We start from the raw sequence: 57,074 nt of genomic DNA, 5'->3' as shown, positions 1-57,074 counted from the left end.
AGGGAAGGGCAACTAGTGGCCGAGGGGAATTTCAAAATTGGGTTCCGCATCAACAGTTTTTCTCTTGTTATGTCAGTGACTGATAGTCAGACAATCAGCCATATGTCAGCAAACCAAAATGTGATTGGTAGGTTGCTCTAGCAGCCCGCAGAGAGGCTCCCATTGATCTTGTTTGTCAGTCTCACTCAGCTCTCACATTAAAAACTACAAACATCTTTTTCCACCCCGTGGCAAAATTATTAGAATTGCATCAAATGTGTTATGAAATTGCTAAATCGTATCTCTGCATGGCAAAATGTGTAGAATTGCAGCAAACTTGCTTAAAACTGTAACATTTCTGGATCTAGGGTGATGGTACAGTAGCCTACCTCTCAAGCAGTAGCAATGTGTTACACTATATTGTGTCTCCTCATCCACTTCAATATAGTCTGATGTGTCTCACATTGAATAGATAAACCATTAGCTTTACACTGTCATTGGATCACTTGTTGAATTGCATATTAATAACATATTAACACACTAAAAAGCAGTCTATTTGGGGACCTTTCTCTTTGCTCTGGGTTCTGTTGCTTACTGTGTCTCCTCTGCCCCTGTTGGATAATGGAATGATCCGATAGCCCAGTAGCAGCTATTAATACCACCTTAGTTCCAGCTTCTATTTTTGGGTCGAAGCTGTTAGGGTAGGGGCTAGCAGCAGGGAACAGGGCAGGGTTCGGGGTCACAAGACACAGACTCAAAACACTGGGACTGGACTCACTTCCGTGTGACGAGGCAGTATTTCAACCTGGACTCTATTCAGAAGGATCATACATTGGTGGATGAATATTCTGTTTGTGTGTATCATGGTCCTGCATTCAACTCACCTTTTCCATCATTTGTTGTCGACACGTATCGGGAACGTATTGAAAGCAGCTTTCTGTTCTTGTGGAGACACACTCAGAGACACGTGAATTCAGTATCTTTCTCCTGTATCATCATTAACAGAAGGTAAGAACAGAGAGAGGGAAGAACGCAAGGTGGCTGATTTTGGTGGATGGCACTAGCTGGACACTTGATTGATTGTGTGGATATTGTGTCCCAAAAGTTTTTGGGTGAAGCCGGATACCAGAATAGAAAAAGGGGTTGACATGCTTGGTTTGATGAATCATCCATGTGTTTTTGTGTGTGTGAAAGTATTTCATGTGTCCCTTACATCATCAAAATAATAGTGCCTGCCTATCAATGCCATCATGCCAATATGTAGCAGCTTGGTGTGCTTATAGCATTGTTGTACAGTACATTTGTTCTGATATCAACTAGGCTGCATGGCTAAAATGGCTTCTTATTTTGGCTTGACGTGGGGGAAAAAAATCACAGTCGGACAAAAGGCCTGTTCTCAATCAACTCTCCACTGGTCTTAGCCCTGAGTCCAAATTCCACGTTTCAGATAAGTTTTTTTATAGATTTTCAGCAGTAACATTTAGAAATCTGGCGTCCATGACAGGCCGTGTGGGTTCAATTTTGTCGCCCTCTTCTCTCTCTCTCTCCTTCCCTCAAGGGGAAATGGCAAAACCCCCTCCATCCCCTACCACTCCAGTATTTTTTACCCGGATCAGTGATCGGGACCTAACTGAGATCGAGCTACATTCCGTGGAGTCCATCAACGACCTACACCGAACCCACCCAGAATACAACCACAAAGGTACTAGACATTGCCGTGCTGTATCATACATTTATAGACTTGCATCCAAAGGCACCACTGAAATGCGCTGCTCATTGCTCCCCATTGGTTATAGTCGCTATAATCTCCACTGTCTCTATGGTCTCTTCAGGCAGCAGACGACCTCCTCTTCCTCCTGCTCCCTCCACCAATGGGAACCCCCATCTCAGGGACAGACCGGTGGTCTGTCAGACGGGGCATCCAATGACAAGTCTATGGCAGAGGACGTTCCGAGACCTGTTGACGCCCACCTCGTTTCGATACACCGTGATAGCACTGATGCTATTGATGCTACTTCTCATCTTCTATTTCTTAGGTAAAGCTATTCATTGGCTCTTTCTCAATCCAACGGTGCCTGCATGTTTTGCCTTGGTGTCCCTTTGTATGACTGTGTTTCTGCATTCCCCCACCCCCTCCAGTGCAGCAGGGCAGCACTCTCCGGTCCCTAACTAAGGCAGTGAGGGAGAGACAGGCTGCAGCCCTAGAGATCTCCCAACTCATCCAGGAGCTGCAGGCGCTGCGCCATAACCTCTCAGCCATCACAGAAGGACTCTGAGGAGCAGGAGTCAGAGGTCACTGAAAGGAACACCCTTCACCCCCTGGCCCCTGAGGGACCTGTCCTACAGGCCCCATGGACAATGAGACTGTTAAACCAACATCAAGTCAAATCCCTTCCCTGCACATGGTATTGGAACTTGGGCCCATCCAGAAACAACTTCTGGCCCCTACTCCCATATGAGCAGAGCCCAGGTGTTATAAAACCCACAGAGAATGTTTCCTTATACTGGATATTTATACGTTTGATTTGGTAGACATATAACACAAAGAAGAGACTCATACAGTATGAATGCAGGGTTCTGAACACTTTATAGCATCTATAGGAACCACACTCTTGAACTGACAATGAATGTACTCACACAACTGCACTGGGATACAGACATGGTTCAGGTTCGATTTGATCTAACTTTTAGAAGTGGTATTCTTTTGCATTTATGCATTTGACAGGAAATGTATTTTGAAATGCCACACCCATTTTGTTACTGAAACACTGTGCCGATTTGGGAAATTCTGTCTGACTATCACAACTTCAACATGTCACGAGTAGAATCGAATTGTGTTTAATGAGTACGCCGAGGAAGTGCCTTAGCATGGCAACTGCCACTGTTCTCAATTTGATACACTTGGTGGAATTGCAATGAGGCCACTGTACAACAACTAAATAAACAAGCGGTATTATTATATTATATATTGGTGATAGAGGCTATCCTTTCCTGACACTCCTTACCTAAGTATTAGTGATCGAGGCTATCCTTTCCTGATACTCCTCACCTGCCCAGTCCTGATAGCACTGGCACAGGAAGTTAGCGAGAAGGCGACAGAGGTTATGACATGGGTCAGGGGGGAAGTTGGAGAAGGGGCCAGAAAGGAGGATCATGTGGTCAGAGTATGGGTCCTGTCTGGCACAACAATCATTGCCATGGCATCCCTCTTCGCTGCACCCCTCTCTTCAGGGTGCTGATGTACTCTCCCAGTTCAGAATGAATGTAGTCCCTCAGTATCACACACTGACGAGAGGGAGAGAAAGGTTCATTTACAAATACAAAAAGATAATCTAATAGAAACTGAACTGCATACACTGTCATGGTAATAATGGCTGTAGAGGTATGTATGCGTACAATAAATGTACATTATAGTGGATGTACATGCACAGACTGAGGTCTTTAGGATCTGATCTTTGACTTAGCGAACCTCAGCTCTATAACGATTTTCTGTAGGCGAAGGAGAGTCGGACCAAAATGCAGCGTGTAGATTGCGATCCATGTTTAATCAAAAAACGTAAAACACGAATCAATACAAATACTACAAAACAAAAAGAACGTAACGACAACCGAAACAGCCTATACTAGTGTCAACTAATGTAGAGACAGGAACAAGGACACTAAGGACAATCACCCACGAAACACACAAAGAATATGGCTACCTAAATATGGTTCCCAATCAGAGACAACGATAATCACCTGACTCTGATTGAGAACCGCCTCAGGCAGCCAATGACTATGCTATACACCCCCACACAACCCCAAGACGAAACACATCACAAATAAACCCATGTCACACCCTGGCCTGACCCAATAAATAAAGATAAACATAATAAATATAGACCAGGGCGTGACAAGCTCCCCCCACAGCACTGCTCCTGCTTTCCCCAGCGCTGCACTCTCTCCCAGTGTGTGCTCCAGGTCCATCTGCACGAACACGCATGCACACACCACAGGAGGTTGGTGGCACCTTGATTAGGGAGGACAGGCTTGTGGTAATGACTGGAGTGGAATCAGTGGAATGGTATCAAATACATGGTTTCCAGGTGTTTGATGCCAATTAATTTGCTCAGTTCTGGCCATTTTTATGAGCCGTTCACCCCTCAACAGTTTCCACTGACACATACACACACACACACACACACACACACACAGCTTTCCTGGTGTGTGCTGGCATCTCCTGCCAGGTGTGCCCATCTGGGCACTGTCAACATGCCCAGATTAATGGGAGACCAACTTGATTACTTTACCTAAAACTTAGGTTCATATCATCCATGAGAATAGTACATTCTGACAGATATTATATCAAAGACGGTATAATATTCATAACATAAGAGCATCAGTGGTAGTGGGTTTTTCAGAAGTGATTTATTACTGTAAAACCACAGTAATTGTCTGAAGGTGAGTGTAGCTGGTGCAAGAAGTCAGGCGCAGGAGAGCAGAATGAGTGAGCAACGTACTTTACTCAACAAGGCACAAGGTAAACAATTACACTTGACCAAAACAAGACAGTAAAGATAATGCACGGGTGCACCCGTCAAAAAAACAGCCATCAAAATAAACCTAACTGAACATGTAATAAATATTTGTGGAATAGAAAACAGGTGTGTGAAAACAAAGACAAAAGGAAAAGAGAAGTGGATCGGCGATGGCTAGTAGACCGGCGACACCGAGCGCCGCCCGAACAAGGAGAGGCACCAACTTCTGCGGAAGTCGTGACAGTACCCCCCCCACCCCCCCCCCCCCCTTGAGGCCGACCTCGGGGATGACCCAGAGGACGAGGTGTAGGGCGATCCAGATGGAGACGGTGGCATCGAAGGGTCCAACATGTCCTCCACCGGCACCCAGCATCTTTCCTCCGGACCATACCCATACCAGAGCCTGGACGTGAACTGGGGACCCTGATCAAAAACGATGTCCTCAGGCACCCCGTAGTGCCGGAAGACGTGTGTGAACAGGGCATCTGCAGTCTGTAGGGCTGTAGGGAGACCGGGCAAAGGGAGATGGCAGGACTTAGAAAAACGATCCACAATGACCAGGATCGTGGTGTTGCCCTGTGAGGGAGGAAGTCCACCAACAGGTGCGACCACGGCCATTGCGGAATGGGTAAGGGTTGTAATTCCTTTTGGGCAGGTGCCTGGGAGCCTTGCACTGGGCACACACCGAGCAGGAGGAAACATAAACCCTCACATCCTTGGCCAAGGTGGACCAACCAGTACATCCCACTAAGGCAACGCACCGTCCGACCGATGCCAGGATGACCAGAGGAGGGTGACATGTGGGCCCAATAGTTAAAACGGTCGCAGACAGGAGACTGAACGTACAGGCGCCCAGCTGGACACTGGGGGGGAATGGGCTCTGTGCATAACGCCCGCTCGATGTCTGCATCCAGCTCCCACACCACCGGTGCCACCAGGCAAGAGGCCGGAAGTATGGGAGTGTGATCCATGGACCGCTCCTCTGTGTCACATCCGGGACGGTGCATCTGCCTTAGCGTTCTGGGAACCTCGTCTGTAGGATAGATCATAGTTCATAGCCCACCTTGCCTGGCAAGGGTTTAGACTCCTCACCGCCCGGATAAACTCCAGACTTCGGTAGTCAGTCCAGATGAGAAAAGGGTGTTTAGCCCCCTCAAGCCAATGCCTCCACGCCTTCAGTGCCTTGACAACAGCCAACAGCTACCCAATTACTGTGTTCCATCACATCATAGTTTCGCTCCGCCGGGCTGAGCTTCTTCGAAAAGAAAGCACAGGGGCGAAGCTTTGGTGGCGTGCCCGAACGCTGAGAGAGCACTGCTCCTATCCCAGCCTCGGACTGCATCCACCTCCACTATGAACGCCAAAGAGGGATCCGGATGAGCCAGCACAGGAGACGAGGTAAACAGAGCCTTCAGGTTACCAAAATCCCTGTCCGCCTCCGCTGACCACTGCAGCCACACCGGCCCCCCCTTCAGCAGTGAGGTAATAGGAGCTGCTACCTGACCAAAACCCTGGATAAACCTCCGGTAGTAGTTGGCAAACCCCAGACACCGCTGCACTTCCTTTACCGTGGTGGGAGTTGGACAATTACGCACAGCTGTAATACGGTCACTCTCCATCTCCACCCTAAGTGTGTCACCCTAAGAAGGAGACGGACTGTTGGAAGAACAAATATTTCTCAGCCTTGACGTACAGGTCATGCTCCAACAGTCGACCAAGCACCCTGCGCACCAGGGACACATGCTCGGCGCGTGTAATGCAGTATATCAGAATGTTGTCGATATACACTACTACACCCTGCCCGTGCAGGTCCCGGAAAATCTCGTAAAGAAAGGCCTGGAAGACTGATGGAGCATTCATCAACCTGTACGGCATGACGAGATACTCATAGTGCCCTGGGGTGGTACTAAATGCCGTCTTCCACTCGTCCCTCTCCCGGATACGCACCAGGTTGTAAGCGCTCCTGAGATCCAATTTTGTGAAGAAGCGCGCCCCTGCATTGACTCGATCGCACTGGCGATGAGAGGCAGCGGGTAGCTGTACCTCACAGTGATCTGATTGATCCCTCGATAGTCAATACACGGGCGCAGACCCCCATCCATCTTCACAAAAAAGAAACTTGAGGAGGCAGGTGAAGTGGAGGGCTGAATGTATCCCTGCCCCAAGGATTCGGAGACATATGTTTCCATAGCCACCGTTTCCTCCTGTGACAGAGGATACATGTGACTCCTGGGAAGTGCTGCGTCAACCAGGAGATTTATCACACAATCCTCCCGTCGATGAGGTGGTAATTTAGTCGCCCTCTTCTTACAGAAGGCGAGAGACAAATCTTCATATTCTGAGTGGATGCGCACGGTGGAGACCTGGTCTGGACTTTCCACCGTAGTCGCACCGATGGAAATCCCCACACACCTCCCTGAGCACTCTCGTGACCAACCCTTGAGCGCCCTCTGTTGCCACGAAATTGCCAACCAAGGTAAGCCAGGGAAGGGCATATCCACAGGAACTGACAGGTCCCGATCCGGACGTCCGCGGGCAATCAGCAGGTTGTCCAGCCGGATGAACAGGTCCACCAGCTGGTCCAATGTGAGGGTGGTGTCTCGGCAGGCCAACTCCCGACGGACGTCCTCGCGCAGACTGCACCTGTAGTGATTTATCAGGGCCCTGTCGTTCCATCCCGCGCTGGCGGCCAGGGTCTTGAAGTCCAATGCAAAATCCTGTGCGCTCCTCGTCCCCTGCCTCCCTCACTCCATACGGCGTTGGCCCACTCCAGGGCTTTGCCTGAGAGGCAGGAGATGGGGGCGGACACGCTCTCACGCCCTGAAGGAGCCGGGTGGACAGCCGCCAGGTAGAGCTCCAGCTGGAGTAGGAACCCCTGGCATCCGGCAGCCGTCCCATCATATTCCCTCGGGAGCGCGAGCCGAATCCCACTGGGACCGGGTGAAGGAGGGGTGAGTAGAGGTGTCCTTGGTGGTACTGTTGGAGGCGCTGGAGGAACTCCTCTTCTCTCCCAGCGTTCCAGATTCTGCAGGACCCGATCCATCGCGATGCCGAGATGTTGTATCATATCCGCCTGCTGCTGGACTCGCTCATCGACCCCAAATCCGGGGTTGTCTGCTCCTACTGACTCCATGTCTGTGGTGCGAGATTCTGGCAGAAGGTGAGTGTAGCTGGTGCATGAAGTCAGGCGCAGGAGAGCAGAATGAGTGAGCAACGTACTTTACTCAACACGGCACAAGGTAAACAATTACACTTGACCAAAACAAGACGGTAAAGATAACGCACGGGTGAACACAGCACCCGTCAAAAAAACAGCCATCAACATTAACCTGACTGATCATGTAATAACCCCCCACCACCATGGGGGAAACAGAGGGTTTAAATACAGGAACAAAATATTTGTGAAATGGAAAACAGGTGTGTGAAAACAAAGACAAAACCAAAGGAAAAAGTGGATCTGCTATGGCAAGTCGACCAGCGAGGCCGACCGCTGAGCGCCGCCCGAACAAAGAGAGGCACCGAAAACGATGTCCTCAGGCACCCCGTAGTGCCGGAAGACGTGTGTGAACAGGGCATCTGCAGTCTGTAGGGCTGTAGGGAGACCGGGCAAAGGGAGATGGCAGGACTTAGAAAAACGATCCACAATGACCAGGATCGTGGTGTTGCCCTGTGAGGGAGGAAGTCCACCAACAGGTGCGACCACGGCCATTGCGGAATGGGTAAGGGTTGTAATTCCTTTTGGGCAGGTGCCTGGGAGCCTTGCATTGGGCACACACCGAGCAGGAGGAAACATAAACCCTCACATCCTTGGCCAAGGTGGACCAACCAGTACATCCCACTAAGGCAACGCACCGTCCGACCGATGCCAGGATGACCAGAGGAGGGTGACATGTGGGCCCAATAGTTAAAACGGTCGCAGACAGGAGACTGAACGTACAGGCGCCCAGCTGGACACTGGGGGGGAATGGGCTCTGTGCATAACGCCCGCTCGATGTCTGCATCCAGCTCCCACACCACCGGTGCCACCAGGCAAGAGGCCGGAAGTATGGGAGTGTGATCCATGGACCGCTCCTCTGTGTCACATCCGGGACGGTGCATCTGCCTTAGCGTTCTGGGAACCTCGTCTGTAGGATAGATCATAGTTCATAGCCCACCTTGCCTGGCAAGGGTTTAGACTCCTCACCGCCCGGATAAACTCCAGACTTCGGTAGTCAGTCCAGATGAGAAAAGGGTGTTTAGCCCCCTCAAGCCAATGCCTCCACGCCTTCAGTGCCTTGACAACAGCCAACAGCTACCCAATTACTGTGTTCCATCACATCATAGTTTCGCTCCGCCGGGCTGAGCTTCTTCGAAAAGAAAGCAGGGGCGAAGCTTTGGTGGCGTGCCCGAACGCTGAGAGAGCACTGCTCCTATCCCAGCCTCGGACTGCATCCACCTCCACTATGAACGCCAAAGAGTCCTGTGTGGCTCAGTCGGTAGAGCGGTAGAGCATGGCGCTTGCAACGCCAAGCGTCGTGGGTTCGATTCCCGCTGGGGCCACCCATATGTAAAAAAGTAGTTGCCCCAGCCGACTTGTAAGTCGCTTTGGACAAAAGCGTCTGCTAAATGGGATATATTATTATTATTATTATTATTATTAAAGAGGGATCCGGATGAGCCAGCACAGGAGACGAGGTAAACAGAGCCTTCAGGTTACCAAAATCCCTGTCCGCCTCCGCTGACCACTGCAGCCGCACCGGCCCCCCCTTCAGCAGTGAGGTAATAGGAGCTGCTACCTGACCAAAACCCTGGATAAACCTCCGGTAGTAGTTGGCAAACCCCAGACACCGCTGCACTTCCTTTACCGTGGTGGGAGTTGGACAATTACGCACAGCTGTAATACGGTCACTCTCCATCTCCACCCTAAGTGTGTCACCCTAAGAAGGAGACGGACTGTTGGAAGAACAAATATTTCTCAGCCTTGACGTACAGGTCATGCTCCAACAGTCGACCAAGCACCCTGCGCACCAGGGACACATGCTCGGCGCGTGTAATGCAGTATATCAGAATGTTGTCGATATACACTACTACACCCTGCCCGTGCAGGTCCCGGAAAATCTCGTAAAGAAAGGCCTGGAAGACTGATGGAGCATTCATCAACCTGTACGGCATGACGAGATACTCATAGTGCCCTGGGGTGGTACTAAATGCCGTCTTCCACTCGTCCCTCTCCCGGATACGCACCAGGTTGTAAGCGCTCCTGAGATCCAATTTTGTGAAGAAGCGCGCCCCTGCATTGACTCGATCGCACTGGCGATGAGAGGCAGCGGGTAGCTGTACCTCACAGTGATCTGATTGATCCTCGATAGTCAATACACGGGCGCAGACCCCCATCCTTCTTCACAAAAAAGAAACTTGAGGAGGCAGGTGAAGTGGAGGGCTGAATGTATCCCTGCCCCAAGGATTCGGAGACATATGTTTCCATAGCCACCGTTTCCTCCTGTGACAGAGGATACATGTGACTCCTGGGAAGTGCTGCGTCAACCAGGAGATTTATCACACAATCCTCCCGTCGATGAGGTGGTAATTTAGTCGCCCTCTTCTTACAGAAGGCGAGAGACAAATCTTCATATTCTGAGTAGATGCGCACGGTGGAGACCTGGTCTGGACTTTCCACCGTAGTCGCACCGATGGAAATCCCCACACACCTCCCTGAGCACTCTCGTGACCAACCCTTGAGCGCCCTCTGTTGCCACGAAATTGCCAACCAAGGTAAGCCAGGGAAGGGCATATCCACAGGAACTGACAGGTCCCGATCCGGACGTCCGCGGGCAATCAGCAGGTTGTCCAGCCGGATGAACAGGTCCACCAGCTGGTCCAATGTGAGGGTGGTGTCTCGGCAGGCCAACTCCCGACGGACGTCCTCGCGCAGACTGCACCTGTAGTGATTGATCAGGGCCCTGTCGTTCCATCCCGCGCTGGTGGCCAGGGTCTTGAAGGGCTTTGCCTGAGAGGCAGGAGATGGGGGCGGACACGCTCTCACGCCCTGAAGGAGCCGGGTGGACAGCCGCCAGGTAGAGCTCCAGCTGGAGTAGGAACCCCTGGCATCCGGCAGCCGTCCCATCATATTCCCTCGGGAGCGCGAGCCGAATCCCACTGGGACCGGGTGAAGGAGGGGTGAGTAGAGGTGTCCTTGGTGGTACTGTTGGAGGCGCTGGAGGAACTCCTCTTCTCTCCCAGCGTTCCAGATTCTGCAGGACCCGATCCATCGCGATGCCGAGATGTTGTATCATATCCGCCTGCTGCTGGACTCGCTCATCGACCCCAAATCCGGGGTTGTCTGCTCCTGCTGACTCCATGTCTGTGGTGCGAGATTCTGGCAGAAGGTGAGTGTAGCTGGTGCATGAAGTCAGGCGCAGGAGAGCAGAATGAGTGAGCAACGTACTTTACTCAACACGGCACAAGGTAAACAATTACACTTGACCAAAACAAGACGGTAAAGATAACGCACGGGTGAACACAGCACCCGTCAAAAAAACAGCCATCAACATTAACCTGACTGATCATGTAATAACCCCCCACCACCATGGGGGAAACAGAGGGTTTAAATACAGGAACAAAATATTTGTGAAATGGAAAACAGGTGTGTGAAAACAAAGACAAAACCAAAGGAAAAAGTGGATCTGCTATGGCAAGTCGACCAGCGAGGCCGACCGCTGAGCGCCGCCCGAACAAAGAGAGGCACCGACTTCTGCGGAAGTCTTGACAGTAATGTTATACTTTACCTTGTTGAGTAAGTGGAGTGTGTGGGCGAATGCCAGTGCAATGCATAGGACAGTACAGGAGTGGCATGGGTGGCAGTGGGGTATTGGTTGACCAGGAGGGTGGCAGCTGATCACTAGCAATTAGCAATCTTAAAAGGTGACTCATAGAAAACATATAACAAGACACTTAAATACACAGTTCTTTATTTCAACAGCAAAACGATTGAAACATGAAGCACACAAAATATAGCTGTGATAATTATTTAGTTAACCGTTAAGTTCATACATTTTCTCTTTCATGACAAGAAGAAAAACGACTTTGGAACTTTCGTATTATTTGGTCAAGTATTTTCTCAGTCTAAAGCAGCAAAAATATCTCTGTTAGGTCTTAGGGACTACACAATTCACCAGAGAGCCAGCCAGACCCATAAAATATCCTTCCTTTTCAGTCTGTCAAACCCTTCAGGATGTGTTACGAAATAGGCTAGAGGGACTGACCTTTCCCCCATGAACTTTAACCTCTGTCCTGAGCATGTGTGTGTGAGGCTGAGTGACATGGGTGAATGGCCTGTGGTCAGCCAGGCCCTCAAACTCAGATGTCCTTGAAGATAGGAACTCCTTTAGACTTCTCGGTAGGGTGTCTCCTCAAGGGTCCGAACCACCAGCTGGGCCGGATACTGAGGAGGAGGAATAGAGGGAGGAGGTGGTGGAGGAGATAGATAGATAGATAATAGGGAGGAGGTGGAGATAGAGCAGAGGGAGGAAGGGGAGGAGGTGGAGGAGGGGGTATAAAGGGAGGATGAGCTGAAGGAGTAGGAAGACTAAAAAGAGGAGGAAGACAGGGAACACGAGGTGGGGGAGGAGGAGGCGGAGGCCCTAGAGGAAGGACCATGTTTCTCATTATTTTACCCAGTTGCTTGTTTTATTTCCCAACACCCAATTTTAAAGACAAAAATTATCGTTGTTGCTTAATTACACCACGGCTGTCAGCCAATAAGCATTCTGGCTCAATCTACCCAGTTTCTAACGAAAAATTACAGGAGGATAGGCGCTACAATACACAAGAGGTACAAACTGCCACCCTTCACTCACACCACCAAATAAGGGCAGATAAAAAATAGTGACAGCGCTTGACACAATCTAATCGTTTTTGTCCTAAATGCATTGTGTTTACAGTACAGAATGCAATAAATAATTTGGAGGCCATCTCTGTGAACTCCATCAAATGCAACATAAATCGTGCTGGTTTGGTAGTCTGTTTCTTAAAGTGCACTGAAACAGACTATTCTAAAGGATGCCTCGACCTCAAGCACTCATCCAGGAACCTTTCTTTCAACATATTTCCAAATATCCAAGACCTAACTGCCAACGTTTGTATTCGGTTAAAGTGCAAAGCAATTGTGAAAAAATGTATGCTCTTATAGCCTAATGCCACAACTAATTCCTACATTTTCGGGGTTTCACGCTTCTCCCGCTGAAAGTGGGATGCACTGTTCCTGGATCGGTGATCAAACTAATCTGTCTATGGTTCAGTCACTTTCACTGGTTGGCGATCAGGATTTAATCACGAAATACACTAGAAAATCTTTGGCTGTGAGCTCGTTTCCATGTGGGCTCCCGAGTGGTGCAGCGGTCTAAGGCACGTCCCTGGTACTGCAGTCCCTGGTTGGAATCTCGGCTGCGATTGGAAGTCCCATAGTGCGGTGCACAACTGGCTCAGCGTCGTCTGGGGTAGGCCGTTATTGTACATAATAATTTGTTCTTAATTGATTTGCCTAGTTAAATAAAGGTATAAAAATGGGTCATAGCATATTTTAGAAAACGACAGGAAATAAACCATATAAACTCAGTTATTGGATGATTAAATAGGGGTGACCCCCCCCCCTCCTCCCATATCAAACAATGTCTCTTCTATAATCAGGAAACCATAACATGAAATGTATATTTTCACCCAATACAACCAACACACTGACACAGCAATATAATAAAAATGTTTGCTTTATTCTTATCCAGGACAACTCATTCAGAATGATCAAGGAGAAATAAGCACTATATTTTTGTTTGACATTGTCGGAGATGGTGCTTTATATCTGAATTGATCAAAGTAAAACAAAATAATGAATATATAATACATTAATCAATACAACATGTGTGGATTAATGATAACAATAGCCCTGAAACGTAGGGTCCTCTGTGGTAATCACCGGCACTAACTGAATCAATCAACAACAGCAGGAGAGCTTTCAGAAAGGACTCAACCCCAAATAAACACTTTTTTATTTAAATCATATTTTATCAAAGCTTCGGTTTATCTTCATAAAATGATTCTAAAACTTCTCTTTAAACCTTTGCATTTTTTACTTTTTTAATTTGCTCTCTTTTTAAATGTATTTTCTTTTTCACCAGGTGTCTGTATTTGAAAGTGTGGGTGGTGCCTGTGTGTGCGCATGGGTCCTTCGCTGAGGGTTGGTGTGTGTGTGTGCATCTGTGAGAGAGAAAGGACAAGCCTTCATGTCTGAGTGCATGCGTGTAGTATGTCCTTGCTGTGCTGTGGCGGTGGCAGGGTTGTATCAGCAGGGACATTGCTTTTTCAATTCAAACAAAGAGGCTGAAGCAGGTTCAAGCAACTGTAAGAGGGCGTGTGATATTTCGGGGTGAGTAGAAAGTGTGTGTACACCTATTAGTGAGCTTATAAAGGAGGGTTGAGCTAGAAAATCTGTGTGTCAGGGTGTACTTATACTATGTAAGTGGTGCGTCTGAATGTGTAGGTATCTTTTCATTCATGTAAATTTGCTTGTGTAAGGCACGGAGAAGGGTGGTCAGTCTCTCAGGTCCATGCTGGAGCCAAACAGAGCTACCAGCTGCTCCTCGTAGTGGGTGATGTTCCTCTTCATGATCTCCTTACAGGAACCCAGCAGACGCTCAAACGCCTGAATGTCTATTACTGAAAAACACAGGCGACAGCATCACTCACACAGCTGCACAACAGATAGTGAATATGACACAGGTGTCAATCTAACAACCAAACGGAAGCAATTGTTTTCATGTTCCGTTGCAAAACACTTCACTACGGTGCGCACTAATGAATATCACCCTGTTATAGCGTATCCTCCTGTATAGTTTATTTCCGAAGGTTCTTTGCCATGCTTAGCGTAAACACTCCAGACCTTCCAGTCAAAACATTGCAATAAAACTATAGTGGAGCACGCTAAAGTGAGCAGATATTGTTATTTAATTCAAATGACAATGTCGGTACCCTAACCATACGCCTGGAGAATTGTGAGATGTGCAAACACTTTTGAATTCATAAGAGCTGAACATTATCACGAGTACGTCTAAGGGAAACAGCTGTGCAGCTATGCGTTTAGGGGGGAGATATTCATATACAACACTTACAAGCCAGTATTCTACCATTAAGAGATTCAGGGAGACACAACAAACAGAAAATCTCTCTCTCTGTCATGCAGATGGACACCCACTCATGTGTGTGTCTGTGTCAAAATAAACACAAACACATGCGTGCACACACATATCTGTAAACGTATGGCGGGGCCTTACCCAAGCACTTGACCTCTCCCACAGCATACACTGATGCAGCACGGGGCTTGTTGGTGACCAGGGCCAGCTCCCCAAAGTACTGACCCCTGCTACAGCGGGTGATCTCAACCTCCACATTATCCTCCTGGTTCGCCTTTGTCTGGGGGAGAGAGGAGTTTTGTTTTGGGAGGGGCACAGAAAAGATTACTTGATTTGTTTACTCTTATTTGAATAATATGTAGCGGATTCAAAATCATTGGTTGCGATTCAAATATTCACAAAATTATGTTTTAGCATGGAGCACGAGCACCAAGGAAGCCCAAACGTGTTGTGTATAGGCCATGTCTGCTGCAGAGGGACAGAGTCAGACCTGGGTTCAAATATATGGGCATTTTTAATTTAAATACTTGTTTTCTGTGTATTTGAGTATTTTCAAATAATGTGGCCAAATCAGAGACAAATAACTTCCTATAGATAGCTGAACAGTTTAAATGCATGGTGTATTTAATATATTTGTATTTTCAAATACACGCCAATACTTTCCAAGTGTACTTTGAAATACATTCCAATATTCAGCTACTTGTAGAAAATCAAAAGACTTCCTTTCTAAGACATTTTGAAAGTAATTGAAATACCCTAAATTGTATTTGAACCCAAGTCTGGACAGAACCATGAGAAAACTCACTATTGAGAAAAATTACATTACTGATCACAAAAGGGGAAATTTGACTGCAGCAGCTAATACATACAACACCAATTAATACACAATAATGGACATGCAGACACAAAGCAGCACACAAACAATGTGTTCCGAAAATTCAAATGTTCATATGAAAAAAATTCTAATTTAAATTTTTTTTTAAAACTCATAGCAGAAGGTTGACAGGATCTGGAAATGTGCTGTCTTGCACCGTTCTGTCTTATATAAAAGTGCTGGAAACAAAATGGTTGGCTCACCATTTACTAAAAAGGTATCAGATGGAGAAGTTATTTGGATGAGAAGGAGTTTTGGCGCCGGTACAGCCAACTAGCGCTAGTTAACGTTAGGAACCATAGCTACTTAGCTAGCTAAAATATCATTTAAAAAACATTTTGTTGATTATGAATGACAAATATTCAGATTCGAATCACAATTGTTAGATTTTTTTCAAAATGATCACTGTGCTCAACTCGTATTATTCTTCATATTAATATGACAATTCAAATGATCAGTCATACCATCTTTGTCTTTGGGCGCAGGTGTGTTATGTAGTACATATGAGAAAAAAGGAGAGAGAGAAAAGAAAAAAAACAGGGTGACTTGAACATAAAACAAAGCCTTTAAAAAAATATAATATTTTTTATTATCTGGTGATGAGGCACAGACAGAAACGAGGGGATGAGAAAAGGAGGAAGTAGACTTACTTTGCTCTTCATCATAATCTTCACTTCTCCAGTCTCCACGATGTAGAAACAATCTGCCTTGTCCCCCTACACCGCAACACAAACCAACAGGGACTGTCACATTTACAACTCTTCCCGGTCGTCATTACAGTAATGCCAAGACAACCTCCAGTACGTTAATGGAGAACTGTCCTACCTGCATGATGATGCGTTCTCCATCGGAAAACGTCTTCATTCCTAATACATCCACAATTTTCATCCTCTCGGATAACTAAGAGAGGTAAAAGAGCGGGAGAGAGGTTTGTTAAGGAAAAGCAAAGGCAAGGTGGCCATTTCAGTGCTACAATGTATCACTGTCCATCTTCCCCTCACCTCCAGAGACTTCAGTAGAGGCACAGACTCCACAAATTGCTCGTACAGCCTTCTCTTCTTGGCATTGTTCTTCACAATGAGCCTACGGAACGTGGCCCGGTCCTGGTAGTGTCACAGACAGCATCGGTCATGGTCACACAGACAGGCAGGATAACACTCAATCACACCAACATAGGCTAAACACAGACCGGCTATTTCCTTCTTATGTTATACATTTCTAGTGGGGGAAAGTTATGGATAGATCTGCCATCATTTCCTATAATATCCATCTACTAATCTTCTATAACATTTACAATCATCTAATAATATAAACAATAAATCATTAATTCAACTGTTATATCGCTATTCATTTACACAAAAGAGTCTTAAAGCTCAAAGAATCTCAAAAGCACAATATCTAAGACCTATCGACGACACATTAAAGATCCACTCCAGCCTCCCTAGCGCCTAATGTTTCACTTTTCAAAGACCTGAAATCATTGGCCACTTTAATAAAATGGAACACTAGTCACTTTAATAATGCCACTTTAAAAATGTTTACATTTCTCGCATATGTATATACTGTATTCTATACTATGTATTGCATGTTAGCCTATGCCGATCTGACATTGCTCATCCATATATTTATACATTCTTATTCCATTCCTTTACTTAGGCTTGTGTGTATAAGGTATTTGTTGTGGAATTGTTAGGTATTACTTGTTAGATATTGCTGCACTGTTGGAACTAGAAGCACAAGCATTTCGCTACACTCGCAATAACATCTGCTAACCATGTGTATGTGACCAATAACATCTGCTAACCATGTGTATGTGACCAATAACATTTGACTTGACCTGATTCACTTCAAAGTCCAATGCAACGGTCTTTAAAAAAGGATCATTATTTTTTTTTTTCAATAGCAAATCATTTCTGGGTAACAATTAAGTACCTTACTGTGATTATTTTTTACTATTTTAATTGAAAACAAACTAAAATAGCTTCTTAGCAAAGGGCAATTTTAGAAGCAAGAATGTTGCTAGGACTGTTTGAGAGTGTCAGGGAGTTGTCTGAGTGGGGAGGGGAAAACTGAAACTAGCTGTTATTGGCTGAGAGGTTTGGAGCTCTTTCTTATTGGTCTATTACCTTATTTACTGCTTGGTGATGTAGGCTGAAATCACCCCACTAAAAGAGGCTGAACTGTCAACTCCTTGAACTGTCAACTTCAATTTCGCAATGCTGTCTAAAAACCCCCAACTATTTTGCTCAAAACATAATGTATCTCTAATATATGGCCACTGTGTTATTCTCCCTGGTGTCCACAGGGAGGTGCTGTGGTAAAGCACAGCAGTGTGAACTTGAGGTCAAGGGTCAGGGCAGTGTGGGTGTATCACTCTCACCAGACCCCAGAGCGCCCCCTCCTGGGTGGCAATAATAGTGGCAGCGCGGGGGGTGTTGTACATCAGTGCCAACTCCCCGAAGCTGCCTTTGTTGTCATACTGCCCCACACACGTCCCTACGCCATCAATCAGTACCACTATGTCATAGATTCCTCTGAAAGAAAGGAGAGAGGAAGAGAGAAAGGAAAGAGAGAAAAAAACAGGGGCGAGAGAGTAGAGAGCGAGACAAAAGAGAAATTAAGAATGGTCTAATAATATTAGAAAACTCAAACATGAGATATTTGGAAACCATGCAGACGACTCTTCATCTACAATAAAGTTGATCACTGATATAAATCTCTCATCTGTAGTTTGGAGCTGCATGCAGTTCATGTTTTTTTTAAGACCATTACGCACCACTCTTGGGATTGACCAACCGGGGGGGGGGGGGGACCAAGAGTACTACGAGTCCAGTTCTGGGAATTCACTTTGTGGTTGCTGGTGGAGCATTAACTTTGTTTGGGGGGGGATTAGTATGATGATCACCTGGCCATGTAGGTGACCAAAGTGTTTCCCATGATGCTTTGCAAGGCAGAGCGTAGGGGGGAATTGGTTTAACATGCTTATGACGTGCATCTAGACCTAAGCCTCCCAGGCTGAGGTACTAGCATGACTGAGGAAGGAGCTTAAGGCGCGGCGGGAATAAGCCCACTCACAGGGTGCCATTTGGGACATAGCCTATTACCGATGTAGCCCACTTCTTTTGACCAAGGCCATATGGGCTCTGGTCAAAAGAAAGTGCACCATATAAAGGAAAAAGGTGCCTTTTGGGACACAGACATAGAGGCTAGTCCCAGGACGCACGGCAGACAAAACAATAATATATAATAATATATCCCATTTAGCAGACGCTTTTGTCCAAAGCGACTTACAAGTCGGCTGGGGCCACTACCAAACAACTCGAGGATCATGCCCAAGGGGGGCTTATTGGAAGATGAGTGGAGGTGTGTTTGTTATGAATGCTGCTTCCTAGTGAATGCCTTGATTGTTAAGATTCCTAAGTAACTACGCACACCTCTCGATAACGTAGAAGTTGTCTCCGTCGTCTCCCTGGTCGATGACATGCTCCTGGGGCTGTACGCGCAGTTCAAACATGGCGTCCAGGACTTCCGAGAACTGCTCCTGTGAGGGAGAGGACAGGCAGGCAGGAGAGGAGGGGGTGATTAACACCCGCCACCTGCCAAATCCAGCTAGATTTTGGCATTGGCAGGTAGATGTCTATTTCACTAGCCACGTTGGCGGGAGGTCAGGGTTCCACAGTGCATTTCACTCGCATTTGTGAGTTCTACTAAGCATATGGAATTGTTTTAAGATTGTCATACCAAGGATCATTCAGCTATTTGATTTGGAGTTGTAGGCCCCCTTAAGGTATCAAACAAATAAGTAACAGAATTTAATTTGGTCTTACTCAGTGCCAATTTGAGCATGAAAATCTTGGTGGGGCAAACTCGACCAATTTAAAAAACAAACAACCCAACACATTAATTGCACTGTAAATGGTGACAAACGGTGCCCAAAAACTATTAGGGCCTAGATAAAAGCTGTTCCGACAGCAGCGCTTTCCTTTCAGCACTGTGGAGTGAATCCTTACCACCGCTACACCTTATCAGCTGGGCTTCGTCTGGCAGCGAAACAGCTCATTCAGTCTCATTTACTTCCTTTCTAAAAACTGATGCGGCTGACATGCTTAAATAAAAATGGTTTCTACTGACTCCTTGTGGATTCGTGTAACTTGATAAGAACCGTGTTCTCCTTCAATAATAAACGAATGCCGACACGACTTCTGAAACATACACAACCATTACAATTATGTTCAGTAAATTCATAATCTTTGTTTTTATATCATTAGCACTTAGAGCTAAGTATAAGCAAGTGCAAGCAAATGAGCTACGACAAGGTGGGCCTGTTCGTTCAGCACTTTTCAAAATGGACACCGACAGAAATTCAGGTAGATGTCGCAAGACGTTGAGGCCTTAACTTGACTCTTCTTTTAGTCACCACACATAAAGAGAGAAAACACTCAGAAAATATGTCCCAACCAAATCATCACAAAGCAAAAATAAAGATATCACCTACTAGAAAGTCAACAAAAAAATCTAAAACTTCAATGCTAATCGTCTCTAAACAGACAGTACATGGTGTCAGACTGTCTGACTACTGTGACAGACAGAACACTGAGGAAAACACTGACGAGGTACAGACTCAGTGAGCAATCTGGCTATAGGGACCGGTCATCACAGGCAAACCTGGCTGCCCAGAGAGGACAGGCTGTGCTCACTCTGCTCCAGGGGAGCAGAGCAGTAGAGATCTTTGTGGGCTATACTCAGCCTTGTCTCAGGATGGTAAGTTGGTGGTTGAAGATATCCCTCTAGTGGTGTGGGGGCTGTGCTTTGGCAAAGTGGGTGGGGTTATATCCTTCCTGTTTGGCCCTGTCCGGGGGTGTCCTCGGATGGGGCCACAGTGTCTCCTGACCCCTCCCGTCTCAGCCTCCAGTATTTATGCTGCAGTAGTTTATGTGTCGGGGGGCTAGGGTCAGTTTGTTTTATATGGAGTACTTCTCCTGTCCTATCTGGTGTCCTGTGTGAATTTAAGTGTGTTCTCTAATTCTCTCCTTCTCTCTTTCTTTCTCTCTCTCAGAGGACCTGAGCCCTAGGACCATGCCTCAGGACTACCTGACATGATGACTCCTTGCTGTCCCCAGTCCACCTGGCCGTGCTGCTGCTCCAGTTTCAACTGTTCTGCCTTGGACCATGCTGGTCATTTATGAACATTTGAACATCTTGGCCATGTTCTGTTATAATCTCCACCCGGCACAGCCCGAAGAGGACTGGCCACCCCACATAGCCTGGTTCCTCTAGGTTTCTTCCTAGGTTTTGGCCTTTCTCGGGAGTTTTTCCTAGCCACCGTGCTTCTACACCTGCATTGCTGTACAGCACTTTGAGATATCAGCTGATGTACGAAGGGCTATATAAATAAATTTCATTTAACTTGCCATGTCAATAAAGTCAACTGAATTGATTTGAAAATTGAGAGCTAGAAAGACAGCCTAACATTTGAAGTATTTTAATAGGCCTAAGTGGTCTAAAAAGTAAGGAAAATACAATCACGAGGATCCACTTATAGACAAAATACTGACGCCCAGACAGCGTATTGCGCAAACAAAACAACCCTCGCAATATCAACTGGAATTACATGGGTCCATTACTGAACCTTTTGTTGAAAAATAAATCATTTGGGCTTCCCGAGTGGCGGGGCGGTCTAAGGCACACTAAGGCGTCACTACAGGCCCGGGTTCGATCCAGGGCTGTAACACAACCAGCCGTGATTAAGAGTCCCATAGGGCGGCGCACAATTGGCCCAGCATCGTCCAGGTTAGGGGAGGGTTTGACAGGGCTTGAGATGATCTGCAGAGGAGAATGGCAGAAACCCCCTGAATTAAAGTGTGCTTAGCTTGTAGCGTCAAACTCAAGAAGACTCGAGGATGCTGCCAAAGGTGCCGCATTCAAGGAGCAGGACTCTAACCAGGAAGCTTATAAGAAATCCCACTATGCCCTCCGACGAACCATCACAGGCAAAACATCAATACAGTACTAAGATCGAATAGTACTACACCGGCTCCGACGCTCGTCGGATGTGGCAGGGCTTGCAAACCATTGCCGACTATAAAGGGAAGCACAGCCGAGAGCTGCCCAGTGACACAAGCCTACCGGACGAGCTAAATAACGTCTATGCTCGCTTCGAGGCAAGTAACACTGAAACATGCATGAGAGCATCAGAAGTTCCAGACGACTGCGTGATCACGCTCTCCGCAGCCGATGTGAGTGAGACCTTCAAACAGGTCAACATTCACAAGGCCGCAGGGCCAGACGGATTACCAGGATGTGTACTGCGAGCATGCGCTGACCAACTGGCAAGTGTGTCGTTACTAACATTTTCAACCTCTCCCTGTCTGAATCAGTAATACCAACATGCATCAAGCAGACCACCATAGTCCCTGTGCCCAAGAACACTAAGGTAACCTGCCTAAATTACTACTGACCCGTAGCACTCACATCTGTACCCATGAAATGCTTTGACAAGCTGGTCATGGCTCACATCAACATCATTATCCCAAAAACACGAGAAACTCCAATTTGCATACTGCACCAACAAATCCACAGACGATGCAATCTCTATTGCACTACACACTGCCCTTTCCCACCTGGACAAAAGGAACACCTATGTGAGAATGCTATTCATTGACGACAGCTCAGTGTTCCACACCATAGTGCACCTCAAAACTCATCAATAAGCTAAGGACCCTGGACCTAAACACCTCCCTCTGCAACTGAATCCTGGACTTCCTGACAGGCCGCACCCAGGTGGTGAGGGTAGGTAACAACACATCCACCATGCTGATCCTCAACACTGGAGCCCCTCAGGGTTGCATGCTCAGTCCCCTCCTGTACTCCCTGTTCACTCATGACTGCACGGCCAGGCACAACTCCAACACCATCATTAAGTTTGCTGATGACAACAGAAGGGTAGTGCGTACGGCCCAGGACATCACCGGGGTCAAACTTCCTGCCATCCAGGACCTTTATACAAGGCAGTATCAGTGGAAGGCCCTAAAAATTGCCAAAGACTCCAGCCACCCTAGTCATAGAGTGTTCTCTCTGCTGCCACACGGCAAGTGGTACCGGAGCGCCAAGTCCAAGATAGGTCCAAGATGCTTCTAAACAGCTTCTACCCCCAAGCCATAATACTCCTGAACAGCTAATCAAATGGCAACCTGGACCATTTGCATTGCCTCCCCCCCTTCTAAACTGCTGCTACTCTCTTTTATTCTTTTTGCATAGTCACTTTAATAACTCTACCTACATGTACAAATTACCTCAATTACGTCGACACCGATGCCACCGCACATTGACTCTGTACCGGTACCCCCTGAATATATCCCCGCTATTGTTATGTACTGCTGCTCTTTAATTATTTGTTATTCTTATCTCTTACTTTTTTTGTGGTATTTTCTTAACTGTATTGAAGGTTAAGGGATTGGAAGTAAGCATTTCACTGTTGTATCAAATAATATTTGATTTGAAATAATGGGGGCATATAAGCAGACAACAAAACCTCTTACAATATTCAATGACATTACTCTAAATCAGGCAGTAGGCTACATGTGCACCACCAGATCCGAACAGTGTATTCTAAGGGTGAGACACGTGGGCTACTGCCAGCTTACAACACAACATACACTTAAGTATTACTTTCTTAGCTACAAGTATTCATATATCCCTGGAATATTACATTATTTACTGCATTTAGCAGCATACCAGATATACACTGCTCAAAAAAAATAAAGGGAACACTAAAATAACACATCCTAGATCTCAATGAATGAAATATTCTTATTAAATACTTTTTTCTTTACATAGTTGAATTTGCTGACAACAAAATCACACAAAAATGATCAATGGAAATCAAATTTATCAACCCATGGAGGTCTGGATTTGGAGTCACACTCAAAATTAAAGTGGAAACCACACTACAGGCTGATCCAACTTTGATGTAATGTCCTTAAAAAAAGTCAAAATGAGGCTCAGTAGTGTATGTGGCCTCCACGTGCCTGTATGATCTCCCTACAACGCCTGGGCATGCTCCTGATGAGGTGGCGGATGGTCTCCTGAGGGATCTCCTCCCAGACCTGGACTAAAGCATCCGCCAACTCCTGGACAGTCTGTGGTGCAATGTGGCGTTGGTGGATGGAGCGAGACATGATGTCCCAGATGTGCTGGTCTGATATCCCAGGTCTGGGGAACGGGCGGTCCATAGCATCAATGCCTTCCTCTTGCAGGAACTGCTGACACACTCCAGCCACATGAGGTCCAGCATTGTCTTGTATTAGGAGGAACCCAGGGCCAACCGCACCAGCATATGGTCTCACAAGGGGTCTGAGGATCTCATCTCGGTACCTAACGGCAGTCAGGCTACCTCTGGCGAGCACATGGAGGGCTGTGCGGACCCCCAAAGAAATGCCACCCCACACCATGACTGACCCTCCGCCAAACTGGTCATGCTGGAGGATGTTGCAGGCAGCAGAACATTCTTCACAGCGTCTCCAGACTGTCACATGTGCTCAGTGTGAATCTGCTTTCATCTGTGAAGAGCACAGGGCGCCAGTGGCGAATTTGCCACTCTTGGTGTTCTCTGGCAAATGCCAAATGTCCTGCACGGTGTTGGGCTGTAAGCACAACCCCCACCTGTGGATGTCGGGCCCTCATACCACCCTCATGGAGTCTGTTTCTGACCGTTTGATGTGGCCTGCTGGAGGTCATTTTGCAGGGCTCTGGCAGTGCTCCTCCTTGCACAAAGGTGGAGGTAGCGGTCTTGCTGCTGGGTTGTTGCCCTCCTACGGCCTCCTCCACGTCTCCTGATGTACTGGCCTGTCTCCTGGTAGCGCCTCCATGCTCTGGACACTACGCTTACAGACACAGCAAACCTTCTTGCCACAGCTCGCATTGATGTACCATCCTGGATGAGCTGCGCTACCTGAGCCACTTGTGTGGGTTGTAGACTCCGTCTCATGCTACCACTTGAGTGAAAGCACCGTCAGCATTCAAAAGTGACCAAAACATCAGCCAGGAAGCATAGGAACTGAGAAGTGGTCTGTGGTTATCACCTGCAGAACCACTCCATTATTGGGGGTGTCTTGCTAATTGCCTATAATTTCCACCCCGTGTCTATTCCATTTGCACAGCAGCATGTGAAATTTATTGTCAATCAGTGTTGCTTCCTCAGTGGACAGTTTGATTTAACAGAAGTGTGATTGACTTGGAGTTACATTGTGTTGTTTAAGTGTTCCCTTTATTTTTTTGAGCAGTGTATCTTTGGACTTTGCTGTGCTGTGCTCACTTGAACAGGAAGGTGGCGCGGCGGTCCGCCTTGTGGGCAAACTGTCATCAAACGTAGTCAAAGTCTGGCATTCTCTGGATGAAGTCATGCTGGATTGACAGCGTGGCCAATGAATTCCAGCCCATGGTGTCATGTGTGAATGTTCACCATTTTAAAGTTTGGGAAAAAAGAGGCCCTTTCAGACAGAGGTTTTAAATCCTTAAACCCGGACTTGGACCACACTCCCTCTCCACTGAATAGCAAGCAGGGGAAGCAAAATAGTGATTGCTTTGGGACGCTTGCATTTTCCCACTGATTCCTTCCAAACCACTCATTGTTGAATTTGCGATTTCCGACTTGTTGTGTAACGCTTATGACCAATGGCCGATGAGCACAGATACGTTTTATCTATATTTTCTCTTCATACGAGAAGGATTGGAAAGGGTTTGCCAGTAGTTTGTCGACATGATTCATGATGACTGCTTGTCTAGCTAGCTAAGACTTTGAAAGTATGATGTTGACATGATCAGTCCAATCAAAGCTACGGTAGATATGTTATTTGGCGTAATATTCTCTTAAATGACTGTTCTACACCTTTTTTGTTTGTTTTTGATGTATTTAACCACTTTAAGCACCAAACTATCTATACATCCATACATTTAAAAAAAACTAGTACCTAGCTACCTTCTGAAAAGTCTTGTGAGGGGTCCTAGAGCAAAACAACCGACATGTATGCGTTTGTGAGAGACTCGCCTTTCCGTAGAGACTCTTGTGTTCATGAGAGTCTCATCTTTCCACAGAGGGGTTTGTAGGCCAAACCGTTTGGACTCTACAGGCGTGAGAAGATCGATTTTCGGGATGTCTCATGGTCTGACAAACACCGCTCTAGCTCTGCCACCTTTCACCGCAGGTGCGACATCGTGCAACAACAAAAAAAAGATACAATCTCTAGCTAAAACTGACGGATTTTAATGCCGATTATTTATTATGCTAATTGATTCCACTTCTCGGGGGTTATTGACAGAAGGTGTGAGACTGTGTAGCTCATCGTAGACTGGAATAAAGTGAAGGGGTTTCCTGTCACTGTGGTTACGGCGGTCTGCCTCGTCTTCATACCTGTTCCAGGGTCTTGAACAGTAGAATATCTTTGCAGGCGTCCTGCAGCCGGCAGCGCTGTTCGTCTGTTTTGGGATGCACCACCCTCGGCTCCTCCACCTCGTCATCGTCATCTGGGTTGAAGGCCTCCGCGCACACTAGTGGGGGAACACTTAGATTGTAACACAACACCTAAAGTCATAGTAAGGCATTCCTCACTGTGCTAGTCACAACGAGGGAACACATTGTAAAGCACACTTCAGGGGACTAATACCAGTGTGACACACCCTGAGAAGTTATCAGCATATAGTGTGATACACCAAGACAACCAGTAGTAACTTAGTGTCAACACCAAGGAGGCATTCAGAGGGCCGGTGAGATTACACCAGAGCAAAGATCTCCAGCTACACCTACTTAACATGCAAAACGTCACCGCTGCAGATTACATTAGGGAGTAGTGACGTCAAACAGAACTCACCTGACACTCTGCGGTTGTATCTGCTGGGGGGAGGGGCTGGAGGGAAAGAGAGAGGGAGAGTTAGCAGTGAACTCTCTCCTGTTCACAGTTCACACGTCGCTGCAACTGTAGAGCCTGTGGTTCCGACCTCTGACATAAGTGCTAGCAGAGCGCTCTCGAACACGGCAGAGAAAACTCAAACACATGAAAGGAGACCCGACACGCATACATTTATGTATTCACACTCTACACTGCTATAAAGACAGACAAAATATAAAATAAAAATCACACAAAAGAAGAAAGCACACCACCAAACCCACACATTTCCCAAATTCCCAACGCACAGCCTGTTGCGTGGGTGTCTCAGACGCAGACTCTTAGGGCTGTGACAGTGGGGTCGGACAGACAGCGGAGCATGGATTGCCTGGAAGGCCAGTGTTGATCATGAATATGTATCCAGTGTACTCCGGTTGTGAATATGAATGTTTAATGAGTGAATGGAGGAACGCTCCTATAGAGAGATAGCTGGAGGCCTGTGATGCGAGTGTGTGTACTGTGGGGTCCGTGAGGCGGTGGGGGGGGGGAAATGACAGGACAGTGTCAATACCACAGCCCAGGGTTCCCATCCTCTGTCTCCCTTCACACTCTATTACCAAGCTGTCAGCAACCATTAACTGGGCCATGTGAACGCAGGCCCGACGTAGAGGCACACATTTCAACCCCCTCACCTTCCCCTTCCTCATTGGGACACACTTCAGAGTTTATCCCCTAGGGCCCACGGTCTACAGCTTAAAGACGTCCTCCAGCTCTTTTGTGAAAAGCAATGTCCCAAGTATAAATACAGTAAAGTACACACACTTAAAGTTGCACTCTTAAACTCCTGGATCATTTCCGCCTGTAGTTTTGAAAGTGGTGCTCCCGAGCAAAAAGTGGCCCTGTCACCCACTTCGTACGACGTTACGTCCTACAATTTCATTTTCTGCAAATTGGTACTGTACATTTGTACGGCTTGTGGGAACAATAGAAGAGCAAGAGAGAACAAAAGAGGGAAAAGGTCCAACCCCCAGGGTTAACACCCTCCACCCAAATGTGGGTAGAGACATTGTTGGGCGAGTGGTCACAGAGCATTTGGAAACATTTCAAATGTATTTTTATCCAAAGCCCAGATTGGTTGAATTGACCCAAAAATACTATGTCCTTGTGTTTCTTGGCTAGTTACAGTTTTGTTCACACGCTAGGTTGTTTTTCAAATATTAGTTTGTGTTTCCTGCAACTGCCTGCTGTGATGATCCTCTGACAGACACAGAATGCCCTGTTACCATGGCAAATGCCCACCCCTTAAAATGGGCATCGAAACATTGTCCTCTCACCTAATGACTCAAATATTTGAGGGTACATTGAGATTGATTGAGCATGGACCACTCCATAAAAAACATTTCATTCCTCATTAAAAAGAACTCCCAAATACTTCCATTGTGCTCATAAAAGGGTCGGTACTTCGTCGTTTCTTGATGTTCATTTGTAGAACTGTTTCTGTTTTTACTATTGTACCTAAATTATTTCGTTTGACATATTCAGGTCACAAAAATGAAATTGAGCAAGAAACCACATTACTACTTCTTACTAGCAATATTACAAAGCATTCTCATCCTTTAGTGATTATTTTGTGCATTTTTTTTATTTTCTTTCTACCTGCCACGGTGCCTAGTTCATTTCCTACCCTGCCCATGAGGATACCTGGAACACCTACTGAGACGATACCTGGAACACCTACGGGAGACGATACCTGGAACACCTACTGAGAGGATACCTGGAACACCTACTGAGAGGATACCTGGAACACCTACTGAGAGGATACCTGGAACACCTACTGAGAGGATACCTGGAACACCTACTGAGAGGATACCTGGAACACCTACTGAGAGGATACCTGGAACACCTACTGAGAGGATACCTGGAACACCTACTGAGAGGATACCTGGAACACCTACGGAGAGGATATCTGGAACACCTACGGAGAGGATACCTGGAACACCTACGGAGACGATACCTGGAACACCTACGGAGACGATACCTGGAACACCTACGGAGACGATACCTGGAACACCTACGGAGACGATACCTGGAACACCTACGGAGAAGATACCTGGAACACCTACGGAGACGATACCTGGAACACCTACGGAGACGATACCTGGAACACCTACGGAGACGATACCTGGAACACCTACGGAGACGATACCTGGAACACCTACGGAGACGATACCTGGAACACCTACGGAGACGATACCGGGAACACCTACTGAGACGATACCGGGAACACCTACTGAGACGATACCTGGAACACCTACTGAGACGATACCTGGAACACCTACTGAGACGATACCTGGAACACCTACTGAGATGTGCCTTTTCTTAAGGGCAATTCCACGGTAACAGAGCGATGCTGAGACTTTAAAATGCATGTCAAACAAAAAAACAATGATTGTAATTGTATGGTTTGCGAAGTTAAACAATTTCCACGGAAAAGTTAACAAAACACACATTTGCTTGAAGAACAGTGCAGACGCAAAGTTGGGTAACATAACTAAGGTTTGTGCGGTCATTCTGTTACCAAACCTTGCATCTGCACTGTTCTTCAAGTAAATGTGTTTTAATAACATTTTCAGTGAACATTTTTTAAGTCGTCCTTGTGCATAGAGTTGTATGGTTTGTTTAACTATACAATCATTGGTTGTAAAGTATAGACTTTTAAGTGAAAAATCAGAGTCAGCGTCATTCTGCTACCATGGAATTGCCAATAAGTAAATCAGTTGATAAATAAGGTGAAAAGGAGACTGGAGTAGGACCGTAATTCTTGCCGTTGCCCTAGATCTGTCCGTCTTCAGGACAGTCAGTGACACATCTGGGCCCGTACATTTCAAGTGTCTCAGAGTAGGAGTGCTGATCTAGGATCAGGTCCCCTCGTCCATGTAGATTAGATTAGTTTATTAGTCACATGCAGGGTACAGTGAAATTGTTATGCTACGAGTGCCAACAGTGCATTCATTGTGATCCGAAAGGCAAAACTGATCAGCGATCAGCTCATCTTACCAAACCGTGAGCACTGACTGAGTAGAATTGGATTTGAGGAAATATAGGCATGACTAAGCTACTTAAAATAAAAAGTTATTTCACTTCAGTATAATAAATTCACGGCCAGTGGCCTTTGCCTGAATCTGGCACAAAGGGCATCAGCTCGCCAGGCATAAAGTTAAATAAGTGATTCATCATGTGAAAGCTGAAACAGCAGGCTAGTTCTAGGCTACTTTCTGTGTTTTCAATCTGTATCGTTTGATTATGTGTATTGATTTATATTAACATAATGGTCGTTTCAGGGTGTCATAACCATTATACTAAAGTGCATTTCTGGGAACGAGTGTAGACTAAGTGTGCCATTGTGCAAGGACATGTGTATTTGCGTGTGCTGCGGGGTTTGTAAGGAGAGTGTGTGAAGTGCTCTCGCCTGTCGTCACGTATGGGGGATATCAAGTGCCTGAAGTTGCCTTGACAACAAAACACAAGGAAGACCTCATTGCCATAACAACCCCCCCCCCGCCTTTCCCTCCTGAAACTACCTCTTCCTAAATGCCAGATTAACCCTCTATCTAACCCGGTATTTTCCCCCTCTATTACGATAGCAATTCATATGCTGCGCTGGCTGATGTCTAAATTGATTTCTATTACACGTTATCACTGTCTGCTGGCCCTGCTAATTGCAGCTAGAGCTGAAGATGATCAACGTGGCACTGCTCTACTCAGCCTGCCCATGTGAGAGAGCAGAGGAGAAGGGGAGCAGTCAGAGAGCACTTCCAAACAAAGAAACGTCAGTGTGAGTGGTTTGTTGTATCCCACTCTTGTGTACAGAGCATAAACAAAATGGTGATAACGGATAGTGCGAATATTGACCAGACTGGCTGTGTACGGACTGTCCTGCTGCTAGTTGAGTAGGCTTCCCTCACCCTCCCTCAGTGTTGCTTTCTCACTTCTCAATACCCACTCATTATTTGTCAGTCTCTCGCTCTCCCTCTTTGTCCATTTCTCCCCCCCCCCTGTTTATCTTTCACGTACTCTTCCCTCACCCCCCTCCCCGGTGTTATAGTCAAGGCCTGTCTGATAAGCACGGGGTCATATGAAGAGTAGCCCGGGGAGGGAGCAGTAGTCTCACGTGTCTCCTCGGCAACCACAAGCTCGGAGGGCGTGGCTTCGGTGATGGAGTGGAACATTGCAAACGGGGGGGGGGGTGACGTGGTCATCAAACATGGGTACAGTTAGTGGTTGGTTGTTCTCGCTGGCTGCGTTCTTACCAGATTCTAAGATCTCACAACGCCTGGACGAGTGTTTATCTCTTGGCACCACATGAACACGACAGAGCATTATCTTATATGCGCAGACAGAGCGACTGTTAATAAAGACAGGACTGTGAAGTAGCAACCAGTGTCAATGGGTTGATCAGGAACACACAAGGACATTAAGAAGGGAAATGTTGTTGTGAGGCTGTAGGGAGAGAGACGAGGAGGGGACGGGGGGGGTTAAGTCAGAACACGCTCGGTTGGCATACTGTTGTGGTTAGAGCACCGCGGGGACAGGGCATGATAGGGGCATCCGTGTCTCCAAACCAACATGGCCGACCTTGCCAATGGAGCGAAGCCAGCCATGAGAGCAGTAGGGTGAACAGAGGTGGCTAGGCTGGCTGGGAGCGCTCTCGCGCTCTCAGATACTGCCACAGCTGTATACGACTGTAAAAGAGTCTATTGTAGTCAAGGTTGTCACACCGCTCAGATGATCAGATCTCACAATGCCTGGAGAAGTGTATAATGACTACAGGAACCGCTACATTAACAAGATTTATACCATGGCACTGTTAAACTCTTCATTCTAAAAGTGTGCATTAATACCTTATAACGCTCGGTATAATTAAATGTTCCATTTTTGAGCTGCTTTTGAAAGCAAAAGTCGAATTGAAAACATTATTGGTGAATTCGATTTTCATAATAGCAAGCTAGGATGACGGTTTGGTTAGCGACGCTAGCAAGTCTTTTTGGTTACCAAGGCAGCTATTGTAAAGTAAACTTGCTAGCTACTTCGGTGGATGTTGTCACATTTCTATTGGCAAATCAATACATTTCTAGCAGAAAGGTTTACCGACGACACACCAACAACGATGAGACTGACCTTCTGACTATAGGCTGAGACCTGGCAATGTGGTGCCAGGATAACAACCTCTCCCTCAACATGATCAAGACAAAGGAGATGATCGTGGACTACAGGAAAAGGAGGACAGAGCACACCCCCATTCTCATTTACAGGGCTGTATTGGAGCAGGTTGAGAGCTTCAAGTTCCTTGGGAGTCTACATCACCAACGAACTGTCATGGTCCAAAAACACCAAGACAGTCGTGAAGAGGGCACGACAACACCTATTCCCCCTCAGGAGACTGAAAAGATTTGGCATGGGTCCTCAGATCCTCAAAAGGTTTTACAGCTGCAACATTGAGAGCATCCTGACTGATTGCATCACTGCCTGGTATGGCAACTGCTCGGCCTCCGACCGCAAGGCACTACAGAGGGGGGTGCGTACGGCCCAGTATATCACTGGGGCCAAGCCTCCTGCCATCCAGGACCTCTATACCAGGCGGTGTCAGAGGAAGGTCCTAAAAATGGCCAAAGACTCCAGCCATCCTACTTTTTTTTATGACATTTTCTTAATTGATTGTTTATTTAGTAAATACGTTAACAGTTTTTTTTTTATCTAAAACTGCATTGTTGGTTAAGGGATAGTAAGTAAGCGTTTCACCGATTGTATTCGGCGTATGTGACAAATAAAATTGGATTTGAAATATGTTCATTTATAGCCATGGTATAAAAAGGCATAGTCAACTACAGGGCTCTATGCGTTCCCTGGAAAATAATGCAACTGCGTGGAAGGTCAGTTCCACTCTGCTAACGCGTCGTGGAACACACCTTCCGCATCATGCACTATTTTCCAGGGAACGCATAGCCCCTCGTTGATTATCCCTTACTTAGCCTATAGCCTAAGGATTAAGATAATTTATGAGACACGCGGCAGCGCAGCACAGCCCCCCCCAAAAAATCTGCCATACTGAATAGGGTGCCACTTCGGACGCAGAAATGGTCGTGTCTGCAAGCTTGTTGCTAATGCTCCTCTGTGCGGATGCTGGACATCTGCTAAGCTGATTGCTTTGACACAACCTCTTAACCGGTGATCAGTGAGGCCCAAGCCGCAAGGCGACAAGGTTAGCCTTACCCTCATACTTCACTATGTTACTCTGTTATACACACGCCTGCACTCACTGACTCTCTCAAGAGGGCACAGCTGTGTGGGTGTGTTTCCCCTTTACGTTTATAGCCCTGTCACTTTTTTTATTTATTTAGCCAGGATAGTCTACCCGGTAACAATTGCCACTGTTTAACAGCGAGTCCTGTCCAATTTCAACCCTGCTGTTTTTCCTCACATCTCTGTGTTTAATGCACACGTGTTCCAAAACAGGCCCGACGATGATGGGTCAAGGAACGTCGCGGTTGGCTTCATTCACCCTTATAGTCCTCTGTGCTATCAATAATGTTCTGCATTTAGACGTCACCAGTCAATGTGGCCCCTCCCCAAAGTGCACCGCTCAGCACTTGACAGCACTGTATAGACCAGTCACTAGGCTGAGTAAATCCAGCCACACCCCAGTCTAATCCGCCATTTTCTCTGAACATCAAGGCGGTGGTGTGGCGAGGAGGCGTGGATAAGTGATCATGGCGAGTGAATATGCACCGTGTTTTGCGTTTCACGCTGCTTCAGAAACCTCCCGTCATGTGAGAGTCATCTGTGGATGCTGAGTTTGTACACAAAAGCCAGTGATAAATTGTTGTTTCGCTACCAAATTGTAGAGGCCCTGGACACGCTACAACGAGCCATGCTAAGCAAGGACTGTTAAAATGATTTGACATTTTTTGGTAATTTAGCAGACTAAGAGCAACTTAAAGTTCATTCATCTTGAGGTAGCGAGCTAGGTGGGACAACCACATATCACAGTAAGTACATTTTTCCTCAATAAACTTGGTTCCCAGGAAAATCAGCGATGGTAAGAAAGAAAAAGGAAAAGTCAGCTAGTAAGGGGAAAAATGTATGGTATGTCGGTGAAATTGCTAGGGCAGGCCAAACGCTGGGAAAACATGTACTCAACGGCCTACTTTTCCCACAGCCACCACAAGTTTACCACTGTGTGACAGAGAACATTACACATTACACACACATTCCACACACAGGCTGTTCGATTTTCTGCTCTTTGCGAGAGGATTTCCACTACATACTGGAGTACAAGAGATTACTCCGAATTTTCAGCTCCTCTTCAACTGTTGTACTCATGGAAATTAATCATATATATATATATATTTTTTATCTCCCCGTGTCTTTTCCCGGCTTTCCCTCTCTCCCTGTCAATCTGCCTCCTTTACTATGCCCAACGCTCGCTCTTCGTCACTCCACATTTCCCTCCCCCTATCTAACTCTCCAGACTAAAGTCCTTAAAAGGAAGTGGCCCTGTCCTGTTTAGTGCTTGCGATGTTAACCCCTTCATGTCGGAGAGGTCTGGGTGCCAATTTTATGGCAGATGCACTAGCTAGGACTTTGGCCAAAGATGTAACAACTCCACATTGGTAGACAAGAGCCTAAATCAAGTGGAAGCTTGTTGCGTGGGCAGAGAAACAGCAGCGACGCATTCGAGGGTCTAGAGACTGCCATGTTCAAACCTAGTCCTGGTGGTGGTGACAAACAGCACTGACTCACATGTGCCCATTTACAGTAACAGCCTTTCTACTTTGTGTTTAAACTTCACAATTGAAAGCTTGGTCACCAACCAGTCGATCACGATGGACTGGTCGATCGCCAAGGCATTCCTAGGTGATCACCAAACATTTCTGTAAAAAAAAAACAACAACGATAAAGCCTTACGTTAACATTTTTATATTTGGTTTCGGGGGCTGTTGGCAGAGGGTGCACTTGATTCAGCAACCCTAGCGACGGGAAGGCAAAGTGTTCCCATTTTCAACTATTTCATGCGTCCGGAGGTAGAACTCCGCCTGCCCGGCAGGCCCAGAGAGCGAATCAAGTGCACCTACAGGCCTACCGCTGGCCAATCAGGTAGCTCAGATCACCGTGCCCGCACAGTTCCCTCGAGCCATAGACTGTAAAAGAAAGCAGAGTGCACAGCATAATTGATATTGTGAGATTTCAAAAACATCAAAACCGGTTGGTGACCACCGGTTAACAAGCTTTTAAATTGTGAAGTTGAAACACCAGTAGAAAGGCTTTGTTACTGTAAATGGGCACATGTGAGTCGGTGCTGTTTGTGTTACCAACACCAGAGAGCTAAGCACGGCAGTTTTTATGAGTAAGTTCATGTCGAAGTTGTTATTCAGCACTGTCAACACTTCATTCAACACTTTCATAAGCCATAAAATGTGCGTTCTCCCTACAACGTGCGCTACAGTGCTTCGATAAGCTTGTATTTTTATTAGCGGCTTGTCGCTTTTATATGGAGCAATATTTCACTTTCTCTGGAAATCGGATTAACAACATGAATTGGTGCATGGGGCAGAAATAATGCATCAGCTGGAAGACTGTGTCCCCTTTTCTCAGTGAAGGGAGAGAGAGCGGAGGGACGGTGAGTCGGGTGAGAGGCAGCCTCACCGCTGCTCCCTCCCTCCCCTCAGACGCAGGATCTCAGTACAATAAAAAAACACAAAAAAAAGGAGCTAATGTTTACGCTCACTCAGCTAAGAAACACCTGCTCTTTCCATGACAAACTGACCAGGTGAATTCAGGGGAAAGCTATGATCCCTTATTGATGTCACTTGTTAAATCCACTTCAAAATCAGTGTCGATGAAGGGGAGGAGTGGAGAGTCATTGTACCATCTAAACTGCTGTGAAATACCTTTTCCATAATCAAAAATATTGTATTTTCAGCTGTTTGAAGTTGGTGTACCAAACCAAAAGTAAAAGCTGCAAAACTGAAACTTATGAACGGGAAGCATAGAAATAACGCACATAGAACAGATCTACCTCTTCATAGACTGGCTTTCATTGAGAATGATAGATCTATAACTACATTTGGTCGGGTCGCCCAAAAAGTTACATATTGCAGCTTTAAAGAAGGATTTTTAAGCCTTAAAATGTGGATTGTGTAGGTTTGCCATTCAGAGGGTGAACGGGCAAGACGAAAGATTGAAGTGCCTTTGACAAAGCCCTAGGTGGGTATGGGATATAGTGCTTCATAAGCTGTTCATTCGATTGTGGGGTTTGAATAGTGTGAGAAGACAACATATTTGGTGAGAATCACAACATAGGGTACAAAACAAATTATAGCTCTTAAAGGGGCAGTAGCCTACAATGGGTGTATAATTTTCAATTACAGGATTACTTAATCTGCAGTTATTTTTCTGCTGTTTATTCAGTTACCAATAATAAATATATACACATTTGTTTTCTTCTTAGGGAGTGGATCAACTTTAATATTGCAGCTTCCATCAATAGAATTGTCTGCATCATTTAGAATCCACCATATATTTTTGGGGTAAGCACACACACAAAATATATTTTCCTTTATTATTCCCTGCAAACCCTACCACCCCTCCCCTAATTGGAGTAAACTAATAAACAAAACTTAAGACTTCCACTTCCAGCTTAAACATGCTATATACATTCTACAGGCACAATCTATTTGATAATAGTTATATTAGGTGTGTTTTTAATCCTGGCCTTCTCTTTATTTCTCATGTCCATCCAGTTCTGAACCTACATACATTTTACAGATTATTTTTTGTTTGTTATTGTTATCTTGTTGTCATTAGTCCCACCCTTCGGCTTCATGCAACCCCTACCGTCTATCTCTTAACCCCATCCATTTTGGATTTCTATTTGCCATATATTATTCAACTGTGCTGTGATGCTTCACAAAAGTTCTGAATCTTTCTATTCTTATAGTTACTACAGATTGTACATTTTTTATTGATCGATTGACTAGGACTTCTCAAATTACCCAGTATTGCTATCTGCAGAGTTAGCTTCAGGTTAAATGTTGCATTTCTTCAGCCTTTCCTGGACCTGTGACCAAAAACGAGCTACATATGGACAGTACCAAAATAAATGATCTAATGACTGCCTCCTCGCAGCAAAATCTGCAGAGCTGGGAAGGTTGACACACACACACACACACACGTTCAAAAGTTTGGGGTCACTTAGAAATGTCCTTGTATTTGAAAGAAAAGCACATATTTTTGTCCATTAAAATAACATAAAATTGATCAGAAATACAGTGTAGACATTGTTAATGTTGTAAAAGACTATTGTAGCTGGAAATGGCTGTTTTTTAATGGAATATCTACATAGCGTATAGAGGCCCATTATCAGCAACCATCACTACTGTGTTCCAATGGCACGTGGTGTTAGTTAATCTAGGTTTATCATTTTAAAAGGCTAATTGATCATTAGAAAACCCTTTTGCAGTTATGTTGGGACAGCTGAAAAAAACTGTTGTCCTGATTAAAGAAGCAATAAAACTTGCTTTCTCGCTGAATATCTAGAGCATCAGCATTTGTAGGTTCGATTACAGGCTCAAAATGGCCAGAAACAAAGTACTTTCTTCTGAAACTCATCAGTATATTCTTGTTCTGAGAAATTAAGGCTATTCCATGCAAGAAATTGCCAAGTAACTGAAGGTTTCGTACACCGCTGTGTACTAGTCCCTTCACAGAACAGAGCAAACTGTCTCTAACCAGAATAGAAAGAGGAGTGGGATGCCCCGGTGCACAACTGAACAAGAACATTAGTGTCAAGTTTGAGAAATAGATGCCTCACAAGTCCTCAACTGGCAGCGTCATTAACTAGTACCCTCAAAACACCAGTCTCGACGTCAACAGTGAAGAGGAAACTCCGGGATGCTGGCTTTCTAGGCAGAGTTCCTCTTTTCTTTCTATTGGCCAGTCTGAGATATGGCTTTTTCTTTGCGACTCTGCCTAGAAGGCGAGCATCCCGGAGTTGCCTCTTCACTGTTGACGTTGAGACTGGTGTTTTGCGGGTACTATTTAATGAAGCTGCCAGTTGAGGACTAAAGGTGTTTTGAATGCGGCATCGTTTTGCATGTCAATTCATAAAACATGTGCCATGGAATCAGGACATCGAAAATCTCTTCCCAACTATTTTGCAATCTATATGGCACACACCTGTCAATTATTTGGTCCTGAAATGAAACGGGTATATTTTTTATTCATCCATTTTGGTCTTTAATGCATGGCCGACAGACAAGTTCCTTAATTTTTTCCCCTTCCACTTGTCTCTTCCATTTTTGCGGTAATGCCGTAATTCGTTGTTTGTAATTTTGGGTAGAGCAGACATTTCCATTTATTTGTGTTAGCTGCACGTGTGACATAACTCCACCAGTCCTACTTATAATATACAGTAGGGCAAAAAAGTATTTAGTCAGCCACCAATTGTGCAAGTTCTCCCACTTAAAAATATGAGAGAGGCCTGTAATTTTCATCATAGGTACACTTCAACTATGACAGACAAAATGAGAAAGAAAAAAATATCCAGAAAATCACATTGTAGAATTTATTTGCAAATTATGGTGGAAAATAAGTATTTGGTCAATAACAAAAGTTTCTCAATACTTTGTTATATACCCTTTGTTGGCAATTCTTCTGTAAGTCTTCGCAAGGTTCACACACACTGTGCTGGTATTTTGGCCCATTCTTGCATGCAGATCACCTCTAAAGCAGTGATGTTTTGGGGCTGTTGCTGGGCAACACAGACTTTCAACTCCCTCCAAAGATTTTCTATGGGGTTGATATCTGGAGACTGGCTAGGCCACTCCAGGACCTTGAAATGCTTCTTACGAAGCCACTCCTTCGTTGCCCGGGCGGTGTGTTTGGGATCATTGTCATGCTGAAAGACCCAGCCACGTTTCATCGTCAATGCCCTTGCTGATGGAAGGAGGTTTTCACTCAAAATCTCACGATACATGGCCCACTTCATTCTTTACTTTACACGGATCAGTCGTCCTGGTCCCTTTGCAGAAAAACAGCCCCAAAGCATGATGTTTCCACCCCCATGCTTCACAGTAGGTATGGTGTTCTTTGGGTGCAACTCAGCATTCTTTGTCCTCCAAACACGACGAGTTGAGTTTTTACCAAAAAGTTATATTTTGGTTTCATCTGACATTCTCCCAATCTTCTTCTGGATCATCCAAATGCTCTCTAGCAAACTTCAGACGGGCCTGGACATGTACTGGCTTAAGCAGGGGGACACGTCTGGCACTGCAGGATTTGAGTCCCTGGCGGCGTAGTGTGTTACTGATGGTAGGCTTTGTTACTTTGGTCCCAGCTCTCTGCAGGTCATTCACTAGGTCCCCCCGTGTGGTTCTGGGATTTTTGCTCACCGTTCTTGTCATCATTTTGACCCCCACGGGGTGAGATCTTGCGTGGAGCCACAGATCGAGGGAGATTATCAGTGGTCTTGTATGTCTTCCATTTCCTAATAATTGCTCCCACAGTTGATTTCTTCAAAGCAAGCTGCTTACCTATTGCAGATTCAGTCTTCCCAGCCTGGTGCAGGTCTACAATTTTGTTTCTGGTGTCCTTTGGCAGCTCTTTGGTCTTGGCCATAGTGGAGTTTGGAGTGTGACTGTTTGAGGTTGTGGACAGGTGTCATTTATACTGATAACAAGCTCAAATGGGTGCCATTAATACAGGTAACGAGTGGAGGACAGAGGAGCCTCTTAAAGAAGAAGTTACAGGTCTGTGAGAGCCAGAAATCTTGCTTGTTTGTAGGTGACCAAATACTTATTTTCCACCATCATTTGCAAATAAATAAATTAAAATCCTACAATGTGATTTTCTGGATTTTTTCCCCCTCATTTTGTCTGTCATAGTTGAAGTGTACCTATGATGAAAATTACAGGCCTCTCTAAGTGGGAGAACTTGCCCAATTGGTGGCTGACTAAATACTTTTTTGCCCCACTGTAATTTACAAAGATTATACCTTTTCTAAACATTTTACCGAAATAGTTATTTTTTATCAATTAGTATATTGGAGTTTAACCACAATATTTGTTGTATTATTTGTTCTGTCTTTTCTGGATGATTAAACTAAAATTGCAACCAACTTTCTATGGCTTCTTTAAAAAATAACCATATTTTGGACATTATTTCATTTTCAAATAACCGAAAGTTAGCATTTGTAATCTGAAAAGGGAAAAAGGCCATTCTTGAACATGATGAGACATTCTTCCTAATTTGCTAGAGAACCAGTTTGGATTTAAGTATAACTTTTGTATGACTGATGCATTTTGTGAGAGGTCTAACGCTTTAATATTTAATCATTTCTGCCCTCCGAATTCATATGCATTTACATGTTAATAGTATCATCTGATTACAACGATGTCTCATATTTGAACTAAAACACAATCTATTAGCTTCACGTTCTGATGAAATGGCTTGTCCTGCACTTTGTAAAAAACCCACAGTGCATTGTGTGAATGCTGGAAAAAGGTTGAGGTTCCTTTCTAAAACAGATATGTAAATGTAAAGAGGACTTGAACAACAAAAACAGGTAAAGTGAACCGGCAAGGGGCATAAAGAGAACAGAGTTAATTAGCTTCTTTTTATCCCAGAGTTTTAAAGATGACTCGGCCTCTATTAAAATAACTGATCTATATGTGAAAACACCCTTAGTGAACTACTACTGAACCCCTGCGCTTATCTACTGTCTGATTAGGCAAGGTCGCTGCCTGTCCACTTTATTCCCACTCTAATTGGTTTAGAGAGGACAGGGCCGAGGTTGTGGCCTGGACAGTATTCACTCTGCTTTGACAAGACAAGGTCATTTCAGACAAAAACCTGGAAAATGTCAGACATCTTCCATGACTATTTTCATGTATTGTAGTCAGTGTTTGAGATGTAACTAAATTCTGTAGTAGCTTGGTGGTAGTTGAACTAAATTCAAATCTTGGTAGTGTTTTCAGTAGTTAATCACTTTTTCTGCAATGTAGCGGTGTAGCTAACTCATGGCACTCCACTAGTATTTTTGCCAAAAATAGTGAAATAGGCAAGAATTTCCTTTGAAACAGTTTGCATTTAATGGGCTAAATTACACATTCTGTTAACATCCGAGTCTAGAGTGATCGGTTCTTGCAATTTGTAGTCTATGAAATTTCAGATTTAGATATGAAAATGTATCATGACGTAGTGAACTACTTTTTCAAAGTAACTTCAGTAAACTATATTTTTCTTTATGGTAGCTTAACTTCAAGTGTTAGGTAATTGGTAAAATATATTTTCAGTAGCTTCCCCAACACTGATTATAGCCCATATTATGACTACTCTACTAAAATACCATACATATAAAATCGGTACTGTTTGTTAGAGCCAGGCGATTAGCTCCCTCAGCTCCAGCACCTTTCCAGTAGTGTAAAGTACTTAGTAGTACTTTAAAGTATTTTTACTTAAGTCGTTTTGAGGTATTTGACAACTTTTACTTTACTACATTCCTAAAGAAAATATTGTACTTTTCATTCCATACATTTACCCTGACAACCCAAAGTACTCGTTACATTTTGAATGCTTAGCAGGACAGGAAAATTGTGAAATTCACACACTTATCAAGAGAACACATGGTCATCCCTTCTGCCTATGGTCTGGCGGACTCACTAAACACAAATGCATTGTTTATAAATAATGTCTGAGTGTGGGTGTGTGCCCCTGTCTATCCATTAATTTTAAAAACAAGAGAATGGTGCCGATCTACTTTGCTTAATGTAAAGAATTTGAAATTATTGATACTTGAGTATATTTTAGCAATTACATTTACTTTTGATACTTAAGTATATTTAAAACCAAGTACTTTTAGACAATTAGTATTTCACTGGGTGACTGTCACTTGAGTAACTTTCTATTAAAAAGGTATCTGTACTCTTACTCAAGTATGACTCTTGGGTACTTTTTCCACCACTCCCCCACCCTGACAGCATCTGTCTCTGTCTTGTTAAGCCCACTCTCCCTAAACTAGTGTACACCCCCCCCCCCCCCCCCCAACTCCTCGAGTACCCCCCAACAGCACATTTGATGTAGTCCTTGAAAGTCACCTGGTTAATCCAGGGCTTGATGATCAGTTGGCAAGTTGAATCAGGTGATGTTGACTGGGGGGAGGGCAGGAGCTGAGGACAGGAGCTGGGAAACACTACACTAAACCACCTTGTATAATCAGATCAAGAAGCTATGCCGTCACACCCAGCGCGGGGAGAGTAAGATCTGCGTGTGTTAATCCTGACGGCTACTATATGCCTGAGTGAGAGGCGCAGGACAGTCTTGGCGGTGTGTTTTAAACTTGATTTCAATGTTAACGATATTACAGTGGACCGGTAGTATCAAGATAAAGTCAGGCAATCTGGGGCACAAAGCCACAGATTATTAACTACATCAAAGCATGCAACAAGTTAACACTTTTTGCAGTCTCATTGTTAGCTACGTCATAGGTTATTATGCATTCCATAACAATATGTACTGAACACTGAACAAAAATATAAATACTACCGAGTTATAGTTCATTGTCCTGGGTTTGTGGCTGTCGAGATCCCTGCTGTTTGTTGTCATCAGTCTTACCCGTGACCTGCCGTGTCTGGAACTGCGAGGAGTAACCTACGTTGCTAGCTACCATGACAAAGACCAAAGCCGGCGGGAGTACCGTTGAGGACAGTGGTGTCTATCACCCATGTAGGATTTAAATAAATAAGATACCTACAAGCAGTTGTTACAACAACAAGAAAATAGCTTCAAGTGTTTTGTCCAAATACTCATGGATTCCAAGAATGGACGACCTGACCAGAGAGGTCCAGGACCTGAAGAACAGCTTGAAGTTCTGCCAGGGTCAGCTCGATGAGTTAAAACAGGAGAACGGCAAGATGACAGCAATCTGTAAGTCATTGAGAGAGAGGACATCAGTTGTGTGTGTGAATCCATGACAACAATGACAGATCTGATTTATTTTGAGAGACAATCAAGGCGGAACATGATTTTGAACGGAATTGCAGAATCTCCACATGAGACCTGGATGGAGTTTGAGGACAAAGTGAAGGAAATGATCTCTGAGAAATTGATGATGGACCACAGGAAGATTGAGGTGGAGCGAGCCCACAGAACTGGAAAACCCACCCCCGGCCCAGGTGATAGACCCAGGCCGATAGTGATCAAGTTCCTGAGGTTCAAGGACAAGGTAGCTGTTCTTGAAAGAGCCAAGAACTTGAGAGGAACTCATATCTTCCTCAACGAGGACTATCCTGAAGCTGTGAGCCAGAAGAGGACAGAAATGATCCCAGCCATGAAAGCTGCCAGAGCCCCTGGGGACATTGCTTACATCCGCTATGACAGGCTCATTGTCCACCCTACCTCCCAGAAGCCTGGAAGGGATGAGAGAGCCAAGCCTATGGGTTTGTAGCTTAAACCCCGCAGCACGTACACACAGACCAATTGATTAATGGACTGCTGAATATATACATTTTTTCTTTTGCTTTGTTTGCTCGTTTCAGTATTAAGCACATCTCTGATAAGCTACTGAGGAAAGGGCTGAAAATAGCCCATATTAATATATGCAGCCTTAGAAATAAGGTTCATGAAATCAATAACTTGCTAACATCAGATAACATTCATATATATCAGCCATTTCTGAGACTCACTTACTGTAGATAATACATTTGATGATACAGCATTAGCAATACAGGGATATAACATCCATAGAAGAGACATAGATTCTTATGGGGAGGTGTTGCTGTACGTACACACACACACACACACACACACATTCAGAGCCATATCCCTGTAATGCTTAGAGAAGATCTTATGTCAAGTGTTATTGAAGTGTTGTACCAAGTAAACCTGCAACCATATCTAAAGCCTCTTCTTTTTGGGTGTTTCTACAGGCCACCAAGTGCTAACAGTCAGTATCTAAATAATATATGTGTGAAATACTTGAGTGTATGTGATGTAAACAGAGAGGTCTACTTTCTTGGGGACCTGAATATTGACTGGTTTTCATCAAGCTGTCCACTCAAGAGGAAGCTTCTTACTGTAACCAGTGACTAATCTGGTTCAGGTTATTAATCAATTTATTAGGGTGTTTACAAACACTTCAGGAACAAGATCATCCACATGTATCTTTCACATTTTTACTAACACTGTGGAACATTGTTCTAAAGCTGTATCAGTACCCATTGGATGCAACGATCACAATATAGTGGCTATATCCAGGAAAGCCAAAGTTCCAACAGCTGGGCCTAAAATAGTGTATGAGAGATCATACAAAATATTTTGCTATAACTTATGTGGATGATGTTAAAAATATTTGTTGGTCTGATGTGATTAATGAGGAGTATCCAGACGCTGCATTTGATGAATTTATTAAATTGATTCTTCCAATTATTTATAAACATGCACCTGTTAAGAAACTGACTGTTAGAACTGTTAAGGCTCCATGGATTGATGAGGTATTGAACAACTGTATGGTTGAAAGAGATGGGGCAAAAGGAGTGGCTAATGAGTCTGGCTGCATATCCGACTGGCTTACTTGCTGTAAATTGAGAAATTATGTGACTTAACTCAACAAAAAGAAGAAGAAACTGTATTATGAAGCCAAGATCACTGATATAAAGAATGATGGAAAAAAACTTGAGTACTTTAAATGAAATCATGGGCAGAAAGACAAATTCAACTCCATCTTTCATCAAATCAGACAGATCTTTCATCACAAAACCATTTGATGTTGCCAATTATTTGAATGATTATTTTATTGGCAAAGTGGGCAAACTTAGGCAGGAAATGCCAACGACAAACAGTGAGAAATTGTATTCATGCATAAAGGAAAAGAAAAGCATTGCAAGTTTGAATTTTCTAAATTTATTGTGGGAGAGGTGGAAAAATTGTTATCGATCAATAATGACAAACCTCCTGGCATTGACAACTTAGATGGAAAGCTACTGAGGATGGTAACTGACTCTATAGCCACTCCTATCGGTTATATTTTTATCTGAGCCTAGAGGAAAGTCTTTGTCCTCAGGCCTGGAGGGAAGCCAAAGTAATTCCGCTACCCAAGAGTGGCAAAGCAGTCTTTACTGGTTCTAACAGCAGACCGATCAGCTCGCTGCCAGGTATTAGCAAACTGTTGGGGAAAAATGTGTGTTTGACCAAATACAATGCTATTTCTCTGTAAACAAATTAACAACAGACTTTCAGCATGCTTATAAAGAAGGGCACTCAACACGTACTCCACTAACACAAATGAAGGATTGGTTGAAAGAAATTGATATTATTGACCATAACCCGTTGTTAACAAAAACTTGGGTTATGGCTTTTCAACCTCTGCCATATCGTGAATTCAGAGCCATCTAATAGAATTCTGAGGGTTTTCTTTAACGGAAGCATCTCTAATGTCAAAAATGTAAAGTGTTGTGTACCGCAGGGCAGCTCTCTAGGCCCTACTCTTTTCTATTTTTACTAATGACCTGCCACTGGCATTAAACAAAGCATGTGTGTCCATATATGCTGATGATTCAACCATATACACGTGTCAGCAACCACAGCTAATGCAGTCACTGAAACCCTCAACAAAGAGTTGCAGTGTGTTTTGGAATGGGTGGCTAGTAATAAACTGGTATTGAACATCTAAAACTAAGAGCAATGTATTTGGTACAAATCATTCCAGAAGTTCTAGACCTCAGCTGAATCTGGTACTGAATGGTGTGGCTGTTGAACAAGTTGAGGAGACTAACTTACTTGCCGTTACTTTCGAATGTAAACGGTCATGGTCAAAACATAGATTCAACGGTTGTAAAGATAGGGAAAGGTCTAGCAGTAATAAAGAGATGCTCTGCTTTTTTGACACCACACTCCAAAAAGCAAGTTCTACAGGCTCTAGTTTTGTCGAATCTTGATTATTGTCCAGTCATGTGGTCCAGTGCTGCAAGGAAAGACCAAGTTAAGCTGCTGCTGGCCCAGAACATAGCGGCATGTTTTGCTCTTAATTGCAATCAGAGGGCTGATATAAATACTATGCATGCCAGTCTCTCTTGGCTAAGAGTGGAGAAGAGACTGACTGCATCACTTATTTTTATAAGAAACACGGTGTTGAAAATCCCAAATTGTTTGCATAGTCAACTTACACACAGCTCTGACACAAGCTTATCCCACCAGACATGCCACCAGGGGTCTTTTCACAGTCCACAAATCCAGAACAAATTCAAAAAAGCGTACAGTATTATATAGAGCCATTATTGCATGGAACTACCTTCCATCTCATATTGCTCAAATAAAACAACAAACCTGGTCTAAAAAAAAAACGGATAAAGCAACACCTCGCAGCACAATGCCTCTCCCCTATATGACCTAGATAGTTTGTGTGTATGCATGCAGGCTACGTGTGCCTTTAAAAAAAATGTAGGTAGTTCTGTCTTTGAGCTGTTCTTGTCTATTGATGTTCAGTATTAGCTCATTCTGTAAAATGTTTCATGTTTTGTGTGGACACCAGGAATGGGGATCCTAATAAAATACCAAAAAATATAAGGAAATAAGTCCATTGAAATAAATTCATTAGGCCCTAATCTATGGATTTCATATTGCTGGGCAGGGGTGCAGCCATGGGTTGGCATAGGCCCACCCACTTGGCAGCCAGGCCCAGTCAATAAGGAGTTTTTCCCCACAAAAAGGGCTTTATTACAGACATAAATACTCCTCAGCACCACTCTACTACCCCCCCCCCCCCCCGAAGAAGCCAGATGTGCTGGCGTGGCTACACGTGGCCTGCAGTTGTGAGACCGGTTGGATGTACAGCCAAATTCTCTAAAATGACGACGTAGGGATCTATTAGTAGAGAAATTAACATTCAATTCTCTGGCAACATGCTGTTTAATCAGCTTCTTGATATGCCACATCGGTCAGGTGGATGGATTACCTTGGCAAATGAAACATTTTCAATAACAGGGATGTAAACAAATATGTGCAGAACATTTTAGAGAAAAAAAGCTTTTTGTGCGTATGGAACATTTCTAGGATTTAAAAAAAATGTCAGCTCATCAAACATGGGACACTTTACATGTTGCATTTATATTTTTGTTCAGTCTAATTAGAATGATGAAAGAGGATGGTTTCCATGTCATTCAGCGTAGAGCGGCCAAGCCGCATAAAACCCACGAACAAGTGACTGAACACGGTGACTGCTCGTGTTCAACGTGGGGACTTCACAGTGCACAACCCGGCACGGGAGCTGGGCCGTGCGAACTGCAAATAAAAGCGAGGATGGGCTTTCCCTCAGTTTCCTGCCACATGTGATGCACAGGGAATTAGGAAGTGCCAAAAGTTCAGATGCTTATCAAAACGTGGCTGAAAATACAGCAGTAAACTGCATGCAGATGTCTAGAAGTTTGCCTCCCCATTCACGCTCACATTTAGAGACGGGGAGCGATTTTAAAGACAGTTTAGAGTGGGTAATCGAGGGATGCTAACCATTAGATTATCCTACATGCACAATCGGGCCTGGTAATTAGGTCACCTGTTGGACATCCAATAGTGACCACATTTGCTCCTTTACTTCAGTGAATGGCACAAAATGATGCTCGAAAACGGTCATCTATTCTCATGTCATTGCATGCGTTTGATCCCGCTAACACCGTTTTCAATAAGGCATAGGGGCACTAACGCACACTAGGGCTAGGCATTACAGTAGGCCCAATCTCTGTCCATTCCACATGAGTAGAGTGACTGAAATTTGTTGCAAAAAGTAGCTACACAAGTCAGAGCGCTGTCTGCTGACAGAATGCCCGTTCGTGAATGCGGGAATTTGATTGTTAGACCAACGAGCAAAGATTTCTCATCTGAGTGGAGAAGTGCAACTGAAGCACAAAAGTCTGAAGTCAAGCAGAAGTTACAATAAGAAGCATTTTAGATCAGCATTTGCAAAACGCAGCAAGATATTTATTATGCTTCTCACCTCTCCCCCCCCATGTGAAAAACATAATTCTGGGTGAACACAACCCCTGTGATACAAAATCTGGTTACAGTAACCCATCTGCAAAGTGTCCTGACAATTGCCTGCAGTCTGTCATGTTTTCATTCAGGTGATTCTCCTCTATTCATGGGGCCTTGTAATGCACTCAGACAAGTTATGAAGTGCCTGTGTAAATCGTTCCTCTTCCTACAGGCTCTCTCTCTCTCTCTCTCTCTCTATACAGCCAGTCTACTCCTCACTGTCTTTTACAGCCCATCTATTCATCTGTCTCTCAGCATTTAAAAAATTGTTTTTAAAACATCAATATACCATTATTCATTCATTTCCCCTCCTCGCAATAACAAAACAAGGTCAGTGAAGAAAGAACAAAAAGTGCAAAAATGTTAGGAGGCTATTGGTTCAAACGAGCTCTTATGGCACTTCTACTTTGATGACAATAGGATTGAGGCAACAGTTTGTTTTCAAAACTATATTTTAATTCCTTTAAAAAAGGTGCTACAATTTCTCCACTATGTGGAAGCTAGGTGAATTGAATACAGGACTAGACTGCATTCAAAACAAAATCTCTCCCTCATCCAATTTCCCCATAACATGGAGACTCATGCTTGAGCCTTTTACTTTTTGTCCTCAGCTGTAAAGTGTTTTTTTGCTTGTTATTGAAAATATATTTAGACAGTACAATGACTCCCTACACTATTCAGTGCTTGTTTTCTCACAAACAGAAATTGGAACAGTGTAGAATTTTAGCAACCAGGAAATTACAGCGATTTCTACACTGGCCACTGAATAGTCAAAACAGCTTTCCCATTTTGACAACAGATACCGCTTTAGCGGGAGCAATAAATATGCGAATAAGACAGCCAATCACAACACTGGCGGGTATTCAACACGGTAAAACACTATCATTTAACTATTGCTGCAGATATATGGTCATTTTCTGAAATTACAACGCAAAAAATGTAAAGAAATCCTATTTGTAGCACCTTGAAGTAGCTTGAAGGGACAAACTGCAGTTCAAAGGGCAAGAGAAATGTAACCACTCAAATTCATACAGAACTATGGACGCAAGGACTGACCATCCATGAATTCAAAATGACAGTTTTAATCATGTTTTGAGGCTACCCGTGTTTAAGGCAAAGAAGCATATTCTGGGTAAGACAATTGAAGTCAGCGCAAGAGGCATTTATATTCTTTAAGAATCAATGGATATATACATAAGGAATTTAGTCAATAAATAGATGTAGCAAATCGCAAATTGCCCCTTTAAGTATGGCACTGAATATTACTACAGCTATGGTCGTTTACACAATAAACAAGTTACAAAACAGTGTCAAGTTTGATGATGGGAACTTCCATTATCATGGGGACCAAGGGTATGCCATAATATGCCAATAACATTTTAAGAAACTGTCCAAGCGTGTCAGTGGCTGAAAGTAGTGGTGTTATGCGTGAGCGATGGTTTCCACGCCAAGAGAGGAATTCTCAGCTTGAATGTCGGGCCCTCCACCTCAAGCTCAACAGGACTGAGCTGCTCTTCCTCCCGGGGAAGGCCTGCCCACTCAAATACCTCTCCATCAAATCGACAACTCTACGGTGCCCCCCTCCCTGAGTGCAAATAACTAAATAAGCTTTGTTGTACAATTAACGGACAATAAACTGCATTTCAAACAGTCAGGAACTATAATATAATGTAAAATTATACCTAGGCTAAATATAAGCCTTCCACAACCACATTTATAAAACACAGACTAGACAGCTTGCACATAATAGTATTGTGGCTAAAATGCAGCAAGCAGTACCACAATGCCGCACGCAGCAGAAACTGAGCATACATTTTCCCAGAATCATATTCATTGACACTGTTGGACCAAACCTCAAACGCAAATAGCGAGTTGAAAATGCTTGTTGTCAGAGAGGAAGAGGTGATCTTTCGCCTTTGCTGTTGTAAGTGGCAGGGGGAGGGGTCTTGGTGTCTGTGTTACGAGTGAGAAATTGCATAGTGCGCACAGAAAGAGCAAAGGAGACGAGACCAAAAATAAATAATTATCATAAAAAAATTTAAAAAAAACTTGATTCTTGCGATACAGGCATTTGGAACATTGCGCTAAAACACACAGTACCGGTCAAAAGTTTGGACACACCTACTCATTCAAGAGTTATTTATTTTGACTATTTTCTACATTGTAGAATAATAGCGAAGACATACAAACTATGAAATAACACATGGAATCATGTAGTAACCAAAAAAAGTGTTAAAATCAAAATATATTTTAGATTCTTCAAAGTAGCCACCCTTTGCCTTGATGACAGCTTTGCACTCTCGGCATTCTCTCAACCAGCTTCACTTGGAATGCTTTTCCAATCGTCTTGAAGGAGTTCCCACATGCTGAGCACTTGTTGGCTGCTTCTCCTTCACTCTGCGGTTCAACTCATCCCAAACCATCTCAATTGGGCTGAGGTCAGGTAATTGTGGAGGCCAGGTCATGTGATGCAGCATTCCATCACTCTCCTTCTTGGTCACATAGCCCTGACACAGCCTGGAGGTGTGTTGGGTCATTGTCCTGTTGAAAAACAAATCATAGTGCCACTAAGCGCAAACCAGATGGGATGGCGTATCGCTGCAGAATGCTGTGGTAGCTATGCTGGTTAAGTGTACCTTGAATTCTAAGATCTTCCTTTCACCTACTCTGCATCTCACAAAGACACGGTGGTTGGAACCAAAAATCTCACATTAGGACTCATCAGACCAAAGGAAAGAATTCCACTGGTCTAATGTCCATTGCTCGGGTTTCTTGGCCCAAGCAAGTCTCTTCTTATTATTGGTGTCCTTTACTAGTGGTTTCTTTGCAGCAATTCGACCATGAAGGCCTGATTCACAGACTTGAACTCCGTGAAGCATTTATTTGGGCTGCAATTTCTGAGGCTGGTAACTCTAATGAACTTATCCTCTGCAGCAGGGGTAACTCTGGGTCTTCCTTTCCTGTGGCGGTCCTCAGGAGGAAGTTTCATTATAGCGCTTGGCGGTTTTTGCGACTGCAATTTTCTGGATTGATTGACCTTCATGTCTTAAAGTAATGATGGACTGTCATTTCTCTTTGCTTATTTGAGCTGTTCTTGCCATAATATGGACAAATAAAGTACAAATAAAGAAACCCTTGAGTATGTGTCCAAACTATTGACTGGTAGTGTAAATAATTTAGAAAAATGGGATTGTATTTTTCTTCCCTTTTTCATTACAGGTAAAAATGGAAATCGACAACTCTCTGACTCAGTCTTCATCGGTTTCTTTCTTGAAAGCATTTTCCTATCCTGGAGTCAGACCTTGTGGAAATCTGTGGTAGAGAAGATAAATGTATGACAATTTAGCATAGACACTACATTCCATCTAGTGATCATCATGATTTTTATAGTTTAGGCATATAGTTAGCTAGTTGTGGTGTTACCCAGCTAACAATAATAGTCCTTGCTAACACTAATAAATAAGTTACCTGCATTGAAAATGAACTAATGAACTAAGTGTATTGACACAAGTAGCTAGCTAGCAAGCTAGTGTTAAGATGCTGAGTGTGTCTCACGTAATAACCTTGGGTAATGGATACCCCGAGAACAAGGTTAAGGGAAGATCAGACCATCGAGCCCAGTTAACGTTAGCTAGCTAGAGAGTAGCAACTATAGCATATTTCACCACCTTTAGCTAGCTAGCCTTGGTTAGAAAACTAGCTAGCTAAAAAAGAGAAAGTTGAACACCCCCTTTGCATGGAAAGTCTATTCTGTTTTAGGTAACACCATAGCTAGACTAATGGGCAAGCCTGTGTTGATGGGCAAGCCTGTGTCTCCCGTGTTGACGTTTTTTTGACCTACAACACTGTTCCTTTCGCTGCAATGTCTGGATTTTGTACACCGACTTTCTCGAACCCCATTCTTTGCACACTTGTTACATGTTAATGTCAACACATGGGCTTGTTTAAGGTGGTCGTTATTTTTGAGCGTGTTGTGCAGATCAATGTTCCCTCAAATTTTTGTTCAACACTGAGCAAATTTCAGGTCGGCTGAGCGCAAACTCGAATGTTGTGAAACTTTTGTGCAAATTCCTGCGTGCGTTTACAGTGAATTGAAGCTGTACCCACATTAAGTTACAGTTTCAGAAAGTGGTCAAGTAGGCTACTGTGGCTGCCAGAGTGGCCTGCCATAAAAAAACAATGGAGAAAATACATCCCATGACATTTTAATGTGGAAATAGACGTGTTATCATTCAGCCTACAGTAGCAGCCAATGTGTGCTTTTCAATGTAGGCCTACATTCCATGAGACTTTCGAAAGAAAAAAAAGTATGCAGAGCTTGACTGTAACCTGTTTATCCACTTGTCCGTCAGACAAGGAGGTGACGAAGGTTTGTTTTGTTTGATGCAAGAAACCACTTTACAAAAATAAAATTAATTATTATTCACATACCATTATTAGAGAGAATCAGACAAACGATGCTAACATGCGCCTATTGGCTACTAAGCTTATTCAAGCCCGTCTCAATACAAAACTGCTCCTTTAAGGGAAAAAAAGAAAATAACTCTTTACCCGACTCACTTTTCAAAGATGTATTGTGCCCTTGTAAGAAACAATCCCTCCCCCATTGTGCATGTTTACACAATAGAATCCTACTCCGATGTTCTGCCTAAAACAAAATCTCTTGTATAGTTTGTTTTGTTTCGGTATGTTGCATTGAAAGTGGCTAATATTGCGTTGACTTGATCACCATTCCCAATGTAAAGGGAAACGTTGATAGTGTTAACTAAGGCGGAAAACACTTAGAACCTTAGAAAATTTAGTTCAGATCAATCTTGTACTTCTCTGTGCGGGTTGACATTTATTCTGCACCAAGGAATCTCATCCAAACGTGAGACTGTTCCTCAACAGTGAAACCCTTGCAAGGTTACAGTGCATTCGGAAAGTATTCAGACCCCGTCCCGTTTAACAACATTTTATTAAGTTACAGCCTTATTTTAAAATGGATGAAATAAAATTCTTCATCAATCTACACATAATGACAAAGTGAAAACAGGTTTAGAAAGACAAAACAGAACTACCTTATTTACATAAGTATTCAGACCCTTTGCTATGAGACTCGAAATTGAGCTCAGGTCCATCCTGTTTCCATTGATCATGCTCGAGATGTTTCTACAACTTGATGGGAGTTCTGTGGTAAATTCTATTGATTGGACATGATTTGGAAAGCCACACACCGGTCTATATAAGGTCCCACAGTTGACAGTGCATGTCAGAGCAAAAACCAAGCAATGAGGTCGAAGGAATTGTCGGTAGAGCTCCGAGACAGGATTGTGTCAAGGCACAGATCTGGGGAAGGGAACCAAAAAAATATTCTCCAACATTGAAGATCCAAGAACACAGTGGCCTCCATCATTCTTAAATGGAAGAAGTTTGGAACCAACAAAACTCTTCCTTGGGCTGGCCGCCTGGCAAAACTGAGCAATCGGGGACGAAGGGCCTTGGTCAGGGAGGTGACCAAGAACCCGATGGTCAATGATAGAGCTCCTCTGTGGAGATGGGAGAACCTTCCAGAAGAACAACCATCCCTGCTGCACCCCACCAATCAGGCCTTTATGGTAGAGTGGCCAGACGGAAGCCAAACCTCAGTAAAAAAAAAGGCACATAACAGCCCACTTGGAGTTTGCCAATAGACACCTAAAGAATCTCAGACCATGAGAAACAAGACTCTCTGGTCTGACGAAAACAAGATGCAACTCTTTGGCCTGAATGCCAAGCTTCACGTGTGGAGGAAACCTGGCACCATCATGCTATGGGGATATTTTTCAGCAGCAGGGACTGGGAGACAAGTCAGTATTGAAGGAAAGATGAACGGAGAAAAGTACAGAGATCCTTGATGAAAACCTGCTCCAGAGCACCCAGGACTTCAGACTGGACCGAAGGTTCACCTTCCAAAGGAAGGACAACAACTCTAAGAACACAGCCAAAGCAACAAAGGAGTTGCTTCGGGACAAGTCTCTGAATGTCCTTGAGTGGCCCAGCCAGAGCCCGGACTTGAACCCAATATAACATCTCTGGAGACCTGAAAATAACTGTGCAGCAACACTCCTCATCCATGCATGTATAGAACTACTTGACTACAATAATCTCGGTTGACCAACAGCCTAACAATCGACCAGTCAACTAATTGGTGTCAGCCCTAAAACCATTATTCAACCAAGCTTTATAGGCATACAATTTGGCAAGCACGAATGACTCCCACATTCTCAACCATAACTTTTTTGAACGTGTCAATTTTAATTGATGGTTTATTAATTCACCCATTGTCAAATGCACAGTCAAATGATTCAACAATTTAAAGTATTTAAAAAAAATGTTATCGTTTCTGAACCCGTTTTGCCATCAAGACTCCAGAGCCCTTTATTGCAGAGATGTGTCAGCGAGGTGGTAGGTTATCAATTGGCTAACAATTATCACGTGGTTTGTGCAGGCAGAAATATTGTGAGTTGGGATGCTATAGGACACTTGAACACTTTGTAACAAGCATGGTAGCATAATTAGACTGCAATTACAGTGTAGTTATGAATTATTACAATTAATTACAATTCTTGTTACAGTGTAATTACTTATGTAATAAGGACCCCTTAAAATGAAGTGTTACCAAAAATGACAATTAAATCCATTTCAATCCCACTTTGAAACACAACAAAATGTGAAAAAGTTCAAGGGGGTGTAGATTACTATATGCACTATTATTATTATACTATTTACTTTGAATTAGTTATACTATTTCTATATTGATTACTGCGCTGTTGGGTAGAGCTTGCAATGTAAGCATTTCACTGTACTTGTGTATGTGACAATACAACAAACATGGCATCTTATGTCCAGCCAGGGCTGGCAGACATGAGCTGGCTGCATCTTTTTTTCTGTAAATATGTTTTTCATGGCATGGGTGTGGGGTGCATGCACCTATGTCATCATTGAAGACAATTAACCAACCAAATAAGATCCGCAGTGGGATCTAATAGTACATGTGCAGCCTATAGGATGTCACTGACAGTTGCAGTCATAAGACTAACTAGTTTTAACTAAGGTTCTCCAACTACAGTCCTGAAGTGCAGACTTTTAGTCCATCTGTACTCATCTCTATCACATCTGTTTCAAAAGACCAACTAAGCATGATCGTATTCAGTCTGGGCCATATGAGGTGGAAGGCCTTATCAGGCAGTAACTTACGCTCGAAATCAGACTCGTCGGACCCGTCTTCGTCTCCATTTGACTCGGTTTGCATCGGCTCCCCATCAAACATCACTCCTTTCCCGAGCTTGACAGCAGCACCCGCACCATCTTGGCTTCTGGTGTCCCGCAAGCGCGTGAAATATTGCACGGCGAATTCCACCAGGTCCGGTGGCCTCTGTCGAAGCACCTCCACCGTGTAGCCTTGCAGCAATTCCGTCAATCCCACCGGTATCTCGATACTCATGACTGTGTTTAGATGGCGCTACCTAACTACAAATATGTTCAGGTATACTGTGTTTTTCTTACAAAAATATAAATGTAGCTAGCTACGAATTCTATCAGTCCATGAGTAGCACGCTAGTTAGCTACTGCTACTGTGAGATAGCTGACACTGGTAATAGCGTCAGAGAAACTGGGTTAGCTTGCTGACATTGATGAGCAGTTCACCGGAGAGGTTGCTTAGTTTAGCCAGCTAACACAATGTCCAAGCAAATAGTGACACTTCTTTTTGTCGAAGGGAGGTCGGTCTTGTGTAAAGAATGAAATATGACCAGTGACGTTAGCGTTAGTTTATGATATCTGACTGAGCTGTCAAGTTGGGTTAGTTAGCTCGCTCGCAAGATGCTTTTATGACAGCTGACCCGTAAGCGTTAGCACAAATGATAACGACCGTTAGCTGGTTCCCTCGCTGGCCTCCCTGTTCTCTTTATTTCGCCTCCTCTTTTTCGCCCGTCTCCTTGCCAGGGTAGCGGCTCAACCCCTCCGGCTAATGGTATAACGGATCAATATCAACAGCACGGAATAATTGACCTAGCTAGATAGCTAACTAATTATATCCAATCTGAGTTAAACTAGCTAGCTGATTAGCGAACAGACGACGTAGCTACTTACTTATGTTACACCAGCTAGCAAACTATCCAGCTAATTTAGCATATAATTAATGATACTTTGGAGGGTGGGACTTGTGAATGTAAGTTAACTTTACCTAGCCAGGTTAGCTAACAGGTTTGTTCCGATTAAAGAAACTAACTAGAACATATAATTAAATAGCGGAGGGCTGACTTAGTATTATACGCATAAGTAACGGCGGTTTTAGCTAATAGATCACGTTACTTTAGTTAGCTACCGGTAACTAAACTAGCCAACAAGCTGGCTAGCTAGAAGCGTCTGATGTTACGATTGCAGTCAGTTCAGACAATCCGAAACCGGTGTATCCTAAGCTCCTGTAAACAAGGAGCGTCAGGGACAACCTAGACGTTACCTTGAATCCAAATTACCCAGTGTTTCAAAAAAAAATGTGTGGTATGTTGGTATCGTCACTTGTGATATTCGGTAAATCCGTTTCTGCCTACAGTTGAGGCTCTTCTTTTTTCTTTTTTTTTCTTGCTCCACCACACGAGCGTTATTGTCGGGGGCGTGGTCACTCTACAGGGATAAACGTAAGACACGGTTGATTGACCAATCCCCTCGAAGACTCATGACGCGCAAGGATTTATCGCGTTCATTTAAGGCCGAAGGGGCGTGCACAGAGGAGGACGATGAAGGAGGGGGCGAAAGACGCTGACCAGTGACGTCTGTCTGAATGGGCGCGTTCGATATTGCAGCCGGCTTTAAAGGCGAGTAAAGATTGACTAATCGACAAATCACCGTGCATCAGAAATAACTACTCAGTATTGTTTGTAGATCACGCAGTCCGTCAAAATTTACCCATGAAATATCATGGTTTTGATGCTCTCGAACACGGCCTTAGAGTGGCGCACCAAGCATATCAAAGGGAAGGGATTGGGAACACAATTGTGTTCAATGCATTTCAATAAGAATATACAGTGTATTTGTTTTTATTTCAAGATAACAGTATTTGTATTACCTGTAGTTGGCCCTGTCTGATTTATTGGGGTCCAACAGGTAGGCCCTGTTTATTTAGGCCCCATATATTTTGACCATATTTGGCCTATATGGGCCAAATCAAACAGACCCTAGTTGTGGCCTTTCTTACAACTGTGTTAAGAATCTCCCCACATAATCACCAGAGCCAATTCATGCATGGCTTTCCCACATGTATGCAAAATGTTGTATGGCAAATATAATGCAGCCTATTCCTTGTCTCCCTTACCTCAGAGGCATAGGTAAAGCCGTTGCCATGATCACATTGGAACTGGTTGACTTCAAATCCTCAGATTAACCGACCACTTGTAGGAGAGTCTTGCCTTGAGTCTCCCTCTGGTGGATAAAGTAGTACAATAGCCAAAGAGTATATAGTTATGCTACAACAACAGTGTTGTTCTGAACAATAGTTCCCAGGCCCTGTAAAATGAGCTACATAATACTAGTGGTTAATCTCTATGGTTATACAGTGATTAATTCC

General features: G+C 44.3%; 1 protein-coding gene across 1 annotated transcript; it reads right to left on the bottom strand.

Moving 5' to 3' along the window:
- Window positions 1–13,219: 13,219 nt before the first annotated feature.
- LOC135504583 (cAMP-dependent protein kinase type II-alpha regulatory subunit-like) lies at window positions 13,220–56,144 on the bottom strand. The gene is made up of 10 exons (XM_064923295.1): window positions 54,707–56,144; window positions 26,396–26,431; window positions 25,939–26,075; window positions 18,965–19,071; window positions 17,911–18,064; window positions 16,532–16,633; window positions 16,356–16,430; window positions 16,181–16,246; window positions 14,798–14,936; window positions 13,220–14,183 (listed from the first exon to the last, which is right to left on the bottom strand). The coding sequence occupies exons 1-10, from the start codon at window positions 54,951–54,953 to the stop codon at window positions 14,059–14,061; spliced, it is 1,188 nt and encodes a 395-aa protein (XP_064779367.1). The 5' UTR covers window positions 54,954–56,144; the 3' UTR covers window positions 13,220–14,058.
- Window positions 56,145–57,074: the final 930 nt, after the last annotated feature.

Source organism: Oncorhynchus masou, chromosome 18 (genome assembly GCF_036934945.1).
Source record: "Oncorhynchus masou masou isolate Uvic2021 chromosome 18, UVic_Omas_1.1, whole genome shotgun sequence".
Classification (NCBI taxonomy): Eukaryota; Metazoa; Chordata; class Actinopteri; order Salmoniformes; family Salmonidae; genus Oncorhynchus; species Oncorhynchus masou.
Note: the sequence above shows the minus strand (reverse complement) of the source record. Positions and strands in the feature narration are given on the sequence as shown.

Excerpts from the sequence above, each read along its gene's own strand:
- LOC135504583 (XM_064923295.1), bottom strand. The coding sequence starts at position 54,953 with ATGAGTATCGAGATACCGGTGGGATTGACGGAATTGCTGCAAGGCTAC. Across the intron at positions 26,432-54,706 it reads CGACGAGTCTGATTTCGAGC|CCCCTCCCCCCAGCAGATAC; the intron begins GTAAGTTACTGC and ends CTTTCCCTCCAG. Across the intron at positions 26,076-26,395 it reads ATACAACCGCAGAGTGTCAG|TGTGCGCGGAGGCCTTCAAC; the intron begins GTGAGTTCTGTT and ends TTCCCCCACTAG.